This window comes from Capsicum annuum, chromosome 6 (genome assembly GCF_002878395.1).
Source record: "Capsicum annuum cultivar UCD-10X-F1 chromosome 6, UCD10Xv1.1, whole genome shotgun sequence".
NCBI classification, from domain to species: domain Eukaryota; kingdom Viridiplantae; phylum Streptophyta; class Magnoliopsida; order Solanales; family Solanaceae; genus Capsicum; species Capsicum annuum.
This window is the reverse complement of record NC_061116.1, coordinates 198,328,383-198,392,184: the sequence shown is the minus strand read 5'-3', so window position 1 is coordinate 198,392,184 and position 63,802 is coordinate 198,328,383. Positions and strand designations below refer to the sequence as shown.

Sequence of the window (63,802 nt, the reverse complement as noted above, 5' to 3'; positions counted from 1 at the left end):
ATGGAACAGTTACAGCTCACCGAGGACATGACCCTAGATAGGAAGGTATGGAAGATGCGAATTACGGCAGAGGATTAGGGCCAGTTCGGGTCGCTAGTGTAGGGAATAAATTGGTGGGGGTGTATTCCTGTTATGATTCCGTATTCAATGCTCCGTGTTCCGTGTTCCATGTTTATTACGAATATGTGTGCTTTCCTCTGCTGTATATTCCTGCATTCCTGCTTTACTCTGTTTTATATTCCTTATGGGTGCCGTATCTATGTTATGTCATCTGCTTCTGTGCTGTACTATGTGTTTGTGTGATATCTCGTGACTTGAGCCGGGGGTCTTTCGGAAACAGCCTTTCTACTTCATCAGAGGTAGAGGTATGGACTGCGTACATCTTACCCCCCCCCCAGACCCCACTAAGTGGGAATACACTGGGTTTGTTGTTGTTGTTGTTGTTGTAAATGAGTCATTTCTCATAGTTTGATACTCCCTCCGTTTCAAAAAGAATGACCTACTTTTCTTTTTAGTCCGTTTCAAAAGAATGACCCCTTTTTTTTTGGCAATACTTTAATTTCAATTTTCCACATGGCATGTTTATGACCACAAGATTAAAGGGCATGTTGGTACATTTGACACTACTTTAATTTAAGGCCACAAGATTCAACAGTCTTCTTTATTTTCTTAAACTTTGTGCCAAGTCAAAGTAGGTCATTCTTTTTTAAACGGAGGGAGTAGTATATTTGAACCTTTTCCCGTAAAAGAATATGTCCAAAAATTCAGTAAAAAAATCTATATGGGGTCATTTGGTTGGGAATGTAGTTATGATGGGATTAGTTATGCTCGGATAAGTTATGATGGGATAAGTTATACTGAGATTAGTTATGCTGGAATTATTTTTCGTTGAGTGTTTGGTTTGTTGTATTCAAAGTAATATGCATGGTATAATTTCTAAGAATAAATATTTTTTTATATATATTTCTTTTCAAGCTTTATATAGTTATTCTTAAACATAAAACTTTCATCTTATTTAGCTTAATTTTTGTGTGTATGCGCATTTTTATGATTATATTATGTGTATTTTAAAAATAAAACTTTCATCTTATTTAGCTGTAATTTTTTTGTGTGTGCCTTCCCATGATTATGTCATGTGTGTTTAAAAAAAATCTTACTACATCTTATTTAGTTTGAAATAAAACTTTTAACTTAAGTTTGTTTAAAGTAAAAGAGTATTTGTTGTTTATGTCACTTCATTTAAACACATATCACTCATATAATAAAATATTAAAATTCATTTTAATTGATATATACAATATCAATTTTCAAGTGATTTAAAAACTATTTAATTTAAAATATGTAATTCAACAATGGAATTTAACAGAAATTCCATTTGATACATTAAGATGTTGCCACATGGATAGGAGGGATGCATTATTTTCCCTCTGGGTAACTATAAATAACCTCTTTTCAAACTGCTTCTCTCTACAACTTGATGACATTTTTCAGTACTCTGCAACTGGAAAATCTCATTCACTTTCCTCAAAAAATCGACTCCTATTTTAGCTGAAAATTAAGCGTTTCCAGGTTTCATAGGTAGAGAAGAAGCAATGGATTCTGATGAAACAAAGCGGCCAAGGACAGAAACTAACAAAGGGAAAGAGAAAGTTGGAGATTCTTCACTACGGTTAGTAGTTCATACTCCTTCAATTCCATTTTATGTGACACCCTTTGAAGAATTTTAAAGTTAAATTGTTTCTAATTATACAGAAGTGACAATCTTTTGGAATGGAGTAAAAACGAAAGTGTGTCCCATTTTCTTGGCATTTGCTATTTTGGCACAAATCTTTTTGGTTCTTTTTAGAACCAGTTCAAGTAAATTCAGTTGGCTGAAATGGATTTCTAGATTCGCAGATTTATCGATATGAAGTTTTTAAAAAGAACCAAGTTCTTGTTGGAGATTATTTATGATCAAGAAAATTATATTTGGAAAACTCTTTTGTCTCGTTTATGCTCTTCTTCAAAATCTATATACTATGTGGTACAATAAAATGGGACGGAGGAAGTATTTTATTTCTAGTTGATTGAATTTTATACATTGATGTATTTTGTTGACGAGAGGGACTAGTAGATATGGAAAAACCACCTTTTGTAATTTACAATTATAATGAAAATTTTTCTTGATGATAGAAAACTTTTAGTTGAAGACATTGCTGTGGAGACAACGGAAGGTATTGATGCTATCTTGCTTGTATCATGTTAGAATTCTCCTGTTCTCTTATTTTTTGTGGTTGCGCAAAATCTATTTGCCTCAGTTTTGATATTTTTAGAGAAACATTTGCCTTGATTTCTTTGTTTGACTGTATCTGAGTGTGTTCTAGCACAAAATTTTCGTTCCTTGTGAACATGGGTAGTATTCAACTTTTTTCACATTAAGACTGTCTCGTTTTGTACTCCCTTCATTTCAATTTGTTTTGTCTATTTGACTTGATACAGAGTTTAAGAAAGCAAAAAAAACATTTGAATCTTGTGGTCGTAAATTAAAAATATGTTAAATGTACTAAATTTCTTTTAATCTTGTGATCTTAAGTTGAAATTAAGAGTTGCTAAAAAAGAAAAGTGGCATTCCTTTTTAATCAAACTAAAAAGGAAGGTAGGTTAAACAAATTGAAACGGAAGGAGTAATGAATAAGACTTAGAAGTGAGATTACCATGGTCTTGACTTGGAGGAGAATATGGATTTTTCGTTTCCCTACGGATAGTTTCACATTCAAGTTTTGGTTGAGTCACTAGCCTGCTTTTCTGCAGTTATACCTCGGTTGTTTTGTAGGTTGCTAGAGAGGCAACCTTTAGCAATATGTGTTCCTAACATGATAATGAGGCCTTTTAAAGATTCATGTAATAGTTAATACTTAATTGGGTACTTCGATTAATATTCTCCGTCATCAGTAAATTTTGCTGGTGTCTGTGCTTTTTGATAAATCCTTTGCTTTCATCAAATGCTTTTCCACGTACATTGACTATCTCTTCTCTAACCTCATTCAGTACATGGTTCTTTTACTTTCCAGAATCTCTTAGGGAGCACTTCAACCAGTTTGGAAAGGTGATTGATTCTGTAATAATTACGAATGAAAACTCTGGAAGGCCATGGAGATATGGTGTTGTTACATACGCTGACTCGAAAGGTGCAAATACAGCTTACGGGGAGTACCATAACATAAATAATAGAGAGGTAGAGAGTTTCCTCGTGAAAGCACCACTTACTCTCACTTTTCCTTTATTTTCTATTACTGTTCGTCTAGGTTTATGCTTAAAGTGTATATTCTGTTTTGTGTATAAGGTGCACGTGAAGAAAGAAGCACCTAAGGAGGACATGCATGTCAAAGGAGCACCAAAAACAGAGAAAAAATTTATTGGTGGTCTTCCACCATTTGACGGTAAGAGTATACATGTGTCATCTCTTATCTTTGTCAGTCCAATATACATGTGTCATCTCTTATCTTTGTCAGTCCAAAAAAAAGTTGCTGCTTTGACCTAGTGACTAATTTCAGATGATTCGAAGAAAGATTTTTCTTCTTTGGGCTTTGTGATTTCTGACGATGAAGAAGCAGTTGAAAAGGTTTCAGCGGACGGATGTATGCACGAACTTCATGGCAAACAAGTGGGTACTTAGGACCTTATACTGTCCCAAACTGATTATTGCCTTTTTTACTTTGATCAAACAATTTTTTACCGTCTTCAGGTTGAAATTAAGAGGGCCGAGCCAAAGAGTGCTGGTGCTGAACTTGCAAGTGAAAACCAGCTACATCATGGTGGGAGTATTTCAAAATCGCATCGTGGTGATTCTGGTTCTGTAGAAGGTTTTGGTGGCGCATATGGTGGAAACATGGGTGCAGGTCATGGTGGATATGGAGGATATGAAGGATATGGCAATTATGGTGGGTATCGCAAGGTTGCAGGAAGTTATGGTGATATCACCCTATATATGGTGGATACGGTTATGGAGGCAGCAGCTATGGTGCACCTTATGCCAGCAGTAACAGATATGGGAGCACCATTGGCAATTCTGCTGGTTATGTTATTGCAAACAGGTATGACAATCAGGGCAGCACGGTTGGCAATCCTGCTGGTTATGATAATGCAAACAGGTATGGCAATCGTGGCAGCAGTGATGGCAATTCTGCTGGTTATGATAATGCAAACAGGTATGGCAATCGTGGCAGCAGTGATGGCAATTCTGCTGGTTATGTTAATGCAAACAGGTATGGCAATCGTGGTGGCAATCCTGCTAGTTATGATAATGCAAACAGGTATGGCAATCGTGGCAGAAGAGGAGGTGCCAATGCAAACTGGAATAATGATGGGAGTTTTCATCCATATTAGAAGTGACAAGTCTGCTTCTGAGGTGGCAAAAATTTGATGACTTTTGAGGGTACCATCAATGTGTAATATCTTTTCTGATCGTGTTTGTTTCATTTGGGGTTTATGATTTCGGGACGAAGTTATTTTCTTACCCGTACTAACTTCCAGATCAAATAGCTGTATTCACCTGTCAACTTGGTATATGGATAGTGTAGTGTAGTTGTTGTTTTCAACTTTACATGTTAATCAACCATCTTATTGTAAGAAAGTTTAGACACCTCTCGAATAGAAACACATTTCTTTCCTGCCTGGATGTATTGCTATATCTGCAAGTAAATCTATTTTGAATTTCTTAAACAAATACTAAATTTTCATTCTCCTTTGGCGAATCCAGATTGAAGATTTCTTGTAACATATTGTCGTGAAAACCACAACAATATGAATTTTACACAATTTTTAAGAAATCATATATAAGACGACTAACTTTTCTAATTTAGTCCTAATTCAAGATCATAATGAAAAATATGCTCACATTAGTTTGTTCAGGCTTAAGAATATTAAATGTAGGGGCAAAATGTGAAAATCTTAATTAATTTTATTTAGTAAGTTGGACTCGTAATTTGAAACATATATTTATATTAAGGTGGCCAACTACCGTGTTATTGTTAGTTTGTACCTTGCCATTAGTCTCAACTGTAACACCGTTGGAAGCGGTCTATCCATTTGTACTCGTTTTCCTCTTTCTGAATGAGGCCTTCAAGGGAGAAAGCCAACTTGTTGCCACCAGGTTTGGTTTCCAATCTTCAGGATGTCCTTTCCAACAGAAAGGGTAAGGATCCTGACTCTAGCAACAATGAAGATGGTTCCAACGAACTCATATCGGTTTCAAATGATGATGATACAAGGCCTGTGGTTATGGTTACAAATGCTGATGAAGTCGAATTCCCTGGTCTCACCTATCTTGTTCATGCACTCGTTACTCAAGAACTCTACAATATTCACGTCTGCGCTCCTCAACCATGGGTTTTCTTTCATGCTTCTCTCTCGATCTCGCTGTTACTTATACGTGTTTCCTTAAACAGATTACATGTTTTTATTCTTGATGAAGAGACGAATTTGGGATTTCTCGAATATGGATGCATCACATAGAAAAAAATGTATAGGATTTTTTATTGCTTTTGCTGTCAAATGGTAATTGATCTCATGTCTTCCTAAGTTAAATAAATCAGCCCCAAAATCAAGTGCACCACTTAGCCTTCTTATAGCATGGGTGACGATAATACTAATACAAATTTCAGAAAATGTATGCATAAAATACCTAGTTTTACCGAGAGACCACATGTTCACGTGCCCCGTAATTTATCATATAAATTTACCCTTGTTGATTAATTATGTCAAGCGTGCACCCCTATGCTGATTCGGTTTCACATTTTGTTTTGGAGCCTAAACAGAGTATAATGGGCATGAGAGGTTTCAATTGTTAATCTCAACAAGTTTTGGATTGAGCCATACTACTAATAGTTGTAATTTGCGTTGAAGTACCTGCTTTGCTTTCCACATAGATGTAGAAATTCTAGAATGGGACTTGGTTCATGATTGTGATCGAGGTTTAAAATGTAGATATTAGGAGTCAATTTTGTTCATCCATTGCCCCTGGAATTGGTCGAGGTGCAACTAAACTATCCCAGACATTACAATTATAAAAATCCATTGCAGTTTCAGATAGAATAAGCATCTGAGATTTCTAACGTAGTAGTGGAAATGATAAGAGCATGGTGGTTTCTATCTCATCACAACAAGGATAATGGTGGCTTCAGATCTAATCCTTTGTTGTATATAGTATGTCGTAGTTTATCACACCTCATTTTAACTGTTAAAGGTGTTTCTCACATTTTTGTTCCATATTCAATAGAATTAAAATTCATAATCGTGAATTTTATATATTTAAATTATATTATGCTAATTATTTTTCATCACATACTATAGTAAAACACTAAAACTGATGTTTGATTAGTAAAATGAACTAACCTATATATAGTTTTCGAACCAAACTACCACTTTAATAATTTATGTTTAATGTGTTTTCATCCAAATGCTATTGTAGAGATGGATCAACGGCAAGCCACTCTTTTACTCTGAAAGAAACCATAGCGGTTGCTTCGACTGAGATTCATGGTGCTATTGCTTATGAAGTTTCTGGTATCACACTCTCACTGTTGTTTGGTTTTTAGTATATATGTTCTGTTCAGTTTTTTGGTTGGATAGTTTGACATTGATATTTACTCGGGCATTTTAAGACTACACTTTCATTTAGAAACTATTCAGTATTTCCACTCTAACATGTTAGATCTTTTGAATTTATTCTGGTCTCAGGGACTCCCGTAGATTGTGTTTAGTTAGCTTGTCTAGTGCACTATTTTTGTCAAAGCCTGTACTGGTATTTTTCGAAATGCTTTTAGTTATACTACTTGCCTACTTCATTTTTGGGTTTGGGCTTTTAGGTGATAAGTGGAATTAACAAGGGCTCACGTTCTGACCATAATATGTAAGTAGTGTTTTCTTATTATGACCTTTCTTTTTATCGGTATCTACGACTGTGTTCCTTTTTAATGAAATGACCACAGCTCAGATTCAAGTTAAATCGGCACTTTCTTGGTCTTTTATTAGCTATACTTTTATGTCTTCGTAGTTTTTTGTGATTGTGTGTACTACTTCACTGTTTCCAGGTTTTACTCAGGTGTTGTAGCTGGTGCAAGGGAGTCGTTATTTAGTGGTGTGCCATCTATATCAATATCACTTGACTGGTATTTTCCTATCATTTAGGGTATACTGCTGAAATTTTAGATCATTTTGTATGGCCTTAACAATGTACACCCACAGTCGATTTTAGGAAGAAGGATGAAAGTCAGGAAAGTGATTTCAAGGATGCCGTAGGTGTTTGTTTACCGTTGATAAATGCAGCCCTTAGAGATATTGAGAAGGGAGCTTTTCCCAAATGTTGCTTGCTGCATGTGCAAGTTCCAAAGTCTCCTCTGACAAACAAGGTCTGTTTTATTGTCATGCTTGTGATACATCTTCCTATTGAGAAAAAAATAGAAGTTTTTGACTTATGATTTGTAACGTCCCGTAGAAAATCGTGCAATACGTTATCCTGTAATAGCATGTGCATGGGATAGAAGCTTAAATTGTGAAAAAATATTCTAAGTGTAAAAGAGACTTAGTCTCACTTGTAGCTCTAAACCTTCGGGAATCTCATTTTCAGTCCTCCCAACTTCCGTTTTTAGATTTTTTTGTTGCGTTACGATGGGGCAAGCCTATAGAACATCTCAAGTGAGTTTTGAAATTTTTGGACATTGTTTAGGGCGCGTTTGATTTCCAAAACAGTAGCACCATGCGATATGCATGCGTCGCATTGTCCATCGCATGGTGGCAGCATGCTATATAGCATGCGTCGCATGCTCCAGTGCGGTGGGAAATAGCATGTGTCGCATGGTCTGTTGCACGCCTGAAAAATTTTCAGCAGTTAAGCTCCGTCTCATTAAGGGCATATTGGGTATTTTCTCACACCCTTATCAGCTCAAATACAAAATTTCAACCCCATTTGAGTATATTATACATTCACCAAAATTACTCAAGAACACTCTCAAGGGTTTCAAACTAAAAACTCAAGTAACTCAAGATTCAACCGTGAGTTTCAGAAATTGATTGTAGATTCGGAATTCCCGGGCCCTGGGCTTCAAGAAACACCCATCACTTCTGAAATAGAGGTACGTGGGTTTGTCCTAAATTTCATGGGCATATTTTCAAAAAGGAATATACGCAAGACTTTAAATTTATACAAGTATATATATGTTTTACAAATGGGGGTTTTCAATTGATACAAATAACATGTTTTGATATATGATTTTGAAAGAAATATTGAGATATCATGGGGTTGTTTGTTTGAATGTATTTAAATGGTTGAATTGTGAACATGTGACCTGAAATTTCAAAAGGGTGCGATGTACATGAATTGTGAATTTTTTCTAAATTCCCCATGGTAATGTTTATAACCCATATTATACTTGTGTTAAATCATTGAGAGCATGAGTTTTGCAATTGATATGACATTACTCATAAATGATTAAATTTCTTGAATGATTGCATGTTGAGAACCATGGTGTATGCGTTTAATGGTGTGAAAGTCATACATATGTGCATGTTGTAAATGGTATGAGAAGTTGGAAAGTTGATGTGATATTAATGACTTGCAAGTCGGGTATGACGATACCCTGCAGAATATGGCATGTGATTAATTAAAATGAGTTTAATGCATTGATTTTGTGAGATAGGTGGTTACCTGAAGAAAGCAGGAGTCAAATGACTCTACGCTGGAAATTGTGTTTGTCGACTCGAGAACTTGGTACCCTGCTGTGTGATCTTGTGTACCTGATATTATGTCATCCCAAATTGGGACTATGGTTAGGAGCCCTGCTTTGTGATCTTGTGCACTACCATAATTGATTGGGTCGAGACACCCTACTGTGTGATCTTGAGTGTCTTTCCCTCACTTATACTCTAATCTTGGCGGCAACCGAGATTTGACAGTTGGTGTAAATGTGAAATTGTAGGGTGTACCACCTAGCTCAGATGTGTTGCATTGTTGTTGAAAAATCATTATACTATGCCCATGTATTTTCGAAATCATTTTGCAATAATGTGCTTTATAACAGCTCTCATTTATTTTATAACAATCGCTACTTTGTTTTGGATTACTCTGCGTACCAGTACTTTGTATTGACCCCCTTTCCTCCCAGGTTTGAAGACACAGTTTAGGGGTCCAGAAAATCAGTAGATTCTTCAGACAAATTTGCAGAAACAAATGGTGAGCCTTCTATATTTCGAAAGGCCTGATGTCTGGCAGTTTATTTATCATTTAATAGTTTTGGGTCTACTGGGGGCCTTGTCCCAGTTTTCAGAGAGTTGTTTGTTTTAGTCATGTAGTAGAGATTTCGCAGACGATTTTCAGATGACGATAGATGTTGTGGGACATTATTTCCCATTATTGATTTCATTAAACTCATGACCATGTTTTCGGAGTATTGTGTATCTTCCGCATTTCTTTCATCATATTAATTATGTGCGTGATTACCATATAGATAGGGGTGTTTCGGGCCTTCATGATTCGAAATGCTCGTCACGGCCAGAGCCCCAGTTCGGATCGTGACATGATTCCTTGGTCAGACCAGTTTAGCAAAGTTCCCATTTGAAACTGCTAGTTCTCATTATTCATTCCGAAGAATGTACATGACTCTTTTGCTGTTGGCGTAGAAAAGCAAAGTTTTGCTTTTCTTTCCTTTTACGCCCTAGTCCAACCACGTTCCAGATATCAGGGCTTATAACTGCTTTTTGCTTTACCATATTGTGTCTTCTTGTATGTGGATGTAGAGAGATTATTTTCTCCCTTTACGTTACAGGGATTTAAATTGACCAAGCAAAGTCACTTGAGCCCTAAGCTTTGCTGGAAAGCTATTTCAGCAAGCAGGAATCCTGCTGGAAAGCTATCCGGATATCTTAATATATGGAGCTGAAATTCTGTTGAATATTAAAAAAGTATAGTAGTCTGAGCTCAAGACAGGTAATCACTTAAAAACTGATTCATTTCCCAGATCCAGTGAGTTGAGTTGTATTTGAGTGGTTTCTTTGATTCCCTTATAGTATAGTATTCAGTAAGGCAAAAGTGCACATAAACGAGTCAAAATAGAGTTATTTGTGACAAGCTTTTGGAACATTTTGCAGCTTGCTTTAGTTTTCCCAGTCAAGGCTTGCATTGTAGATACTGTTAACCATTCAGTCCTCCACATTCTCATCTTTTTTTCAGGGTGCCGCTCATCAGTTAGCCACTCAGAAAAACAATATAGAGGAGGTTGAATCTGTTGGTGTAGCAGGGAAATCTGATACCAACCGGAAAGCGAAGTACTTCTAATTGAAAGTGCAATCTTCAACTTAACTAATCTTTGTCAATGGAAAAGAGAAATCTTGAGAGAGTAGGAAGTCCATGTAAATGTTTTGTGTGTTTGAGGTGGTTAACTATGTTGCTTTGGCGCAAGTAAGGATGAAGTAGTCTGCTACGGTGCTGGGGCTCAATGTCCAGCACTCAGTTTCTTTTGTTTGTTCCTCAAAGTTTACTTTGGTTAATAAAATTTTTATTTACCAAAACAAGAAAGAGTAATCCTATATATCCGAACGTGTTAAGTGATTTTGATGTTGTTCTCCGTCATCTTTATTGTACTGTGATGGATTTTAGGCATTTTAATATTGTCATATATGTGTCAAATTATTTTTTCTTAAAAGTGCCATCACTTCGAAACAATGTTAATGGCAAATGCATGCTTGAAACTCCTCACACTTGAATGGCACTTTACCGCCTTACGTTAGGGATAGATTGATGATTGGATGTTACACATGCATTTCACATTTAGCTACTAACATTATTGGCTGAAAATGGTCTTTATTTCCATTAAAATTAGGAAAAGACTCAAATATGTCATTAAACTATCAGAAATGACTAATTTATGTCATCAGTTAAAAGTTTAGCTCATTCATGTCATCGTTGTTACAAAATCAGTTCATCCATGCCATTACTTTTTAACATTGTGTTTTCAAAAATCGCTTTGTCACGTGGCTTTTATTAGAGGTCCATGTCATTAATTAAAATAAAGAAAAAGGTTCAAATATGTAATTGAACTATCAAAAATGACTCATTTATGCCATCAGTTAAAAGTTGGGCTCATTCGTGTCATTGTCGTTATAAACCTAGCCCATCCATGCGATTCCTTTTTAACGGTGAGTTTCAAAAACAGCTTTGTCGCGTAACTTTTTATTAGAGGTGCACGTCATTAATTAAAATAAATTAATATTAATTTCAATATATCTTAGACCCATTAAAAAGAACTGATCAATTTAACATAACCTGACCTACACACACTAAAGTATTTTTTTCTACTACAACAACGTAACTATTTTTCTAATCAGAAAAAACAGTAATGTATATCTGTCATGACTCGAGCCGAGGTCCTGGCCGTGACGGGCATCCCGAGCCATGAAGGCCTGAGAGACCTCACAGCATGCTATCATGAACATAATTTATATGAACTAAAGGTGCGGAAGATAAAACTGAAACGTGGGAAGGTTCGTAATCAAATTTAAATAAATCCAAAACATCCAATCCATGAAAATCCAAATTCAATCTAAACCGGCCTATGAAGCCTCTACTGAAATACTAGCCTGTCTAAGTCGGGACAAGGCCCCTGGCTGGATCATAAAACTGACTGAACTAATATATGAATAAAATATCTTCCAAAGTAAGGGAGGTTCACCGACTCTAAACTTCTGGAACAATCTACTGTTGCCAAACTAGATCGTCAGACTATGCCTTAGATCCTACATTATGAGACAATGCAGCTGCCATGAGGACGGTCAATACTTGGGGGCTTGTTTTAATCCATACAAAGATCTCTTCAACTTACATACATCTAATGTTGGCAATGAGAACAAACCTAGCTAGTGGAGGTTTCATATAAATCTCCTTTTTGAGATCACCATGAAGAAAGCACTTTCAACATTCATTTGATGAAGAGTCCAGTTTTGTGAAGCAGCAATGGCGATAATAATTCGCACCGTATTTATTTTTACTACCGATGCAAAAGTCTCTTCATAGTTCACACCATACTCTTGTCTGTTACCAAGAATAACCAACCGAGCTTTGTATTTATCAAGAGTTCCATTATAATGATGTTTAATTGAATAAACCCATTTATATTCAATTGGATGGACATTTAAAGTACATGAAGATCCCATATGTCATTTTCTTTAAGAGGCAAAAGTTCTTCCTCTGTTGATTTCTGCCAACATCCATGCTTGGAAGTTTGTGAGTAACTAGTTGAAACAGAAATGGCGGATAAAGTAGATAAAAATTTATATCAATTAGAGGTACGAGATACTCTAGTAGATCGCCGACTGAGCTCAAGAGGAGCATGTCTTGAAGAATTCTCAGATTATAGTTATGGAGCAGTTTCAGGTGATGGATAAAAATCGGAAGGGGTAAAGTTGACCGCCGTTATTTATACATAAATTCAGGTTTGAACCTATCCTCAAAAATAGGAAGAAAAGAAGAAACAGGAGATGACTCAACATAAGTAAGAAAGAAATACTGATTTTCTCAAAGAAAATAATATTTCTAGAAACATGAAATTTATTAGAACATGGATTATAACAGAGAAAATATTTCTGTGAAGTACTATAACCCATAAAAACACATTTAGTAGACTAAACAAAAAGTTTATTGTGCTAAAAAATGGGAAGATGCACAAAACAAATACAACTAAATATATGAACATTATCATATCTCGAATTTTTGTGATAGAGACGAAAATATGGAGATTCAAGATTGAACACTTTAGATGGTAGTCTATTAATTAAGTAAACAGTAATAGACAAAGCTACCCAATATTTAGATGGAATAGAGGACTCAATCAATAAAGTACAAGTGACATCTAAAAGATGACAATTTTTATGTTTAGCAATTCCATTTTGTTGTGGTGTATATAAACAAGAGCATTGTGAGACAATCATTTTCAAGCAAAAATTTTTGAATTCATAAGACATATATTCTCCACTAGACTCAAATCTTAATAATCTGATGCAAGTAGAAAATTGAGTCTCAATATAGGCTAAAAATATCTTGAATATGAAAAATACTTCAAATTTGAAATGAGGAAAATACACCCACGTAAATCGACTATACTCATCTGTAAATGTCACAAAGTACTTGAAATGATCATGAGAAACAATTGGTGAAATACCCCAAACATCACTATGAATGACATCAAAACACTTTATGGCACGATTACCAAAATTAGAAAAAGTAAGCATTTTACTTTTGCCCAATTTACAAGTAGAATAATCAAAGGAAGCAGTGAAAAATTGATTTTAATTTCCCAATAAATCAGAATATGATAAATGCGACAACACAATAAAATTTGAATGTCCTAAGCGCTTATGCCATATCTCAATCTTACTAGGTGTAGAAGTACAAGCAAATGATAGAACACAAGGAATTGGAAAGTGCATAGAAAACAGTCGTCCAACTTTAGGCCCCTTCGCAGTTATTGTTCCCAACACCTGATTCTGCATAAGAAAAATTCACATCATAATTATTATCTATCAATTTTCTAACTGAAATAAGACCGATGGAAAGCTTTGATGACATAAAAACATTGTTGAAAGTTTTAGTAATATCCCCAATCTTGGTAATAGGTAAATTACTACCATTGAAAACTTGAATTTGTGATGCACCATGATACTTAAGAATATTTTTTAGCATACTAGCTGAGTTGGTCATGTGATTGGAAGCACCAGAATCAACAAGTCAAAAATTAGATGCAAGATACCTTGTAGCTTCAAAGCTGAAAAGGTTGACATGATCATTTATCTTACCATTTCAGGAGTAAGAACTTATCCCGAAGATGAGTTATCAGTAGTTAAATCATTTATCCCAGCTTGAAAAACATTGACCTTACAATTTTGACGGCGTGTGGGACACTCTTTGATAATGTGTTCTTGTTGTTTACAATAATTAAAAAACTTCCTGCCACAGTTGCTAGCAATATGACCATATTCCTTGCAACTGTAGCATTAAGTTCTAGTCATATAAAAATGAGAAACACTATGACTCAAAAAAACATCCAGAATAATCAAGATCAAAAGTCCAAGATATTGACGAACCGTCAACACAATCAAAATTTTCAAAAAAAACAAAATTGAAATGAATCAAGATGCACTCTATAAAACTAGACAGCCAAGAGAAGACTGTAATACCAAGTCAAATTTGTGTTGAATGTGTCTTAATGTTGAGAATCTTTTCATTAAATAGAAAGTTTTCAAAGATTACATCCCAAAAATTCACCTTTTTTATCCCTTAAGATTAAAGATCAGCTCTTCTATTCCTTTGAATCCCCTATTACATCCCTTATAATGTGCTATTATATCTCTTTGATTACTACATCATATCTCTATAATTACAAATATACTATAATATATAATTACATTAATATATACAACAGTCTCTATGAATTCGTGATCTTTGAATTGTCCATGATGCTAACATAGAGTACATGCATACATTATAAAATATTCTTATTAGGCACGTTTGGTTCAAATTTTGAAAATGTTTTATTAATATTTTAAACATCTATTAAATAGTTAGATTAATCATATAAGTATAAAATATGTATCTCACATCATTATTAATATCAACCCAATTAGTACAAGCTTGTGGTCCCATATAAAACTTACGACCTCGCACTACCGAATTTGCTTGTATGTTTCAGCCTCTACCCATCATCACAAACAAAAAATATCGGTAAAAAGAATCTCCAAAAATTCAGTAAAAAAAAATCTTTACAATAATTAAAGGGATAATTACATAACTTAGTCAATATTAACTTCTAATTACCTTTTTAACCTAATTTCAATTAATTACAATCCATACCCTTCTCTTGCCTATTAATTTTTCATAAATACAATTCATAGTCTTTCTCAAGTATTTTTTTCTTTTTCTCTATTTTCTATTACTTTGTTGTTTTTTTCGCCCTTTTCAGTTTTTTCCTTCATTTTTTCTTTTTGTTTTTTTTTTCGTTTTCTCTTACTTTTCTTTTTTCAATTTTTTCTTTTTCATAACTATGTTTCAATTTTTTCTTTTTCGTTTTCTTTTTTCCTTTTGTATTTTTTTTCTTTTTCTTTTTTTTGCTTTTTATTTTTTCTCTTTTTTTAATCTATTTTCTATTACTTTTTTTTTTCTTCCTTATTTCTTTTCCTTTTTTTGTTTTCTCTTTCTTCTTTCTTTTTTTAATTTTTTCTTTTTCGTGTCTTTTTTCATTTTGTCTTTTTTTTTCTTTTTCTTTTTCTTTTTTTCCTTTTTATTTTTTTCCTTCTTTTTTTAATTTTTTTTCTCTATTTTCTATTACTCTCTTTCTTTTTTTTGTATTTTTTTTCTTCTTTGTTTTCTTTTTTATTCTTTTCTTTCTTTTCATTTGTGCGAACTATTAAACACAAATACAAGTGTGAATTATGTTTCAATTTTTTATTTTTATTTTTTGTTTGTATTTTTTTTTTTTCTTTTTTCTCCTTTTTTGTCTATTTTCTATTACTCTCTTTTTTTCTTTTTTTCTTCATTTTTTCTTTTCCTTTTTTTTCTCTTTCTTCTTTCTTTTTTCAATTTTTTTTTTGTTGTCTTTTTTTCATTTTGTCTTTTTTTTCTTTTTCTTATTTTCCATTTTTTTTTCTTTTTTTTCCTCTATTTTCTATTACTCTCCTTTTTTCGTATTTTTTCTCCTTTTTCTCACAGTTTTTCTTCTTTTTTTTCTTTTATTTTTCTCCTTCTTTTCATTTGTGCGAGCTAGCAAATACAAATGCACGTATGAACTATGTTTCAATTTTTTTTTCATTTTTTTTTCTTTTGTATATTTTTCTTTTTCTATTTTTATTTTTATTTTTCTCCTTTTTTGGTCTATTTTCTATTACTCTTCTTTTTTCTTTTTTCTTCATTTTTTCTTTTCCTTTTTTTGTTTTCTCTTTCTTCTTTCTTTTTTCAATTTTTTCCTTTTCGTTGTCTTTTTTTCTTTTTCTTCTTTTTCTTTTTATTTTTTTTCCTTCTTTTTTTTATTTTTTTCTCTATTTTCTATTACTCTCCTTTTCTTTTTGTATTTTTTCTCTTTTTTTCCACATTTTTTCTCCTTTTTTTCTTTTTATTTTTCTCCTTTTTATTTGTGCAAACTAGCAAACACAAATACAAGTGTGAACTATAAAATATAAATACAAAGGCGAATTATAACATACAAATACAAGTGGGAATAATAAAATACAAATACAAATACGAACTATAACATATAGATACAAGTGTGATCTATCATTTGTATTTTTTAATTATGAAAAGGAACGATTGATTTTCTTTTTACGAATACTTGTTTGTATTTATTTATACGAGTTGTATTTATTGATACAAATAAATATAATTCAATTTTTTTATATAAAAATACAATATGTATTTGTATTTTTTAAAATCATTGGTTTCATTTGTTTGTAATTGTATTTGTATCAAGTAATATTTATTTATTAACAAATACGAGTAATAATCTTGACATACAAATACAAAATGGTACATTTGTATCAAATGATACATTGCATATTTATATATTTTAGAATCAAGAAAATATAATTAATGCATTTACTTGTTTGTATACAAATATAAATGATAAATTGTACATAATCACGGTTAAATACAATATGCAATCAACTTAAAAATACAAATACAAAATAATTCTTTAAAAATAAAAAGACATCGACTAAAATAGAATACAAATATAAATATAATCTAAATATACAAACACAATAAAATCATAATACAAATATAATCCAATCTAATATACAGTCAATTATAAAATACAAAACAGTTCTTTAAAATACAAGTGCGAATTGTATAAAATATAAATGATGGTGCGAACTAACAAATATAAATACAAGTGTGAACTATAAAATACAAATATAAACGCGAACTACACAATACAAATATAACCGCAAACTTTAAAATACAAATACAAATACAGTTGTATCAATGAATATAAAAATATAAATGACGGCGTGACTATAAATAGATAAACAATTATGGTATTTATGTTATTATCAATGACTTGTGCTTGAGTAGTTATATTTTTTAAAAATACAAAAAATATAAAATAGAATTAAAAAAATGAAAAAGAAAATAAGTACAAAAAAGAAAAAAAAAAAAAAAGAGAGATAGAAAAGAGAAAAATATATATAAAAAACGAAAAAACTAAAATAGGAAAAAATAGAAAAAAGAAAAAGAAAAAACGTGGAAAATACGAAAAAGAAAAAATATAAAAAAAGAAAAAAGAAAAAAAATGATATTTTTCTTGACAAGACTAAATATGTAGTGTATTTATATTTTTATGAATACAGACCACTGAGTAAAAGTGAATACAGCGGCTGTGAATCAAATACAACAGCTAAATAGTACTGTATTTATATTTTATATGAATACAGACTATTGATAAAATCAAATACAGCGGACGTAAATTGAATACAACGGTTATAAATGCTAATTATGTAAAATATGGCTATAAAAGGTGAATATGGCTATTTTTGAAAGATTTCCTTTATTAAACCCCAGTTAAATGCATTTAACTGAAATTCCACTTGATACATTAAGATGTCGCCACGTGGACAGGAGGGATGAAGTTGGCGCATTATTTTCCCACTGAGTAACTATAAATAACCTCTTTTCAAACCTCTGCTCTCTACAACTTGATGACATTTTTCAGTGCTTTGCTACTCCTATTTGATCAACTGGAAAATCTCATTCCCTATTAAGCGTTTCCAGGTTTCATAGGTAGAGAAGAAGCAATGGATTTTTATGAAACAAGGCGGCCAAGGATACAACTTAATAAAGGCAAAGGGAAAATCGAACAAGAAAATGTGCATTGGGAAACCGGTCAAGAAAAAGTTGGAGATTCTTCAACACGGTTAGTAGTTCATACTCCTTTGACTTTGTATGAATTTTAAAGCCACTTTTGGGATGAACTAAAAGGAAAGTGTGTCCCATTTAAAAAGAAACAGTTCAAGAAGAATCAGTTGGCTGAAATGAATTTCTAGATTCACAGTCAATATGACGTTAGTAAAAAGAACCAAATTCTTGTAGTCAATTATTTATGATCAAGAAAATACATTATGAAGGCTCCTCTGTCTCGTTTATGCTTGTCTTCAAAATCTATATACTATGCGGTACAATAAAATGGGATGGAGGAAGTACTTCAGTTTCTAGTTTATAGCAGGTCATAGGTTTGTCTAAGAATGATTTTTGTTATTCGTTGTTCTAATTTTATACGTTGTTATATATTTTGTTAAATCTGGATTGGTAGATATGGAGAAACCACCTCTTGTAATTTACAATTATAATGATGAATTTTTCTTGTTGATAGAAAACTTTTTGTTCGAGGCATTGCTCGGGAGACAACGGAAGGTATTCATGCTATCTTGCTTGTATCAAGTTAGAATTCTCCTGTTCTGTCACTCTTTGTGGTTGTGGGAAATCTATTTGCCTCAGCTTTGATATTCTTAGAGAAACATTTGCCTTGATTTCTTTGTTTGACTGTATCTGAGTGTGTTCTAGCACTTGATATTTTTCACGTTGATACTATACATGTAGTTTAAGAAAGCAAAGAAGACATTTGAATCTTGTGATCTTGAAATTGAAGAGTTGCTAAAAAAGAAAAGGGACCTTCTTTTTTAACCGGACTAAAATGGAAAATAAGCTAAACAAATTGAAATGGAGGGAGTAATAAAAAAGACTTAAAAGTAAGATTACCATGGTCTTGACTTGTAGGAGAATATGGATTTCCGTGTCTGTACGGATAGTTTCACATCGAAGTTTTGGTTCTGCTTTTTCTGCAGTAATACCTCAGTTGTTATGTAGAAAATCTTCTATATTAACATTAGGCTTCTATTGCATCTTGGTGTGTTGTACTCTTATCAACTGCGCTCTACCTAAGCCTATTCTCTGAGCTTAAAAATAGTGTGTTGGCTGGCCAATCTGTTAAAGCATGCTTGATGATATATCCTTGCTTTGTTATTAATTCTTTTTGTTTTTTGATAAATCCATTGGTTTCTTCAAATGTTTTTCCATGTTTTCAGAAAATGCCACATTCTTTTTTTTGGGATTAGTACAACTACTTTATTTTGTGTTTTCTTGATATCCGACTATCTCTGCGCAAACCTCATCCAGTACATGGTTTTTACTTTCCAGAATCTTTTAGGAAGCATTTCAGAAAGTTTGGAAACATAACTACTTCTATAATAATCCCGGATAAAAACTCTAGAAGGAAACTGGCATTTGGATTTGTTACATATGCTGATTCGGAAAGTGCAAATAAAGCTTTAGGGGAAGAGCATATCATAGATGGTAGAGCGGTAGAGAATTTCCTCCTGAAATCCACACTTACTGTTATTTTTCCTTTATTTACTATTACTCTTCGCCTAGGTTTATGTTTAAAGTGTATATTCTGTTTTGTGTATAAGGTGGAAGTGAAGAAAAGAGTACGTAATAGGTCGAGAACAGAGAATATTTTTATCCGTGGTCTTCCACAATCTTTAACTGAAGGTAAGAGTATACATGATGTCATCTCTTATCTTTGTCAGTCCAAAAAAGGTTGCTGCTTTAACCTTGTGACTACTTTCAGATGATTTGAAGACACATTTTTCTTCTTACGGCAATGTTGTGGGGCATCAGATCATGCTGGATCGTTCCACTGGTCGGTCCCGAGGCTATGGCTTTGTGACTTTTAATAGTAAAAAAGCAGTTGAAAAGGTTTTGGCGGACGGATGTATGCACGAACTTGGTGGCAAACAAGTGGGTAATTAGGACTTAATACTGTCCCAAACTGATTATTGCCTCCTTTATTTTGATCAAGCAATTTTTTTTCCATCTTCAGGTTGAAATTAAGAGGGACGAGCCAAGGAGAGTTAGAGTTGAACATGCAAGTGAACACCGGTTACATCGTGGTGGGATTATTTCAAAATCGCATTGTGGTGTCAATGGTTCTGTAGAGGGTTTTCGTGGCGCATATGGTGGAAACATGGGTAGAGATCATGGTGGATATGGAGGATATGAAGGATACAGCAATTATGGTGGGCGTGGCAAGTTTGCAGGAAGTTACGGTGCAGGTCCTGCAGGATTTAACCCTGTACATGGTGGATACAGTGATGGATTTGGCGCAGCTGGTTATGGAGGCAGCAGCTATGGTGCACCTGTCAACTGTGGTGGTAGTACTGGTGGAGCTATGTATGGTGCAGCTGGTTATGGAGGCAGCAGCTATGGTGCACCTGTCAACTATGGTGGTAGTACTGGTGGAGCTATGTATGGTGCAGCTGGTTATGGAGGCAGCAGCTATGGTGCACCTGTCTACTATGGTGGTCGTACTGGTTATGCCAGCAGTAACAAATATGGGAGCAGTGGTGGCAATCCTGCTGGTCATGATAATGCAAACAGGTATGACAATCGTGGCAGCACTGTTGGCAATCCTGCTGGTTGTGATAATGCAAACAGATACGACACTGGTGGCAGAAGTGGTGGTGCCAATGCATATTGGAATAATGATGCTGCTGATGGGAGGTTTCATCGTTATTGGAAGTGATAAGTCTGCGTCTGAGGCAAAAATTTGATGACTTTTGATGGGTACCATCAATATGTAAAATGTTTGCTGATGGTTTTTGTTTCCAGATCCAGTAGCTGTATTCACCTGTCAACTTGGTATATGGATACTGTAGTTTGTTGTTTTCAACTGGGTATAAGGATAGTGTAGTTTGTTGTTTTCAACTTTACATGTTAATCAACCATCTTATTGTAAGAAAGCTTAAACACCTCTCGAATTTAAACACACATTTCTAAATTTCCTTTCGATAGCTCTTTCCCGCCTGGATGAATTGCTATAACTGCAAGTAAACCTATTTTGAATCTCTTAAACATGTATTAAGTCTTCATTCTCCTTTGACAACTCCAATTTGGAGATTTCTTGGACATATTGTCGTGAATACCACAAAAAGAAAATGACATTCAATATCTGCAAAACTGCCACAGTTTTTTTTCCATTATGAATTTTTATTGCACACTCACTATCTTCCGAAATAAGATATGATTTACTTTTCAGCTTTAAATTATTTATCACTCATTTTGAAAAAAATTATATTTAAGCTAATGTGTGATTGAAGTTACTAGAGTGTAACACCGCAACTTAGGAAGGAGTCTCACATCTACAAAACACAAGAGGGATGCTGGGTATATAAGTGAGAAAGTCTTACTCTCTAGTGACGCGTTTTAAAGCCGTGCAGGCCTGGGCCCAGAGCGGACAATATCACTAGTCTCCTGAGGAGTTCAGGGGTGTCTCGGGCCTGTGTGGACCTCAGGTCGGGTCGTGACATAGAGATGGCCTAGTTATAAATTATATTCATTGTAGTGTTTTTTTTTTTTTTTGAAAAATAATTTTCTTGAACAGATGGTATATCACATAAAAACCTCCTTACGCACAAAGATAGGATTAAGAAATGTGATACACCCCAACTCAGTGAGCATTTACTCCATTCGTTAAGTTTTAGTTTTCAAGTTGCGTCTTTCGAGAGAGTTAATTTCACTAAAAATTTTTGGTGAAATTTCACTAAATTTTAAATTTATATAGGTTAGGTTAGACTAATTTAATATATTAAAATTTAGATATTCGAAAGGTAATATGAAAAGTGCTATAAATTGCAGTTTTTGTCATATCACTATGAGGAAAAACTACATTTTAAAATATTGGTCAAGGAATCGAGGAAGTATTATGCTCCTATATAATTTCAATCATGTATAAATAGTAGTATTCCTCCATCCCATTTTAGTTGGTCACTTTCTCTTTTACACGACTCTTTAACTTTACTAATTTAGTCTTTATTCAAGATCATAATGAAAAATTAATATGCTCATGTTAGTTTGTTTAGGCTTAAGAATATCAAATATAGGGGGAAAAATGCGAAAACCTTAATTAATTTTATTTAGTAAGTTGACACCTAATTTGAAACATATTTTTATAATTGGTGGCCAACTATATTTGTAGGAGTAATAAGTAGCCTTGTAACATCGTTGGGAGCGGTCTATCCATGTAGTAATAACTACATTTGTACTCTCTTACTCATTTTCCTCTCCTTCATGCCACACACACACACACACTGTTTCTCTCTTTCTTAATGAGGCCTTCAGGGGAGAAAGCCAACTTGTTGCCACCAGGTTTGGTTTCCAATCTTCAGGATGTCCTTTCCAACAGAAAGGGCAAGGGTCCTGCAGCCTCTAACAACAATGAAGATGGTTCCAACGAACTCATATCGGTTTCACATGATGATGATACGAGGCCTGTGGTTATGGTTACAAATGCTGATGGAATCGAATCTCCTGGTCTCACCTATCTTGTTCATGCACTCGTTCGTCAAGGACTCTACAATGTCCACGTCTGCGCTCCTCAATCGTGGGTTTTCCTTTATGCTTCTCTCGCGATCTCACTTTTACTTATACGCATTTCCTTACACAGATTACGTGTTTTTATTTTTGATGATGAGATGAATTTGGGATTTCTAAATATGGACGCATCACAGAGAAAAAAATGTATGGGATTTTTTATTGCTTTTGCTGTCAAATGGTAATTGATCTCATGTCTTCCTAAGGTAAATAACTCAACACTAAATCAAGTGCACCACTTAGCCTTCTTATAGCATGGGTGATGATAAATACTAATACAAATTTTAGAAAATGTATGCATAAAATACCTAGTTTTACCGAGAGACCACGTGTTCACGTGCCCCTTAATTTATCATATAAATTCACCCTTGTTGATTAATTATGTCAAGCGTGCACCCCTATGCTGATTCGGTTTCACATTTTGTTTTGGAGCCTAAACAGAGTATAATGGGCATAAGGGGTTTCAATTGTTAATCTCGACAAGTTTTGGATTGAGCCATAGTAGTAATAGTTGTAATTTGTGTTGAAGTACCTGCTTTCCACATACATGTAGAAATTCTAGAATGCAGGCTTGGTTCATGATTGTGATCGAGGTGTAAAATGTAGATATTAGGAGTAGACTTTGTTCATCCATTGCCCCTGGAATTGATCGAGGTGCAACTAAATTAACCCAGACATCATGTTTGAGATAGAATACGCATCTGAGATTTCTAACGTAGTAGTGGAAATGAAACCAGAATTAATTTTTGTATTAATAAGAGCATGGTGGTTTCTGATTTAATCTTTTGCTGCATTAGTTATGTTGCAATTAGCATTTTGCGTATTATTTTCTACCAACACAGGTCATGTAATTGACAAAAATGTCATTTAAACTATGACTGTATGTTTACTTATTCATCTCTTCCTTTATCTCTACCATGTTTGTTAATAGTATCAATACTAGAATTACAAGGGGCGTAAAGTTTATACATCAAACTTCTATGTTTAAAAGAGGATGGAATATTTATGTGTTTATATATTCATATAGTATATCTTAGTTTATGGCACCTCATTTTAACTATTAAAGGTGTTCCTCACATTTTTGTTCTTTATTCAATAGAATTAAACTTGAAAATCGTGAATTTTTATATATTTAATTATAGGAACAATACATAAATATGTCCTTTAACTTGATACCAGGGGCGGCTCGAGCATATACTTGGCCTAAGGCTAAAATCGAATGTTGGCCTTAAATTTTTTAAAAACAAATAAATTTTTAATAAAGTCTATTTTAAAAATTTAATAATCTTTAATATTATAATCGATGCATTAATCTTTCCCGAGACATAATATTCTAGATATATCAATTTTTTTTAATAATTTTTATTTTTATATAAAAAAGTTATTTTTTCATCAAATAATATTATTATTTTTCTAAAAAAAGTATATAATTCATCATTGTTAAAAAATGAGGCCCTCAAATTTGGGGGCGTAAGGCGATCGCTTTTTTGTAATGAAGTCAAGCCGCCCCTGCTTGACACCAAATCACATCTATAAGCTCCAACTTTGGGTGTGCACAAGTAGACACTTAAACTTGTATAAAATTGAACAATTAGACACATATGTCTTACGGTAAAACTAATGTTTGATTGGTAAAATGATTTAACCGGTATATCTTTTGCAAACAAAACGACCACCTTAATAATTTATTGTTGATCTGTTTTCTCCAAATGCTATTGTAGAGATGAATCAACGTCAAGCCACTCTTTTACTCTGAAAGAAACCATAGCGGTTACTTCGACTGAGATTCATGGTGCTACTGCTTATGCAGTTACTGGTATCACACTCTTACTGTTGTTTGTTTTTTCGTATATATGTTTTGTTCAGTTTTTCGGATGGATAGTTTGCCATTGATATTTGCTCGGGCATTTTTGGACTGCAGTTACATTTAGAAACTCTTCAGTATTTCAGCTCTAACATGTTAGGGTCTTTTGAATTTATTCTCCTGTCAGGCACTCCTGTAGATTGCGTTTCATTAGCCTTGTCTGGTGCACTGTTTTCCTGGTCAAAGCCTGCGCTGGTATTTTTTGAAATGCTTTCAGCTGTACCATTTTCCTACTTCATTGATGGATTTGGTATTGCTTACCTGCTAAGTATCATCTGTTGTATATATTTGGGTTTGGACTTTTAGGTCATAAGTGGAATTAACAAGGGCTCGAGTTGTGGCCATAATATGTAAGTAGTGTTTTCTTTTTATGAGCTTTCTTTTATCCGTATCAACAACCATGTTCTTTCTTAGTGAATTAAGTATTATTTAGCATAACTTTTTTTTGAATTGTTTTATTATGACTACTGCTCATATTGAAGTTATGAATTGGCAGTTCCCTTGGTCTTTTATTTGTTATTTTTATATATCCGTAGAAGTTTGTGATTATTTGTATTACTTCACTGTTTCCAGGTTTTACTCAGGCATTGTAGCTGGCGCAAGGGAGTCGTTATTTAGTGGTGTGCCATCTATATCAATATCACTTGACTGGTATTTGCCTATCATTTAGGGTATACTGCTGAAATTTTAGATCATTTTTTATGGTCTTAACAATGTACACCCACAATCGATTTTAGGAAGAAGGATGAAAGCCAGGAAAGTGATTTCAAGGATGCCGTAGGTGTTTGTTTACAGTTGATAAATGCAGCCCTTAGAGATATTGAGAAGGGAGCTTTTCCCAAATGTTGCTTGCTGCATGTGCAAGTTCCAAAGACTCCTCTGACAAACAAGGTCTGTTTTATTGTCTCCCTCGGGGCACTTCTTCCCATTGAGAAAAAAAATAATGGTTCATTGAAAGAGTTTCCATTTGAAACTGCTAAGTTTCCATTTGAAACTGCTATTTCTCAATCATTCTGAAGAATGTACATGTGACTCTTTTGGTGTTGGCGTGCAAAAGAAAAGATTCAGTCTTCCTTCCTTTTTCACCCAAGTCCAACCACATTCCAGATATCAGGGCTTATAAATGTTTTTTGCTTTGGCGTGTTATGTCTCTTCATGTATAGGGATGTGGAGAGATTATGTTTGTCGCTTTATGTGGCAGGGTTTCAAATTGACCAAGCAAAGTCACTGGAGCCTTAAGCTTTGCTGGCAAGCTATTTCAGCAAGCAGGAATCCTGCTGCTGGACGTTTTGTTCCCAATCAGCAAAGCCTTGGACTACAGCTTGCACAACTTGGACGAGATGCTTCTGCAGCGGTAAGTTAACTGGTTCTTTACTGGCATGTGATGACCTAGATAATTTATGATGGTGAGAGCAAGTGTGTAATATTGCCTTTAAGTGATTGACAACCCAATTTCTCCTTAAGTTAAACAAGATCCAGAATTGAGTTGTATACTATCTCTATATCTAAAAGGAATTTATATGGAGTCGAAGTTCTGTTGAATATTAAAAAAGTATATCAATCAGTACTCAGGCAGGTAGTGACCTAAAAGCTAATACATTTACCAGTTTCCAGTGAGTTTGAGCAGCATTTGAGTGGCTTCTTTGGCTCCATTACAGCACGCAATAAGACAAAAGTGCACATAAATGAGTCAAATTACAGTTATTTGTGATAAGCTTTGGAAGCACTTTGCAGCCCCTGCATGTTTTAGTTTTCTAATTCAAGGTTAGCATTGCAGATACCCTTAACCATTTAGGCCCCCAAATTCTCTTCTATTTTTTTTTTATTCAGGGTGCCGCTCGTCGGTTAGCCACTCAGAAAAACAATATAGAGGAGGTTGAATCTGTTGGTGTAGCAGGGAAATCTGATCCCAACCGGAAAGCCAAGTACTTCAGATTGGAGGTAAGGAAATTTTTTTCATTTCTATGGAAATATCACATCCAGTTGCTGTCTTGGATACGAATCTTAAGGTTTATTTTCTAAATGAAAGTGCAATTTTCAACTTAACTAATCTTTGTCAATGGAAAAGAGAAATCTTATATATCCGAACGTGTTAAGTGATTTTGATGTTGTTCTCCGTCATGTTTATAGTACTGTCCTTATAATGATAAAGCATGCTTGTTAGTTGGTTCTAATATTTAAGTGAATGCCTTTGTTAATTATTTGCTCTGCAGTTACTTGACAAGAAGCAGGAAGAAAAGGATGAGGATTTAGATTTTAGAGCTCTTGAAAATGGCTTTGTAAGTTTATTTCTCATATCTATAATGTAATTTGTCTTTTCCATTTGGAGTTGCATAGCTGTTTCTCGGCCCTTGTCATATGTAATACTACAGTTTATCAATCAGGGGATAACCTCCATCTTTATATGCTCTTGACCGATTATATTGTTGTGCTCCAACAGATAGCGGTCACTCCAGTGTCTCTTGTGATGCATGTAGAAGCAGACGTTCATGCAGCTGCTTCACAGTGGATTTCTACTGCGTTACAAGTTGAACAATGAAATTCATCCAGTCACACTTGAGCAGTTACCTTTTGTACATCTCAAGATGAAATTTTTCGGTCATATATGCAAAATCCTCATAGGATCATATTGGTGATCCCTTGATTGTGGATTGGTTTTTCCTATTACATCATCCTTTTATAATTTGAAGTGAAGCTAGTCCACCCCCAGCTGTTGATTCAGAAGTGCCCTATTTTTTTTGCTTGATACTACAAGTAGTGGTTAGGCATGATGGTTAGGTTATTCTTTTCTACCTTGTAAACAGAAAAACCAGATCAAATATAGTGAAATGTTGTTTCTTGGCTGATATGCTGAAAGTCGAGTGGTTGTTTATTATAGTACCAGGTTCTTTCTTTGCAAAAATATATATCAAGTGAAACTTTTATGTATTATGATTTTATTGCGCCGAGTATTTATCAGAAATCACCTCTATACCTCTACCCCCACACAGTAGGGGTAAGGCAGCCTACACATCCTTCGCTGTTAAGAATAGAAGATTTATTAGCCAAAGGGGGCAGTTTGGTAATAACCAACTCTAGGAGTAGTTAGTTACTAACAATGATGTCAACAATCTCATAGGCTTGGTAATAGCTACTAATTACATACCTCTGTATAAGGGGTACATTGTATTCATTAAGGACTAAGTTGAATACAAAAAATTTACTGTCCTATCTCTCGTCCTCTCTTTATATCGATTCTCTAATTCAAATCACATAAAGCATACCCAATCTATACACAAGTGGAAGTAAGATGTTGATGGCTGGCAAAGATTCTTAATGGAAAAACTACCTAGCGTAAAGTTCATGAAGAAAGACATAACAGAATGGGATGAATACCAGAAGAGATATTTTTACAGCAAGTACTACAAGAGTTAACATGTATGTAAACAGTATTTATTTTACGACTAGCAGGCTCTGGATCACTTAATTGCTAACATGGTGTTCGACAGTGTTATTCAATTGCAAGGAATCACAAGGCCCACATCTTACCAAAGCAAGTTCTATGAGAGAATGACAAAGCATTTTATCTGTCACGACCCAAACTAGGGTCTGGCCGTAACGGACATCCCGAACCACGAAGGTTCGGACGTCCTACTCTATCTGATCTAGTAATCATGCACAACATTCATATCATAAAGAAAATGCGGAAATATAATCTGATACGGAAACATGGTCATTAACTCTGGGTTTCAAGACATAAGAAAGAAAACTGCAATTCAAAAGATCTGAATAAGATCTGACTCAGTGTGTGAAATCTCTACTACATCTCAAAACTGTTCTGAAAACTGGGACAAGGCCCCCAGTAGACCAAACTAACGGAATAACATAATCTGAAATAACAGGCCTTCTGGAACAAAGAAGGCTCACCACTGAACGGATCACTTCTCTCTGAAATACTCTACTGATTAACTGGACCCTTGGACTGAACCTCCGAACCTGGAGGTAGGGGCTCAATACAGATGTACTGGTATGCAGAGCAGATCCAAAATACTAGTTTATATTCAACATATATGAGAGCAATTTAAAACAGTTCATAAACATATCAGATAGTAAGAAATCTCATGGGCATTTTCGAAAGACTGTAAAATCATTTGAATTCTGAGACACTCTTAGTTTTACTTTTGCGCTAGGTGGTATACCCTACGACTCTGAAATTCCATGGGCTATATGGAATCCGCCATTGACTCGGTGGGGAAGCCTCCAACCCAAGTGTGTCGCAAGGGTTGGAGTCTTTGACTCTGCTACGCCACACGGCTGTCGCCAGCGTAAAAATAATATACTCAGATCAGCAAATCACGGTATTAGGCTAAGAGTTACTTGAACTCAAACCTTCTTCGGGTAACCACTTAACCCTCTTTAAGCCCAGTTTTAACTCTTTAAAACATGCATTCTCTGAAATCAAACTCTGAAAACATACTCTGTTATGGTATACATACTTATGGTATTGTCATACCATTAACTTGCAAGTCATATCTCTGAGCCATTATTAGCATATTACAATCTCTGTTTTCAAAACATAAATTCGGGACCACCATATCAATAAATTATTTCAAAGAACTCTTTCTCTAAAACTCATGTAAACACATGTATGCAACTCTCTTTGTCAAACTTTCAATGATGCAAGGTGGTTATGTTAAATCTCTTAATCTTATGCAAATCTTTCTCTTTTAACAAAATATATTTACATCAAGAAACTCCCTCTCTTAAACTCTCTAAATCATGCTCAAAATAATATGGTATTTGAGTAAACAAATTTTAAGCCATAAATCAAGCATTTCAAATCCTTCACATTAAGATCATAAACTTAACGTCATCACAAGAGAGGGATTTCATAAGTGGTGCTCTCAAACAAATCTTAAATCTAAATTTTTATACATACACATATACATGTAAATCAATTTAGGGGTAAAGGCCTAAAGACCAAATCAACAATACAAGTAAACATTTATAATGCTTAATAAATCATGTATTTCAAAAACCCCTTTCAAATTCATGCTTGATAATGTTTAAATCATGTTCTAGTGCTTACAAGTCCATGTAGTTTTTAGGATAAACCCCACGTACCTCAATTTAGAAATTTGATGGATGATTCTTGAAGCCTACGATTTAAGGATTTCAAATCTTCAATCAATCTTGAAAACCCACGGTTAAATCTTAAGTTATTTGGGTTTTCTTGTTTGAAACCCTAAGGAGTGTTCCTGATGGTTTGATTAAAATATCAATAATGAGGTCATTTGGGATTAAATCTCGTGTTTAGGCTGATAAGGGGGTGGAAAATATTCAATATACCCTTAATGAGATGGACTAAAAATATAACTGAGAGCCCAATTTCATGGGCCACCGCGATGCGCCACAATCGCGGTGGCTCACTGAAACTTGACGAGTGGGATTCTTAAGGTCACCGTGATGCGGAGCCATCGCGTTGTCCCACTGGTTGGGACCTGAAACTTTAGCGCGATGCACCACAATCGCGCTATGTTACTGAAAATTGACAATTTCTAAATAGGCCCCCTCCGCGACGCGCCAAGCACCAAAATGATGGTGTTTTATGACTAGAACTTAAATTAGCCATAACTTCTTGTCTAGGTATCGAATTTAGGAGAATCTTATATAGACGGAAAGCTCATTCAATTTTCCATATGATAAAAAGTCAAAATTAGAAAAATTATATATGGCTTAAACTTTACTCACTTTGGAGGTCAAAAATGAGACTAAGTTTCTTTGACACAATTCTAGTCATTTAAATCTAAGATCATATCACCACGAGTTAACACATGGATGATTTTTTTACGGGGTGTTACATTACCCGAATGATGATGCGGAATACAGAAAAGCACGATTTAAAGTATACTAAGGCCATAAAAGAATAAGACAAGGATTGTACGTTCCATTTCATCATCCATCTGATCAAACAAGTCTGGGTATCTATCTCTTATGTCATTTTCTGATTCCCAAGTTGCTTCCTCAACTTTCTGATTTCTCCACAACACCTTAACCAACATATCTCTTTGCTCCTCAACTTTTAAACTTGGCGCTCTAAGATTGCAATAGGTTCCTCTTCATATGCTAATGAGTCTGTCACCTTGATCTCCTCTACAGGCAACACTAGGGAATGGTCTCCAATACATTTCTTCAGCATGGATATGTGGAATACCGGATGAACAGAGCCCAAACTTGTAGGCAAATCTAACACATAAGCAACTCCCCCTATCCTTCTCAAAATCTGGTATGGCCCTATATAGCGAGGACTCAGCTTACCTCTCTTCCCAAAATGCATAACTCCCTTCATAGGAGAAACTTTGAGAAACACCCAATCGCCAACCTCAAACTCTAAGTCTTTTTTCCTAACAATGGCGTAGGACTTCTGTCGACTCTGGGCTGTCTTAAGTTGTTTTCTAATAATTTTCACGTCCTCTATTGCCTGATGAATAAGATCAGGCCCAAACAACTGAGTCTCACCCAGTTTATACCACCCTATTGGCGACCTACATCTTCTTCCGTACAATGCCTCAAAAGAAGCAATCTTAATACTGGCATGGTAACTGTTATTATATGCGAACTCTATCAATGGAAAGTGATCCACCCAACTCCCCTTGAAGTCAATTATGCAGGACCTTAACATATCCTCAAGAGTCTGAATAGTGCACTCAGTTTGCCCATCAGTCTGAGGGTGAAATGCAGTACTTAGGTTCACTTGGGTACCTAAATCCCTCTTAAAAGACCTCCAAAACTGCGAAGAGAATTGCATAACTCAGTCAGATATGATGGATACAAGTGCTCCATACAAATGGACTATCTCCTCAATATACAGCTTGGCATAGTCATCTCCTGAATAGTTAGTTCTGACAGGAAGAAAGTGGGCTGACTTGGTCAGTCGATCTATAATCACCCAAATTGAATCATACTGGATTCGGGACCTTGGAAATCCCATGATGAAGTCCATATTGATCATCTCTCATTTCCACAAAGGCAAGGCTATCTCCTGGGAAGTACCACCTGGCCTCATATGCTCTACTTTCACTTGTTGACAATGCAAACACTTGGCAACAAAATTAGCCACATCACGCTTCATATTATTCTACTAGTAAATAGCTTTAAGATTATGATACATCTTAGTAGAGCTAGGGTGAACAACATACATCGAAATGTGCATTTCATCAAGGATCCTCTTTCGTAACCCATCTACATCTGGCACACATAGTCTGCCCTGATATCTCAAAACTCCATCACCACTAATTTCAAAAGATATCACCTCCTGTTGATCCACATATTTCTTGATCTGCATCAAGATGGGATCTTCAACCTGCTTCTCTTTAACTTCAGCACAAAGGGAAGATTTAGCTACCTTATGACCAATCATTCACCCATCTTTGGAATCCAAGAGTCACACTCCTAGATTTATAAGTCGGTGAATATCCTTCACCGTCTCCTTCTTTTTCTTTTCAACATGCGAAAGACTGCCCATAAATAACCTACTGAGGGCGTCGGCTACTACATTTGCCTTGCCTGGATGGTAGTGCAGGCTCATGTCATAATTTTTTAAAAGTTCTAACCAACGTCGTTGCCTGAGGTTCAATTCTTTCTGCGAGAAAATATACTGCAAACTCTTGTGGTCAGTAAATATATCAACATGTACCCCATAAAGATAATTCTACCAGATTTTGAGCGCAAACACCACAGCTGCTATCTCCGAGTCCTGGGTGGGGTAATTTCGCTCATGTACTTTTAACTGCCTAGACGCATAAGCCACCACTTTACCATGTTGCATAAGTACACACCCAATTCCCATACGGGACGCATCACAGTACACAACGAACCCTTCCGTACCTTCTGGAAGAGTCAAAACAAGAGCAGTTGTCAACTTATCTTTTAACTTCTCAAAACTATTCTCACGGGAGTCAGACCACAGGAACTTTACCTTTTTCTGAGTCAACTTAGTAAGTGGTGCAGCTATGGAAGAAAAACTCTCTACAAATCTTCTGCAATACCCTGCCAAACCCAAGAAGCTCTAAATATTGGTTGGAGTCGTGGGTCTGGGCCATCTTCTCACTGCCTCAATCTTCTGGGGATCAACCTTAATCCCATCACTAGACACGATATGCCCCAAGAAAGCAATAGTATTAACCCAGAATTTGCACTTAGAAAATTTCGCATACAACTTATGATCTTTGAGAGTGTGAAGGATGATTCGGAGGTGATTGGCATGGTCCTCCTCACTCTTGGAATAAATTAGAATATCATCAATAAAAACTATAACAAACAGATCTAGAAACTGATGAAACACCCTATTCATAAGGTCCATGAAAGTCGCAGGGGCATTAGTCAACCCAAAGGACATGACTAAGAACTCATAATGATTGTATCTGGTTTGGAACGTTGTTTTGGGAATATCTGACTCCCTAACCTTCAACTGATGATATCCCGAACGAAGGTCTATCTTTGAAAAACATTTAGCACCCTAAAGCTGACAAAAAAGATCATCAATCCTAGAAAGAGGATATTTATTTTTAATCGTGACCTTATTCAGCTGACGGTAATCTATACACATATGCAGGGAACCACCTTTCTTTCGCACGAAGAGTACAGGTGCACCCCAGGGAGAAACACTAGGATGGATAAAACTTTTATCTAGAAGATCTGCTAGCTGCTCTTTTAACTCTGCAGGAGCCATTCTATATAGCAGAATAGAGATGGGACGGGTATCTGGAAACAAATCAATACCAAAATCTATCTCCCTATCAAATGGTATTCCTGGGAGATCATCTGGAAAAATTTCTGGGAACTCATTCACCACAGGGACGGACTGAAGAGAAGGACTTTCGATATTCGAATCTTTAACCCGAATAAGATGATACAAATAGCCCTTAGAAATGAGTTTACGGGCTCTGACACAAGAGAAAACTTCCCTCTAGGTGCTAAAGAATGTCCATCCCATTCTATTGTTGGTTTATTCGGCAAAGAGAAAGTAACCTTTCGGGTTCTACAATTTAGTATGGCATAGCACGAATGAAGTCAATTCATCCCTAAGATAGCATCAAAATCAATTATGTCTAAGTCTAAGAGGTCTGCCGTAATATCCCGCCCACAAACAGTCACCACATAATTTTTATACACCCTCCTAGCCACAATAGAGTCTCCCACCAAAGTGGAAACTAAAAAAGGTTCGACAATTACAGCGGGCTCAAACCCAAAACCAACAGCCACATAAGGGGTCACGTAAGACAGGGTAGACCCGGGATCAAGTAACATATAAACATCATGGGAAAAGATTTGTAACGTACCAGTAACTACATCTAGTGAGGCCTCTGCCTCTTGGCGGTTGGCCAAGGCATACAACCAGTTGCGGCCATTTTCGACGACTGAAGTGGCACCCTTCTGAAGCGGTGGTGGTGCAGAAGAATTAGCCTGTGACTTGGCTTCACTAATATTACCCTTTGTTGCCGGACATTCTCTCTGGATATGGCCTGGCTGGCCACACAAATAACACACCATAGCGCCAAACTGACATCTCTCTGGATGATTCCTCCCACATTTTTCACAGCGCAAGTATGTTCGAGAGGTATGAGCTACACTTCCTTGAGACTGTGAACCCTGCATCCTCATCCCCTGCCTATACTGAAAATCCTGAGTGTGTTGTCCGGCTGGGGGTCTGGTCACCGGGGCACTGGCTGTAGACAGTGCATTACCCCAATTTCTCTTATTCTGCCATTTGTTACCCCAATTCCCACTCTGCTGCTGACTGTGGCTCTGTTCTGCTATTTTGGCTTCCTTTGCCTGTCTGTCCTTCTCTCTAGATTCAGTGATTTTCTTTTTTATTTTCCTCAACTTGATGCATGTGGACTGATAGTCTGGCAAAATCTATGTCCCGGTTCAACATTGCTCCCTGACATTCAAGAACTAAGTCATCAAAAAGGCCGAATGCAAATTTCCTCATTCGGGCTCTCATGTTACTAGTCATCTCTGGAGCATAACGAGATAGTTGGTTGAACCTCAGAGTGTACTCCTGGACACTCATCTTACCCTGCTTTAGATTCATAAACTCTTCAGCTTTAGCCTCCCTCATCTCGAGAGGAAAGAATCGATCAGGAAAGGCTTCCACGAACTCAGCCCAAACTGTGGGCTCAGCATGCTCACTCTTTGAATCTTCCCACTTGTTATACCATTGGTTCGCTACATCCTTAAGCTGGTAAGCTACTAACTCAACCCCCTCTACCTCATCTACATGCATCACCTTAAAGATCTTCTCCATCTCATCCACAAACTCCTGTGGATCTCCTTCTACCTTGGTACCAGTAAACTTGGACGGGTTCATCCTCATGAACTGGCCCACTCTTGTAGCCTCAGATGTAATAGATGCAGACCCAATATCTTTCGACTATTGAGTCTGTTTGGATACCAACTGGGTAAGCATGTGAATGGATTGTCTGAATTCTATATTAGATATCTCTCTCTCACGAGGCTGAGTGCGGTTAGTCCCCGTTTGGGGAGCTCTGGGTGCCCTAAGTGGGCTAGTCTGAGTAGGTGAAACTCCCGGAGTAACATCAATCTCCGAAGTTTGAGGTCTGTTTTGGGTCCTTATCCCATAAGTGGGACGGACCTTATCTATCTGTGTATTCTGATAGATAGTACGATGGGGAGGCATAATTATTTTTCTGAAACACAAGAGATCATCGATTAGGGGATAACTCAGATTCTAAAGCACGAACTAAACCACAAAGAAGAGAAACATTCCTAAACACCTAGTAGCCTCCTGCTTATAAGTGTGGCGTGCTACACACCCATAAACAATATTCTACCCGACGCGATGTTGCAGACACACTGGAACCATGAACTGTGCTCTGATACCAAGTTCTTCATAACTCGAACTAGGGTCTGTCGTGATGGACATCCCAAACCATGAAGGCCCAGACATCCTACTCTATCTGATCTAGTAATCATGCACAGCATTCATAGCATAAAGAAAATGTGAAAATATAATCTGATACGGAAACATGGTCATTAACTCTGGGTTTCAAGACATAAGAAAGAAAAATGCAATTCAAAATATCTAAATAAGATCTGACTCAGTGTGTGAAATCTCTACTATATCTCAAAACTATTCTGAAAACTGAGACAAGGTCACCAGTAGACCAAACAAATGAAATAACATAATCTAAAATGATAGGCCTTCTGGAACAAAGAAGGCTCACCACTGAACGGATCACTTCTCTCTGGAATACTCTACTGATTAGCCGGATCCTTGGACTGAACCTCCGAACCTAGAGGTAGGGGCTCAATACAGATGTACTGGTACGCAGAGCAGATCCAAAATACTAGTTTATATTCAACATATATGAGAGCAATTTAAAACAGTTTATAAACATATCAGATAGTAAGAAATCTCATGGGCATTTTTGAAAGACTCTGTGAAATCATCTGAACTCTGAGACACTCTTAGTTTTACTTTTGCGCTAGGTGGTATACCCTACAACTCTGAAATTCCATGGGCTATACGGAATCCACCATTGACTCGGTGGGGAAGCCTCCAATCCAAGTGTGCCGCAAGGGTTGGAGTCTCTAACTCTGCTACGCCACACGGCTGTCGCCAGCGTAAAAATAATATACTCGGATCGGCAAATCACGGTATTTGGCTAAGAGTTACTTGAACTCAAACCTTCTTCGGGTAACCACTTAACCCTCTTTAAGCCCAGTTTTAACTCTTTAAAACATGCATTCTCTGAAATCAAACTCTGAAAACATACTCTGTTATGGCATACATACTTATGGTATCGTGATACCATTAACTTGCAAGTCACATCTCTGAGCCATTATTAGCATATTACAATCTCTGTTTTCAAAACATAAATTCGGGACCACCTTATCAATAAATCATTTCAAAGAACTCTTTCTCTAAAACTCATGCAAACACATGTATGCAACTCTCTTTGTCAAACTTTCAATGATGCAAGGTGGTCATGTTAAATCTCTTAATCTCATGCAAATCTTTCTCTTTTAACAAAATATATTTACATCAAGAAACTCTCTCTCTTAAAATCTCTAAATCATGCTCAAAATACAATGGTATTTGAGTAAACAAATTTCAGCCATAAAGCAAGCATTTCAAATCCTTCACATTAAGATCATAAACTTAAAGTCATCACAAGAGAGGGATTTCATAAGTGGTGCTCTCAAACAATCTTAAATCTAAATTTTTATACATATACATATACATGTAAATCAATTTAAGGGGAAAGGCCTAAAGACCAAATCAACAATACAATTAAACATTTATAATGCTTAATAAATCATGTATTTCAAAAACCCCTTTCAAATTCATGCTTGATAATCTTTAAATCATGTTCTAGTGTTTACAAGCCCATGTAGTTTTGGGATAAACCCCCACGTACCTCAATTTAGAAATTTGATGGATGATTCTTGAAGCCTACGATTTGGGGATTCCAAATCTTCAATCAATCTTGAAAATCAACGGTTAAATCTTGAGTTATTTGGGTTTTCTTGTTTGAAACCCTAAGGAGTGTTCTTGATGGTTTTTGATCAAAATATCAATAATGAGGTCATTTGGGATTAAATTTCGTGTTTAGGCTTATAAGAGGGTGGAAAATATCCAATATACCCTTAATGAGACGGACTAAAAATATAATTGGGAGCCCGATTTCATGGGCCACCGCGACGCGTCATAATCGTGGTGGCTCACTGAAAATTAATGAGTGGATTCTTAAGGTCACCGCGACGCGGAGCCATCGCGTTGTTCAACTGGTTGGGACCTGGAACTTCAGCGCGACGCACCACAATCGCGCTATGCTACTGAAATTTGACAATTTCTAAATAGGCCCCCTCCGCGACGCGCCAAGCACCAAAATGATGGTGTTTTACGACTAGAACTTAAATTAGAAATAACTTCTTGCCCGGGTATCGGATATGGGCGAATCTTATATCGACGGAAAGCTCATTCAATTTTCCACATGATAAAAAATCGAAATTAGGGAAATTATATATAGTTTAAACTTTACTCTTTTTGAAAGTCAAAAATGAGACTAAGTTTCTTTGACACAATTCTAGTCATTTAACTCTAAGAGCATATTACCACGAGTTAACGCATGGACGATTTTTTTGCGGGGTATTACATTATCAAAGCAAGTTCTAGGAGAGAATGACAAAGTTGCTGCTACATACTTGTGATTCATGTACTCTAAAAGTTGGGACGTCTTTTATGCCCATAAAATTCAATAACAACTACGATACAACACAGCATGGAACAACCATCCAAACAAGCTATAAGCATGGAATGTGAGCAGACCCTTCCAAGGATCTCCATGTTAGAAGACTAATTGATTAATTAAATAGTGCTACTTTCATAACAGTTTAATTCAATTTTAAATGAGGTGATCATATATATTCAAATGATACTAGAGCATATAGAAATTAGGTTCAAATTTGGAATTTCTTTTGCGTAAAGGTAACAATTATGATGACAGTTAAAGTGAAAAATGAAAAAATAAGCAAGAAACCTTGATCTACACCACCTGTTAAGTTGCACTAGTCGATTAATACATTTGTAGTATTTGTGTGTTAGTACATGTAAGTTAAATCTCAAAAGCTATTTTCTATTATCACCGGTGGTGCAAGAGGTATGGCCGTATAGGAATGACTATAGTCTGAGTCTTCATTGAAAATGGTGCAAAAGTCGTCATTGCAGAAATTCAAGCTACCAAGCTAGGCAAAAACTCGTGTCTATAAAGAGGATTAAGTACCACAATTTTGTTCTCATTTAAAGTGGGTACTGACTAAAGTGAAGATGCATGCAAATTGATAAAATGGGACAAACCTGAACGCCTTTGTCTTAAGCTCAAGTATGTGTACCCGCGCGATGCGCGGGCAATATTAAAGAATGTAATTACGTTATAAATTATGTGAAACTTAAATTATACACTTGTATATTTGAAAAAAAAAAAAAATCAAATGAATATATTAATGATTGATATTACTGGGTATGATGTTGTTGTTGTTAGAGATTTTTGTAGTTGAATTGAACCTTCTTGAGTAAGAGATAGAATCATTGTTTTTCAAAAATAAGCTAACAACCAAATATAGTACTATAAATTTAACATGCATTATATCAACTCTTAACAAAGATAAACTTAGTAAATACACCTTATGAATAAAAAAACTATGTACAATTAAAGAAAATAAATTTGATAATTTTTCGGGAGATGCATCAAAAATATAAAATGAGGTTATAAAATAAATTTTGATGTAGAATTGTATTCTTTACTAATGTCATGTATAGATTTTCCTCTATCCTTTTGTCACATGAAACATAAAAGACTAATACATCAAAAATATAAGCAAATCAAGTAGATATTAACAAGAACTAATACCATTAACACAAAAGCACATAGTAAGTAAAACAAAGCATATAAATATACTTTTGGATTGTTCCCTGTCCGACTATTCCTTTATGAATTACTTCCTTTGTAAATTCAACAATAACATATTCAGTATATTTTCACAAAGTAGAGTTTGAAGATCTTTACGAATCCAAACCTGTAGCATGCTTCAATTGTTTGAATTAAAGAGAGATTATTATCTAACTACACTGATTTATTAGCTCTTTGATCGAGTAGAAAGGAAATTCATATTGAGAAAAATAATTGATTCTAATCCACTAATGTATCAATTTGAATGCTTAGTCCTGCAACTTTGAAACCCATCCATTAGTTGTATGGCAACAACCGATACTCCAACCAATTAGTAAATATTGTCAAAGAATTATATTTCAGTTCCCATCACTTCTGAGGTATCAATCTTTTAACTCCAAGGACGTCACTTGTTGCAATTTGATATCAGTCAAAATAGTTTTAGTTTGATGTTGTTGAAAGAAGGAAAATTACACGTCCCGTCATATAGTTGATTACCAACCACCAGCTTCATAGGACTTTTACAATTTTGAACTGATTGGCCTGTCCATAGACACCACAATAGTTGATTAACTAAGTCACTTGTAAAGAAGCATGAAATACTGTTATAAGCGTAAAGAGCCTAGCATTTAAACCTATTAAAATATATCATCTCCTAGTGCATTACATGCGTGATGCACGAACATCAATAAAAAAAATATCATTAAAAAGAACATATTTTTCAATGGATCATTTCTCCTCTTTAAATATAAATATTTGATCAAATAATGTCTATAGTGTGCTGAAACTTAAGAATATTTATCTCGCTAAAATAATTAATCCATTCAAATGGCCATGAATTTGTAATAATATTCTTATACGGTACACAAAAAATGTGCAGCGGGTAAGTTAACTAATTTAAATGAACAAATAATTTATTTTCTAGCTAAAAGTAAAAATATAATAAAAAATATTTGACAAAATAAAGCTTATACCACATCACGTTAGAAGGAAGTGATCATTTAATTTCTACTATAAGCCTATAACTACATTGTATCATGGAAATCCTTTGAAATATTATCTTCTTTTGCTTACAGTGCGTTTTGCAGAACCCATTATCAGCGAGTGAAGTAATGGACTTCGAAATTCGCTATGGTACTTCACCCATGATATGCAAAGGTGTATTGAGAATGATTTATCTAGATTCTATATGAATAAACCTAACATTTTGGGCATAACATCATTCTAAAGATATCCACATGCTATTTTCACCGTTTTCTTTGTTTTTTCAAACTTATCAGTGTTTAGTATGTATCTTAACTTTTCTCCTATATCTTGCTTGAATTTATAATTCAAGCAAGTAATTTAAAACAAATAGTAGGGGCCTTTCCACGTACTATTTATCTATATTGATCTTAATATAATAAATGAAAGGGTTCAATGATCATACAATAAATTACAACAATATATCCAATGTAATTTTACAGGAGAGAAGGTAGAGCATACAAAACTTAATCTACCTCGTAGAGATAGATAGAGAGGTTGTATTTGATAGACTCTCAGCTTGTATAAGGCAAAAGTCTTCATACATGAGAAAAATTATCACATTCAAAACCAATGGAACCAACGTATGAGAAGGCTTCAATAGATAGCATCATTCAAATATCAATTCTTAATTGACAGTCATCATGCTTTAGATCAAAAAAATGTATACTATATATTCATAAAGTAGAATTCCCAAGAGATCTCTTAGAGCAATTAACATACGATTAGAACTTGAAAAGTAAAGAGGCAACATTCTCTAAGTTAAGGATCATGCTGATACTGAAAGTTCTGTTGTTCTTTTAGATTATCCTTTCACTAAATCCTGGCTAAGCAGCAAGCAAGGAATCAAACTATATGGACCAACCAAAGTAACAAAATAATGTCCTCGTTCGATACAAAGGAGTAATTACCTCTTCCTATTTCTAAGTCGATGATTTGTAAACAAAATAACAAAAACTTTTACTCCGACTTGTTGGATTAGATACAGGTTTAAACGAAAGCAAACCAAAAAAAAAGAAATAAATCACTAAAATAGGAAAAAAATATAATTCTAAAATGAAGAGATTTGTTGCCCAATAATATACAAATCCAAAAAGTTGCAAAATGCCATAATAAAAAAACCCAATCTTTCAATTCAATAACTTAATGTTTTCATGAAATTGACTTTTATTGTTCAATAGAAACGACCTGGGAGTTGAAAATTAAAGCACAAAAATTCACTCATAGTTCATAATGTGAAAACAAAGTTGGAAACTACCTCTTACAGTCACAAGAATATTTCACTTTTCCTTGAGCCTCTTTCACTTTTAATAGCCTTGTAATCAAAATTAAACATTGCATACAAACTAAATTGATAAGAAATTAAGAATGCTCGATAAATAAGATTTTCATTAAGTGTAAACAAATGGAGTCATAGATAACACACTAATGATAACATAATGAATGACAAAGGGAAAACGAAAAAACTTGAAATCTTTCATGACTAAATTCGAACTCGATACAGCCAATTCAAAATCAAACTCCAGACATCAACAGTCACAAATGCCAATTTCCCCTTCAAACAAATTGAAAAAAAAAAAAAAATCTCTGTTTGTTTCTTCCTGTTGATGTGTAATGGAGTACATGAAAATCATTGAGACATAATCTATCTACACGGATAGATAAGAGTAAAGAAGATAAAAAGATAGGGGTGGTTGCCGGTTTCTAAGTACAGTTTCATATTTTCAGTTTCTTTTCCGTTTCTGTAGGGTTTGCTTTTTTTTCAAAAAAAAAAAAAAAAAAGTAATTGTTTTGACTTAATTTTTTAATTATTTTTTAAAATTGTAATTAGTTTGGATTTTAAAAAAAAAAAATGCTAAATTGATAAGATTTTAAAAAATATTTTAAATGTGCATGTTAAGAAAATTTTCAACTTTTTCTTTATTTTCTTAATGTGTAATTTATATAGGGGTAGTTAATATGCAGATTATTTTATAGTGTTGACACTTGTCACTTTTGCCTCTTCTATTATATATATATATAGATAGATAGATAGATAGATGTGGATGGCAGCAAGATGAAAAATGGGGAAGCAGGGGCTGAAGGAATTCGCAGAGATGCTGATGGAAATATTATCATGGCATGCATTTGCCTCTAGATTGATTGGGTCATAAAGTAGCCACATTGCTGAAGCAAAGGCCGGATTACAGGGGCTGAAATGGTGGTATTGACAACATGATATTGGAAGGAGACTGGCATATGAAGGATATATATATCATCATCGGATCCAACATTGTTATCGGGAGGCAAATCAAGTAGCAGATGCTTTGGCCAAGTGGAGTACTAATCATCAAGATCATAACGTTTTCAACCTCGGGGTGCGAAAGGGCCTTACAGAATGGATCAACTTCAATTACCCTCGCTGAGGCACAAGCACAAAAAATACAATTTTGGTGAATATAAACATATATAGAAACCTTGTAAATAATTGACTGCCGTAGGCTTGATTTATAGAATCCCAATTAGAAGGTTAGTTTTGCTATGGAGTCTCATCATGGAGGTAAGAAAAATGCAAATATAAACAAGGCAAGTATAACTAATCCCCATAAATTTTCAATATTACATAATCTCTCATTAAAAAGTAAGGTGGATACGATTGTATAGCCACGATACATTGTAGAGAAGTAATTCTCCAAATACATGCGAATACACTTTAAGATGTCCAATACATGATTAAGGTATTCAAATTCCATGATTCAGTATCAGATAAATCATATATATCTGCATGTACAAATTTAGTCACATGTATCATCATGTATCTGCACGTATCCGAGTGTTACAACATGTATTCATGTGGTGACAATATGGTAATTATGATATATTACATAATTAAATTAAAGTAGAAGAAGAATAACTATATAAAGGATAGTTGAGGGTTTATGTAATTAATAATGACAAATAATATAAATTCCGACAGTTTGGAGTTTGATTATAGAAAATCTCTATATTTTGCATAATTATTAAAAACCTCGATTTTGGGTTTGTCGAGATGCATAGTTAGCTCTCAATACATCCAATAAAATCTCGATTTTGGGTTTGTCGAGATGCATAATTAGCTCTCAATATATCCAATGAAGATATATTTTTTTCTTTGTAAGCATACATGATTAGCTCCCGATATATTTTTTCGATTTTGGGTCTGTCGAGATACATAATACATCCAACAAAGATAAAAAAAAATTCTTTGTAAAAATACATAATTAATTTCCGATACATCCAACGAAGATACATTATTAATTGAAATTTTTATAATTACTTTATAAAGATGGAAATTTATGCAAATATGATAAGTTATGCCTTTGAACTTTGATGGTCAAAAATTCAAGGTTAAAATTAAATTACCCAAATCCCAAACTTAAGAAACTATATTACCTAATATCCCTTACTTTTTTAAAAATTTACATAAAATCCTGATTTTCAATTTTACTTTTAATACATATTATCAAAACCTCACATCCTATTTTTACTCCATCATTAACTCATGCAAGATATTTTTCTTTTCAAATATTTTCTTCCCTAAAATTTCTCCCTAATTATCATCAATTAAATCTATCTTTCTTTCTGATTTTTTCTCCTCCATCAATTAATTATTATAAGCCTTAATTACATTACATAAGAATTAATTAATGTTGGTGTCTTTGGGTAAGGATTAAGCCAGCACCCAAATATTCTAAAAAAGTGAAGAATTGAGCTCTGTTTTCATTTTAATTTCAACGTTGTTTATTCTTTATTCTGTAATGGTGATTCATATGAATGATAAATATAATATAATTATATGAATATTATGGTGATTCATATGATAGATACAGTTTGAATAATTTTAATGGGTGATACATATGATATTAATGGGTGATTCATATGTTATTATGGTGATTCATATAGCAGATACAGTTATTTATTTTAATTATTGGGTGATTCATATGTTATACACTGTATCTAAAAACGGAGCAGCCATCCCCATCACCGGACTTCACTGTTTCGGTGAACCAGCGCCGGTCCACTAAAAAACAACTCACTTACCACCGAAAATCCCCATAACAGCCTACCAAAAAATTCCCTACCGGCGTCATCAATTATTGGGTGATTCATATGTTGTTAACGAGTGATACATTTCAAAAAATGTCTCATTCACCACCGGAAATTTCCATAACAGCCTACCAAAAAATCCACCCCACCGGTGTCATTAATTATTGGGTGATTCATATGTTGTTAATGGGTGATTCACTTAAAGATTCAGGGATTTAGTTATTCATACATGTTTAAGTTAATATTAGTATAAAAAATCATCGGTGATACATATAGGTGATACATATTTTTTTGTTAATTCGATTGATACATATATACAAATATTAATTTTCGGAATACATTTTCATAGTGTAACGGTGATTCATATGAATGATACTTTTGTTATCAATATATGAGTGATACATTTGTTGACAGTGTAAGAGTCATACATTTTGTTGTTACATTATTGGTGATATTTTTGTATTAATGTATGAGTGATACATTTGCAGTCAGATTATTGGTGATACATACATTTATTTCAACTATAAAAATGTATCACTAATATAAAATATAACTTCTGGTGAACAAGGAGATCTATTTTCTGGTGATGAAGAGAGAATGGGAGAGGATGCATTTGAAGTAGCCACGGATACTCTCAACTTGCAGTCACAAATTGAATTTTTTTTTTTTTTTTTTGCAAAATAGAATCCAATTCATTATCCATCTACTTATGCATGAACTTCATACATCATATTGCAATCACTTGATAAAATTTTAAAATCCAAAACATAAAATAACTTTAAAATTCATAGCAAAATTTCAAAACCATAGCAATAAAGGACCAATATTTTTCAACATAAAACAGAAATTAACGGTAAGATTTCTAGAACCTAGAACGAGCACCACAACCACCAAACTTCTTAGGCTCACACCTTCTAGGATCAGCGACAAGCAGGGTTACTGCTACAGCAGTCTTTTTCCGCCCTGAAACACTGAACAGATTCCGTCATTGCCGCCGCCGCCTCTATGTTATGCTCCTTTGCTTTGCTTCAACTAAAGTGGTCACCAATTGAAATTGAAGTTTGATTGGGTGTACTGGAATCTCATTAATTCATTGTATAACTATTTGCGCGTGATTTGCTCCACAGAATAAAGGAGAATCTATTACTTTCTTAAATAAATATCTAGTCAATTTTAAATGTATCACTTTTTATATGTTTCACCTTATAACATATATATCACAATTTTAAAAAATCGAGATAATATGTAATTAACCAAATAGTTGGGATAAATGTAATATCACTTAAAATTTGAGATTTATGGAAGTTACCCAAAATTCAATATGAAAGCAAAATAAGGCCAGAAATACAAATGACCCAGCCAGGCAGATCTAGAAACCAAGGCCCACAAGAAGGATCAGGATCCAGCCCAAATAAGCTTTAAGGTTGTTTACAGAACGAAAATGGAGGAAATTGGAAGATACAGTACTAGGGCTTAGCATCGACTGTTCGAAAATGTCGTCGTCTTCTTCACAAACCCTAATTCGGACAGGCGTATCTCTGATTAGCCGTATGATGAGGAGCCAAAACTTGAGATGTTCAACAGCAGCTCAAACCCCAGAAATTGCAAATGCAAATCGGACACTACTCACTGCTCGGCTTTTTCCATCTCTCTTTTCTCAGTCAAATTCACAGTTACAGTCACAGTCTCCGATCCCTCTTAATGTGCCCCAATCTGAGGTTGATTCGTTGAAGAAGCTTTCCACCGAAGGTTTCTTATATCCAACTGGCCTTCCTTCTCTCCCTTTTTTCCTACCTGACGGTATATCTCTTTTTTTTCCCTCTCGACATTTCAATTTATACTAACTTCTGTGTAATTTTGATATTTAACTGAAACGATAAGGTACGCATTATGTCTTAATCCCAAAATTAATTATCCCATTATCTGTGCTACGATGACGGGATAAGTCCATATGTATGGTGGGATTTGTGATTCATATAGCTGAGCTCGACTAGATTGGAAAATGTGGCATGGTTGAATGATTGATTTAAAAAGGGCAATCCGGTGCCCTAAAGCTACCGCTATGCACAGTGTTGAGGGAAGGGCCCCACCACAAGGGTGTATCGTATGCAGCCTTACCTTGCATTTCTGTCGGAGGCTGTTTCCAAGGCTTGAACCCAATACCAATGATTGATTTAGATTTTTTTATTTTTTGAAAAGGAGGGGGCACTTAGAAGATACCTAGCACTCTGGATTGTTAATTGATTGAGTTTCAAATGGAATGGAATGACAGTTGTTCCAATTCCAATTCTAGCCTGTTGCTTCTCTTTAGGTTTATCACACTTATCAGGAAAGTTCAATATAGTTAGATCACTAAAAAAAAGCTCTTATTTTTTCTATAGGCAAAGATAATATGCCTGACCAGTCCATCTAATGCTGCATTTTGTACCATGGGTTGGTAACTGGTAAAAGTCACCGCTGAAAGTTTCTTGAGCCGCTGCCTGTTCAAGTTCATTGATTATTTACAGTGTTGTGTTGGAATTCAGCTGGGCGGAACAAGAATCAAGTTAATCAAAAAGATGAGTTATAGTCCAACCTGCTGAAGTTTATGTGTGGGTCAAAGGTTGGGTTTCAAATGTATAAAATAATAATTGTGTCAACTTGCCCAACTCAACCCATTACAAGGTTGCAGTAATTTCTATTGTAGAACTACAATTTACTAATTATATGTCTTGATAGATTTTGGTTCATTTCCAGTGTTACCGAATTTAGCAACACATTTCAACCTTTGAACATTGTGATGTTGGTTCTTGAACTGAATATTCTTTGTTTCCTAGCTGCACTTCCTTTTAATGATGCTCAAATTTACTTTGTCAAAAAAATGATGCTCAAATTTAGAAAGTCAAAATACTATCTAGTGTCTATTAATAGAAACAGGGAGCTGTTAGCAACATCTTCTTCAGCGAAAATAGACAGTTTAGTTTTCAGTGAGAACTAGCGTAGTACTTTTGATCACTAGAATGGAAAAGGAGCTCTCATATCTCAAAAGATAAATCATTAAAAAGAGAATTACCAACAGGGTAGATGTAACCTGTTAGGTTGTAGATTTTTAGCTCATTGTAACACAATATTCTGACAGTCCATGTGTTAATTCATTCATGTTTACACAATAGGAGTGTCAAATGGGCCGGTTGTGCTGGATTTGTGCGGGCCTAAATGCACTAAGTTAATAAATGGGTTGGGTTAAAAGTTGGCCCAAAAGTTACTTGGGATGAAATGGGTTGTGCTGAAATGGGCTAAAAATGTGTTGGGTTTTGACCCTCACAACTTACCCAATTTTTTTAACTGATTCCTTCTGCTAAAAGTGGAGATAGTTTCCATCCACTATGGTTACACTATATGTACATCAAAAGACAACAAATGTCGTTCTGAAAATTCATTGCACATTACAAAAACAAATCAGTACTGGAGTTTGTAGTCTATGGTTATCGCCGTTCTCATGGTTCCCTACATTCTAACTGGCACTTGGAGAGTGCGCTCTAAAGAAGTTGGGAAACACGAATTGTCTTGATGTTAGACAACCATATATAGAGTTGATAGCTGTATGGACGCTCCTTTTTTGTCTACTTGGTTGCATTCTGATGAACCATGTAAATTTTTTAGGAAAGATGAATTACCTAGATGCTAGACAATTATATAGAGATGGTAGCTGTATGTAGGCTTTTTTTGGTCTATTTGGTTGCTATACACTTTTTCAAATTATTAATTGTTGTGTACTTCAGTTTCCTAATGAATAAAAAGCTTGGGTAGTTAGAAATTAAACTTTTTATATAACTGAGCTTGCACCTCACTTGGACTGGTAATTATTTTTGTAAAAGCTATTTAACAATTTACATTATTATTTCTTCTTTTATCGGCATCCATTTAGATCATCGTCGACTTGAATACTAACATGATTTTACATGAATTACTGCATCGTTCTTCTATATCTGCTCATGAAGTTGATGATTCTTCGTCGAGTGGGATGCTTTTGTTCCCTAAGAGAACCTACCAGCCCAGCAACATGAGGCGCAAAAGGACACATGGTTTCTTTGCTCGGTACGCATCTCTCACTTGATCTTTTACCTGCTGGGCGAATGGGCCACATTCTCATAAAAGTAGCATTATGCACCATCTGGCACCTATTTTATTCTATTTTAGCTTTTTGGGTCTTTGAGTTGATGAAAGAATATGCACTAGACTACTTTTGTTTCTCCTTCTGTTTCTGGAGACCGCTGTAGCATTATATATATACAATACATTCACCAGAGTGTATTTAAGTTATCGACAACTTATTTTACTTTTAGAACAATTCCAACTAGGGGTTAAGTGTACATGAAAATGGAGATGGGAGTTAAAGTATATCCCATGTTTTGCTAGGCTTAATAGGTAGCCCATGATTCTAATGTTCTCTCATGCTGGCAACGAGAATTAGGTTGTCATTTGCCTCCTAGTTTACCTGATCAGCTCAGTCATTTATTTGTCCAGCTAGTTTCAGTTTTCTTGGTTCACTTGCTTTATAAACGTTATTTGTGGAGTTCTGACTAGCACATATTTTAATCATTGAGCAGCAAAGCAACAAAGGGTGGCCGGAGAGTTATTGCTCGACGTATTGCAAAGGGTCGTTCAAGAATAACAGCATAATAACAATTTTTGTTCCATGGTTCACAAGGCGTACGGATCAAGTGCAGAAAGCTGGTTTAGGGCATTTCACAGACAGCTAAATTAGGTGAAGTTGCGACTATTGAAAACAATGGGATGAGGAAGTTATGTTTAAGTGAGCCTCAAACTGGTGCTATTACTTACCAGCGTTGTCCCCAACTCTTCTTAATATTTTTCGAAGCTGGTTTTATTTCCCCTAAAGTTATGCTTGATCTGTAATACAGATATATTTTTGCGATGTACCCTTTGGTTGTTTATGTTATGTAGCATGATGGTCACGAGTGACCTGTCTTAATTTAAGCAAGCGTAACCTGCCTGAGCAAGAGGCTGTTTAGTTGGATTTATAGCTTCTGACTTGTAAACATTCCTAACTCATGGTTTTTGCTTTATTTGTGTTAGAGATAATATTCACAAAAATACCTGAATTTTCAGTTGAGCATACTAAACTTTGTGGTGGTCCTATTATCTTCTGGATTTTTTTTTGTATTTTAATAGCATATATCTGCTCACTTGGACCATTGCGTGTAATTCACGGGCACTGCGCGCGTGAAAGTGTTAAAAAAATCATTAAAAAAAAATTTGTCAAACAGCCCATCAATTTTCTAATTTTTATAAATTTTATGCTTTTTTATTTATTTTTTCATTCTTTCTCTTCTCTCTTTTCTTTCTTTTCTTCAATTGTGCTCCATTATTGAATTGGATATGAATTAAACACAATTTATTCAAACACACCTCAACACACTCAATTCAACTACATCAATTTGATCCAGTTTCAACACACATGCACACTTTTTTTTTTGCCTCTAAACCTTGGCTTTCCTTTGAGCTGCTTTTCCCTTAAGATGTTCAACAGCACAGTATAATCAACATCATCTTGCAGTATCACAACTGCAAGTCCTTTAAAAGCTGACATTGTACAAAAAGAAAAAACTTTGTAACCACTGGAGTGCATAAACTAAGCGTAGTTAGCAGTTAAAAATTCTCATCTTCAACAATGGAGTCATCAACAAAGCATCATGGTTGCTCCATTGTTGAATTGAAATTGAACACAATTTCATCATACACATATCCCAAATGGGTCATCTTCAACATACTCAATTCAATTACATCAATTTGACTCAATTTCAAAACACACACACCCCAAATGGGTCATCCTTCAATTTCATCAAAATAGGAGGCAAGAATTAGGAATCAAGATTATGGTGAAAAAAGCTTATTTAGGAATCCAGTTTTCAAGAAAGTCTTTGACTTTGGAAACTTTGGAATGGCTTCAGTTAGTGTTGCAAAATGGCCTCAGTTACTTTGAAAGCTTTCAGTTTTTGCTTCAGTTATTGTTGCAAAATATAAGCTTTGGAATGGCTCTATTGAGTATAACTGCAATAGTAAAGAACTAGACCTGCTATGGTTGTTTCAAGAAAATAAAAGCCAAATTTTAAGAATTAGGAATCAAGATTTTGGTGAAAAGTGATAAAAATGGACTTGAAATTTGGAATTGACTACTGAAATTATTTGAAATTTTATTTGTAGGAGGAATTTGAGTTGTGAAATCTTTAATATGATTGTAATGGTGAAAAAATGTTGAAAAATGATAAAATGAAGAAGAAAGAGCACGTGTATTACACTTTCGACAGTCAAAATTGGGCATAAAGTTTTGGGAGAATTAGTTTCACTTTAAAAAAGTCTGGGGAAAATTCATGCAAAGTTCAATATGCTCAACTAAAAATCCGGTCAAAGTTCAAATATTTTTCTGAGTATTTTCCCTTTTTGTTATTTTGGTTGAAATGATCCAATCCCAACATGCTCCAACACTTTATTCCTTTCCTTTCCACTTATTTCCTGCAACTCAAAACATCACCAAGCAATGCATCACAAACTCATACAATAATTTATCAAAGCAACAACTGTCACGACCTGAACCGGGGCCTTGGCCGTGACGAGCATCCCGAACCATGAAGGTCCGAACGCTCTTCTCTATCTGGTAATCATGCACAATGTTCATAAATTATAATAGAAGATGCAGAATTGTAAATCATTACGGAAACATGGTCATACTCTAAGTTCAATTAAACTATGAAAAATGAAATCCAATATCAACTACACAACATCTGAACGAGTCTGCGAAATCTCTACTACATCTGAAAATGACAACTATCTGAAACTGGGACAAGGCCCCCAGTGGACCTAAACCAAAATAAATAACATAATCTGAAAGACATAGGCCTTCTGGAATAAAGAAGGCTCACCAACTGCACGTATCATTGTTGTCTGAAAACTCTACGGCCTAGCAGGACCTCTGAACTGAACTTTAGACCCTAGGAGGAAGGAGGGTCAAAACAAATGTACTGGTACGCAGAGCAATCAAAAATAAACTTTAATACAAATAAGGTAGTTTAGAGTTAGTCATAAAACATCTTATATGATATAAATTCCAAACACATAGGCATTTTTTATAATCATAAAACCTTTTTGTCAATGTAATTTTCTGATCTTTGTATTACTTCTAAGTTAGGTGGCACTCCCCTACAAGTCTGATATTCCACGGGTTATATGGAATCCGCTATTGACTCGGCGAGGAAGCCCCCAACTGAAGTATGCTGCAAGGGTTGGAGTGTCTGGGTCCGATACGCTACAGGGCACTAGGCCAACGTATAATAATATACCCGGATTAGCAAATCACGATTTTGGGCAATGAGTTGTCTGAACTCGTGCCTTCTTCGGGGAACCACCTAAGCTCTCTTTATGCCCAATTTTAGTCTGTTCTGAAACGTGCATCATTCTAGCTTCAAAATCTAAAAAACTAATTTCAAACATGCATTCTATTCTATTCTGAATTAACATAGCACTATCTGAGTTGGTGTTGTCACACCAAGACTTGCAAGTCCTATTTCTGAGCCATAATGCATCATGCATGATTCTTTCATCAAAAACTCAATTCAGACCACCAAAACATGCAAATAATATAATAGATTTCATGTTCCAAAAGCACAAGTCAAAACTATGCAAGGATTATCATTCTTTCAATAACAATGTGGTGATCCTAAAATCTTTGTCAAACCATGCAACTCTTTCCATTAGATATTTATATTCAATATTTATCAATACAAACAACCCTCTCTTTTGATTCAAAAAATCGTATTCATGTCATATACATTTCGTATTATACTTTTCAAGATGCATTTCAAAACTATCCATATCATATGAAAAATAGGATAAATCATATCAAAAGAGGGATTTCATGTGAGTCAGGCTCTCAATTAAAACATCACATTAAAACACATACATACATATACATAGGATTTCAAATCACTTTGGGGAAGGCCTAAGGACCAAAACAATATCATCAAGGCTTCTAAAATTGATTAAAATCGTAAATCCAAAACCCTTTTCTTAAAAATCATGATTTCTAAACCCTTCGTACAATTTAAAAAAGATTTCTATGCCTATGTGATGTTCTGGTATATTACGGAACAGTTAGCATCATTTTCTTAGGGAAATTGTATGTTTCCAGGCAACCAAAGTGTTCTTTAATAAAGTTTTAGTGTTTTCAGTGAAAGGAGATAACCACAGAAGAAAGCTGGAAAAAGTAGCAGAAAAGTGAGTTTGACGGTCAAAATGGTGGACCGTCAATCTTTCGACGGACCACCAGGTCGACCGTCAAGGCGATCCAGAACCTACCATACAAATGCCTTAAGTGACTATCAACATAGCGGACCGTCAGACATGCGACGGACCACCAGATGGACCGTCAATGCTTATCCAGAAACCACCCTCCAGAGGAACTCAATGACGGTTAATGTGGTGGACCGTCAGTCATTCGATGGACCACCAGGTGGACCGTAAGGTCTTATCGAAAAACTGTTATTTGGAAGAAACAAGTGACGGACAAGGTGGTGGACCATCAACTCTTTGACGGTCCGTCATATGGACCGTCAACTAGGACGCGGCTTTTCTATTTTTAAATTTTAAATTCCTTTTTTAGCTGGGAACATATAAATACAAAATTTTAGGGTTAAGAAGATATATCTTTTTCTTTTTACAAGTTTTATCATCTATTGAAACTCTTTGTAACCCAGTACTTTGGGGATTCTTGAGATCTGGGAGTACTTTAGCATTGAACAATTGATTATTGAAGATCGAAGAACTGATTCTTGGGATTCTTTGTAAGTAAATTCTTAATCTATTTATGAATAATACAAGAATGACTTTTTCTTCTTCTTCTTCTTCTTCTTCTTCTTCTTCTTCTATGGAGTATTGTGGCTAAGATCCCATAACTAGGGTTATGGGATCCTTAATGTGAAACACATCTATGCGTTGGGAATCAATTTGAGTTCCATAATTCAATGACATTGTATAAACCTTTATTCAATTTCATGACTTTTCTTGGTTGCAAACTTGAAGAGTGAGCCCTAGAACAACACTTGTTTGAAAGGAAAGTGTTTGTTGGGAAAAAAAAGTGTTTACATGAATTCTAAGGGCTTTAACCTTTAGAGTAATAGCAAATGCCCTAACAGGATTAGCTTACATGAGAAATGGGTTGAAAGAATAATGCATCCTTTGAGTTTGAGAGAATTAGAGGATAATCTATCCACTTAGGTTGAGAAACTAAGGGATAAAGAATAGGACACAACCTTTCTTGCAATTGAATTTGATAAACGGAACTCATAAACGATTCACAACCTAAATGGTGCTAGCATTTTGGTGACCATAACCCTGGTTTGATTTAATCTCATAAAGTTACGAAATAAAAAGAAAATCATTAGTTGGAATACTCTTGTTACAATTAATTATTTTACAAATTAAAACCCCAAAACTCCCTTTCTTGGTTAGGAACCTCTGATCAACAGTCTAATAATGATTACAACACTTAGTGAGCACAGTATTCCCTGTGGGATTCGACACCCAACTTAGTTGGGTTCTATATTTGACAGCGACCGCTTACACTTTCTACCGAGAGTTGTAATTTGGGCGTATCAAATTTTGGCGCCGTTGCCAGGGAATACGGTTGTCAACTAAGTTTGTGATTGTTAATAGACCTTTTGGTCAAAGATTCTCATACTTTACTTTTGGTTTGTTCTTTTTGTTTTGAATAGGTTGACTATTGTGCATGCCAAGTACACAGAGATCCGGTCAGCCATTATTACCTATAAATCCTGAACCACATCTCATTGGCAGAATGGATGCGCAACGAGACCCTGAAAAGATAGCTGCTCAACAGGAGCAGGCTAGATTAGCTGCATTGGCAGCTGCGCAAGTAAATCAGCAGAATGCTGATAACCCAGGTTAGGTACCAAATCCTGATAATGAGGACCTGGGTGATGATGAACTATTAAATCCAAGGCGTGCAGATGATATGGATGCACTAGTGAATAGGAATGTCAACAGAGATCGTCAGGCTAGAATGAGACCCGAACGCAGAACTGTGCAGTTTGCTTTTGATGATGATGATGATGATGAGTTGGATAGGGTTGGTTCCACAGGGGCTATTATTCCTCCGTCTTTAGCACTCAGAGCTAAGTTCAATATTACTAAAACTATGATCCAGCTATTGTAACTCAAAGGGTTATTTGGTGGACTTGTAGGCGACGATCCGAATTTGCATCTGATTAATTTATCTCAACATGCAAGTCATTTGACAATCTAGGGGTTGGACAAAATATGATCCGACTGCGCTTATTCCCATTGTCTTTATCTGGAGAGGCAACTCTATGGTTAAATGGGCTAACTCCCGACTCTATTACCAATTGGAGGCAACTGAAAGACGTTTTCCTAGAAAAATTCTTTTCGTCATCCAAGAGAGCACAATTGAGAGATGAGATAAGAAATTTCAAACACCTTCCAACTGAAGCTCTCCACGAGACTTAGGAGAGGTTCAAGAAGAAGCTTATGCGGTGCCCAAATCATGACCAATGTCTACTTGATGGAGATATTATATAGGGCCTTGAATTTGGTGACTAAGCCAGTGGTAGATAATGCTGCAGGTGGGTCATTCATGGACCTCACTTTTCTTGAGGCATCTGAAATGCTTGATTATATGACAAAGCAGAGTAGAGCTTGGCATACCAGGAATTCTGAGGTAGCGAGCTCTACTATATCTATTGCCATGACCACAGAATACAGGCGAAGAGAAAAGGAATGTGACCAAGATATGGCTCACATGAAAATGTAAATGGACCTTCTTACTAAGCATATATTATTAGGAAATACAGAGAAGGTTAAAGTTATTGCATCACAAAGAAGAGCTAACTCCGATTCTGAGGAAGAAGCAAATTACTTGAATAATCAAGAGGGTTTTCGAGGTAGTGGCCAAGGAAACCAAGGTTGGAACTACTATGAAAAATCTGTATACAAGGACCGAGACTAAGGGAATTGGAAGAATAAGAATGATAGGAGTGGTTTATATGTCCCTCCTGGAAATTGTGAAGTTGCTGCATCTAACTCTGGGAATATGTCTATGGAGGACATAATGGCTAAGCTATTAAAAGGAGTTGAGGAAACCAACACGGGAGTAGCTGAGGTAAAAAATGATTTGTCTTCAATGAATCAATTGGTTGACTCGCATTCCACTTCAATAAAATAGTTGGAGCAGCAAATTAGTCAACTATCGGTGGAATTTAATCAAAGGAAGGCTAGCACTCTGCCAAGTGACACAGTGCAAAATCTAAGGAAAGATGGGTCATGTTTGGCAATTACTACCAGGAATGGTAAGGTGTTGGAAAACCCATTTGTGGGTAAGCCTGTGATTAATAGTATGGAGGAGAGTGTTGTTGAAGCAGATTGTGATCATCCGGTAGAAGATGAAAACCAGGATGAGATTATTCATAATACTACACCTAGCTGACAGCTGTCTAAAAAGATTGAAGATGAGAAGAACAAAGAGGAGAAAGTGGTGGAGAAAACTCTCCCAAAACCACCACCCTCTTTTTCCTTAGAAACTAAAGAAGAAGGCCGATGACAATAAGTTCAGTAAATTCATGACCATGCTGAAGCAGCTGACTATTAATGTGCCTTTGGTGGAGGCACTGGAGCAGATACCAGGGTATACCAAATTCATGAAGGACCTTTTGACAAAGAAAAGGGAAGCAAGCTATGAACCGACAGATAATTTCCATCATTGCAGTGCGATTACCACAAGGTCCTTAGTACAGAAGAAGGCAGATTCGGGAGCTTTCACTATTCCTTGCACGGTTGGATCTTTGGATTTTGCTAAGGCTTTGTGTGATTTGGTGGCTAGCATTAACTTGATGCCGCTATCCATTTATAAAAAGTTGGGGTTGGGAGATCCTACTCCAACCAATATACGGCTCGTGATGATAGATAGGTCGGTAAAATAGCCTGTCGGTATTCTGTACGATGTATTAGTGAAGGTGGCTAACTTTATTTTTCCTGTGAATTTTTTTATTTTGGATTGTGAGTTAGACTTCGAGGTGCCCATAATCTTGGGTCGACCTTTCCTTACAATCGAAAGTGTGCTGATTGATCTGCGAGTGAATGAGCTTTTATTTCGGATGAATGACGAAGTGGTATATTTCGATGTATGCAAATCAATAAAGCAGCATAAATAAATAAATGTGTTCTCTATAGTTGATGTTTATTATGAGGACGAGCAGGAATTATCTTTGGAGGAGTAACTTACTGTTTGGCCATTGGCTGCTGTGCTTATGAACTTTGATCGTGAGGATAGTGAGGAGTATGAAGAAACTGTCTGTGCTTTGACAGGAATGGGGTCGTATTCTTATGCCCCTGAGAAGCTTGATCTTGACCTTAAGAGTCGACATTCACCACCGGCGAAGCCATCCATTGAAGAGCCACCAGTGTTAGACTTGAAAGAGCTACCCAGTCATCTGAGGTATGTATTCTTGGGTAGTGGAAATACACTATCGGTTATTATTGCTGCTGATCTAGGCAAATAGCAGGTGGAAGCTCTCATCTCTGTTCTTAAGAGATACAAGAGAGCTATTGGTTGGACTATTGCAGATATCATTTGTATCCCTCCTGGTATATGTACACACAAGATTCAACTAGAGAAAAATTGTGTACCCACTATTGAGCATCAGCGTCGCCTGAATCTACCTATGCAAGAGGTGATGAAGAAAGAAATCATAAAGTGGCTAGATGCAAGGGTGGTGTACCCAATCTCAGACAGTAAATGGGTGAGTCTTGTACAGTGTGTGCCCAAGAAAGGGGGCATGATGGTAGTGTCCAATAAAAGAAATGAGTTAATTTTACTTAGGCTTGACACAGGGTGGAGGGTGTTTATGGACTACCAAAAGCTTAACTCGTGGACACTAAAAGATCACTTTCCAATGCCATTCATTGATCAGATGCTTGATCGATTGGCAGGTAGAGGTTGGTACTGTTTCTTAGATGGTTATTCCGGGTATAACTAGATCTCCATTGCTCCTGAAGATCAGGAGAAGACGACGTCCACGTGCCCATATGGTACATTTGTTTTTAAAAGGATGCCCTTTGGTTTATGTAATGCACCGGCCACATTCTAGAGGTACATGATATCGATCTTATCTGATATGGTTGAAAGCACCTTGGAGGTGTTTATGGATGATTTTTCAGTTGTTGGAGATTTCTTTGACTTGTGTTTGCTGAACTTAAGTCAAGCATTACAGCGGTGTGAAGATTTTAACCTGGTACTTAACTGGGAAAAATGCCACTTCATGGTGGCGAAAGGTATTGAGGTAGATAGGGCCAAGGTTGAGGTCATCGAGAAACTACCTCCCCGCATCTCTGTAAAAGAAGTGCGTAGCTTTCTTAGCCATGCAGGATTTTATCGTAGATTTATAAAAGATTTCTCGAAGGCTGCAAACCTATTAGGCAAACTTCTTAAAAAAAAAGGCTAAGTTCTCTTTTGATGATGACTGCAGGCAGGCGTTCGAATGCATTAAGCTAAAATTAGTGGAGGCTCCAGTTATTATTACTCCGGACTGGAAAAAGTAGTTTGAACTAATGTGTGATGCTAGCAGGGTGGCGCTTGAAGCTGTGTTGGGCCAGAAAAAGGATAAGTTGTTTCATCCAATCTCTTATGCCAGCAAAGCCCTAAATGGGGCTCAAAAGAACTACATTGTGACTGAACAAGAGCTCTTGGCTGTAGTATACACCTTTGAGAAATTCAGAGCGTTTTTGCTAAGGACCAAGGTGGTGGTCCACACGGATCATGTAGCTCTGAAGTACTTAATGGCTAAGAAATTTGCAAAGCTGAGATTGATCCGGTGGGTATTATTGTTTCAAAATTTTGACTTTGAGGTAAAGGATTGTACGTGGTGTGAAAATCAGGTGGTTGATCACTTATCCAAACTTGAATGTGAACAACCAATCAAGGACAAGTTAGATATTGATGATTCTTTTTCGGATGAGAAGATACTAGCTGCGAAGATCGAGCAGATTTTGTGGTATGCTGATTTCGCAAACTACGTGGTAAGTGAGGTAATGCCAGATAATCTTTCCTTTCACCAAAGGAAAAAGTTCCTTCATGATGTGACCCAGTATTTCTGGGGTGAGCCCTATCTTTTCGGCGATGTACGGATGATGTTATTAGGCGTTGTGTCCCAGGTGTGGAGATGCTGAGTATTTTGGAAGAATGCTATGCTTCACCTGTTGGTGGTCACCATACAGGTAACCGTATTGCTCAGAAAGTACTGCAGAGTGGCTACTATTATCCCACATTATTCAGAGATGCATATGAGCTTGTTCGTAGATGTGATCAATATCAGAGACAAGGATCAATCTCCAAACGCCATGAGATGCCAATGTCTAAAATGATGGAAGTAGAGTTGTTTGATGTATGGGGCATTGACTTCATGGGCCTATTTGTAAGCTCACACAGGTTAAAATACATCCTAGTAGTTGTAGACTATGTATCAAAATGGGTAGAAGCTGTGGCGTTGGCTAACAATGAAGGAAAAAGAGTTGTAGCATTTCTGAAGAAGAACATATTCTCCCGTTTTGGAGTACCAAGAACAATCATAAGTGATTGGGGATCCCATTTCCGCAATAAAGTTTTCAGGGCTGTTTTGGCAAAGTATGGAGTAAAACAACACCGAGTATCAACTCCATATCATCCACAAACTAGTGGGCAAGTGGAGGTGTCGAATCGTGAGATTAAGGCCATTCTCACCAAAACTGTGAACGCTAATAGGAAAGATTAGTATCGGAAGCTAGATGACGCCTTGTGGGCGTACCGAACTACTTTCAAGACACCAATTGGCATATCTCCGTATCAACTGGTCTATGGAAAGGCATAACATTTGCCAATCGAGCTTGATCATAAGGCCTTATGGGCTCGCAAAAGGCTGAATATGCATTGGAAGGAAGCAGCTGGTCTAAGATTGGAGCAGATAAATAAGATGGATGAATTTCGTCTCAGGGCTTATGAAAGAGCTGACTTGTATAAAGAGAAGATGAAGAAATACCATGATCAAAGGATTGCACAGAGAGAATTCAGGAAAGGTAATTTGGTACTTTTTTTCAACTCCAGATTGAAGCTATTTCGAGGTAAGTTGAAGTCTAAATGGTCAGGTCCATTCAAAATTAGCCAAGTCTACTTTCTGGAGTAGTTGATCTTGAAAACGAAGATGGTAGTGTCTTCAAACAAAGATGGAATTAGAAAGGAAATGTATACACTGGATAGGATCTGATGGACAAAGTGGCGGACCGTCACATATATAGTGGGCCATCAAAACAGCCGTCAGAAGTAAGACTGGTGACCCACATTCTAGTAAGCAGTGACGGCCAATCTGGTGGACCATCACAGATTTTGTGGACCGTCCCACTTACCGTCATACCAAAACAGAAACACATTGACTCAGGTAAGGGATGACGTTCAGAATGGTGGTACGTCACATTCATGATGTACCATCAATTTGACGGTCACTTTAAACCTAACTCTAAATCGGGTTGGGTTAAATCGGTACTCTTTATAAGTACTCCATATTTGACCCGAAGTGCGATTTTGAGAATAAAACTGAGTGGGTACACTCATTGTAACCGTTCCATGACCTTTGACTTTTCCACTTCTTTAAGATTCAAAGAACCTGAAGAGAGTTATCCTATCTGAGGCCCCTCATCTCCTGTATTTGGGCCTTATTTAAATCAACTCAACTCTCCTGTCTCTCCATCATAAACCAAAAGTAACACGGGTGCTAGGATTTGTAAGTTAGCTTTGTCTCTGAAGCTTCAAGCACGTAGTGTAATCGAGAATCGAGGTAAGTGAAAACCCTTCTCTTCTGGTAGTCCATATTAAGTGTAAAAGAATGATTTATTGGTTTGTTTATCTTGATGAAGTCTGAGTACTCGAGATACCTGAGTCGTGCCATGACGTTAAATCAGGTGCTAGTGGGAGGCAACCCATAACATGTTGTTGTAACCATAGTTAGAGTCTATTTTATGTTTTTGTACAATTTTGATACGTTAATGAAGTGTGCAGGGCCAGAAATGCGGTAAAAAGGGAAATAGGCATACATCTGAGCGACTGGACCATTGTGACGGACGACTTGACGAACCACCAGTCCTCTGATGGACCAACACTTTCAATCGTCAAGAATTGGCAAGGAAATGTATACACTGGATAGGATCTGATGGACTAAGTGGCGAACCGTCACATATTTGGTGGGCCATCAAAAAAGCCGTCAGAAGTAAGACTGGTGACCCACATTCTAGTAAGTAGTGACGGCCAATCTGGTGGACCATCATAGATGTTGTGGACCATCCCACTTACCGTCACACCGAAATAAAAATACATCGACTTAGGTAAAGGATGACGTTCAGAGTGGTGGTACGTCACATTCGTGATGTACCATCAATTTGACAGTCACTTTAAACCTAATTCTGAATTGGGTTGGGTTATATCGGTACTCTTTATAAGTACTCCATATTTGACCCGAAGTGAGATTTTGAGAATAAATTGAGTGGGTACACTCATTGTAACCGTTCCATGACCTTTGACTTTTCCACTTCTTTAAGATTCAAAGAACCTGAAGAGAGTTATCCCATCTGAGGCCCCTCATCTCCTGTATTTGTGCCTTATTTAAATCAACTCAACTCTCTCGTCTCTCCATCATAAACCAAAAGTAACATAGGTGCTAGGATTTGTAAGTTAGCTTTATCTCTGAAGCTTCAAGCACGTAGTGTAATCGAGAATCGAGGTAAGTGAAAACCCTTCTCTTCTGGTAGTCCATATTAAGTGTAAAGAATGATTTATTGGTTTGTTCTTAGTCTACTGAGTATGAATGTCTTGAGTTGAAATTCAAAGTACAAACTAGTGTGAAATCTGGGTGATATAAAGTGAAAAATGAGACCAATGTGCTTAAAATATGAGTTTAGATCTGTGATGGTAGTTAAAAATATGACCTGATGTGCTATTGCTCGACAAAATGGTCGAACCCAAACTTTTTGGCTAAAGACGAAGGTGCGACGGTCAAACTGGTGGATCGTTAACTTCTTGACGGACCACCAAGATGACCGTCAGAATACTCAATAAAATCCATCTTCTGTATAAGCCATGACGGTCGAAGTGGTGGACCGTCAACTTTGTGATGGACCACCACATTAACCGTCAGAAATCCCAAGATGTTGTGGGTCACTGCTTAATGGTTGACGGCAGAGTTGGTGGACCGTCCAACCTCTGGTGGACCGTCAGATCTACCGTCAGACCATATTTGCAACAATTTTAATTGTGTTTGAATTTTGAACTAATTTCTTAAACTGGTATTCAGGTGATAGGGCCCCTAAACTTCCACAAGCCATAGGAGGAAGATCTCAACAAGGTAGAAATGCATCCGCACGGGCCTATAATACTAGGCGAACTAAAAGGGAAGCCACCACAATCCTTCAGTTTGAGGAGGAGAGTGAGAATAGCATCAGCTTCACTGATTCAAGTCTGAATGAAGCAACAGTTGCTTCAACCCAACCATTACCCATAGAAGGTGAAACTGAAACGGCTAATGTGGAGGATCAAACGGAAGCTACTGATGCAGAAAATGAACAGGAGGGTGATAACATTATCAGGAGGAAAGATCCCCAGATTCAAGATGCTATCAGGTGGCAAATAGAGAGATCACACAAAGAGTTCTATGATGGGTTGACACCCACAGCTTAAGGGATCCAAAGGTAATTTCTAGAAGAACATCAGATTATGGCAACAGAGCTTCATGAATATCCTGAGTTAGAGTGTTGGTTCAATGAATATGGACTAGCATGGATGAGCAGGCCGATAGGAAACTACCAACCGAATTGGGTAAGAGAATTCTTTACAAATTACCTATGTTTGGTGAAAGCAGAATGTCCAAAGGGAACTCCAATCTTACATAGACCAAATAGGGAGTCTGTCTCAGTCCGAGGGGTCACCGTTGATATCTCAGCCTGAATAATTAATAGGATGTTATTCAGGCCAGGATATGAGGCTCCATCTACGGTCCCAGATTTTGAGTATAGAATGAGAAATGTTTTCGGTCAGAGACGTTGGGCGACGGCGTTATTGACTGATGGTGGAAATACTTCCTGGTTGACTAATTCCAAAGAGTGCATCGCAAAGTTCACTCTTAGCTTTAAAGTTAAGTTCTGGTGGGCTATTGTCTGGTTGAGGTTAATGCCAACAAAAGGAGATGGGAACTTGGATCATCACAGAGCAGTAGTAGTGTCTAGTTTGATTTCAGGGCTACCAATTGATTTTAGTCAGCTAATTGCAGACGAGATATTTGTGCGAGCTCATAAAGTGATCACATATGTACCCTTTCCATGTTTAATCACTGAATTATGCAAACAAGCTGGGGTGCCACTTATCAGTGGGGTTGACAATGAGGTACAGACTACACATAAGCAGGACATTGAGAAGTCGAAAGATGAATTAAAGTTCAAAATTAGTGTGACCAAACCTCCAGCATATCAGTCTCAGTCTGTACCAATTCCCAAAGCCACAAAAATGCCCGAAGGTATGCCTTTACCCATTACCATATATGTGCCACCTGATTATGTGCCCCAGGGTATGTCTGCAGGGTTAGATTCTACATAGTTTGCTAGTGGAGTGGATTTTGCAGAATACAAATTCAACCCGGTGAATTTTATCAAGGTAGTGAAGAATCAAAAGCGATTTCAGAAGCAGTTAGAAAAGTGGGCTGGAGATTTCAAACCTTTTGTGGATGAAATTGTGGTCGAAGTAGTCAGGCCATTTCAAACTATTCAAGCTAAAATGGATAACATGGAAGCTCGCATCAACAAAAGGCTAGATTTACTATCTCTCCCTTATCTTGCCAAGCTCATGGCTGAATTTGAGCAGGCAAAGGCTGACATAACGGAGTTAAAGAAGAAACAATCACAACCGTCTGTATTTGACCTGACTTTGGTGGTAAGTGATGATGATGAGGGCATTCTGGATCTGATGGGTAGACCCATGAAGCATAAAGGCAAGTTGCAAATGGATGAAAAAACAGCAAGGAAAGAAAAAAAAAAGAGAAAGAGAGAAGCAATGTCACCTGAGGAGTTAGACCAGCATAACCTGACAGATATCTCAAAGGAATAAGAGGCGAAGTAGATAACCCAATCCTCAGTTACGGTAATTTATTGCTTTGAGGACAATGCATATCTTTTTTGTGTGGGGGTGGGCTATATTTATTTACACCATGGTTGGATGTGTTGCCGATATTCTGAATCCAATCATGTACTATCTGGTAGAAGCGGCATGTTTAGGGTGTTTTTATTATCGCATTTCAAATTCTGCAGCCTGTGATGTAAATATATGTGTTTAGTGAGTATCTATAAACTGTTTCTCTTTCAGTACTTTATTGTAAATATGGGTTATGAATGATGCGTCATAAGACTATGAACATGTGTATGTAATTATTTATCTTATTCATGTAAACATGTGTATATAACTGTCAGTAATTCTATATTTAGCATTAGTCTAGAAAAGGTGCATGCAACATGCAATGAATAATCCAAGAAATGCAAAGGAAGCTTAATTTCGTTGCCTGTGGGTGTGAGGTTTTACTTGCAGTTCTTTCATAGGTTAAGACCTAGAACTTACCCGAGTCTTAGATATAGTCTTCTAGGGGAGTCGTTAGGATAGGATAACAGGCCTCCTTGTACTTTGAGCCCTTTTAACCTAAATAAACAACACCCACCAGAAAGATTATCTATTTTGAACCCATTTTTTGTCTTTAAAACCCGTTATGAAATCCTGCCACTGGTAATTACTCTCCGTAGGGTTTTAACATTCATCTCCAGCCTTAGAAAATTACTTAGCATTGCGCATTTCAACTTAGATAAATCATC

At 35.8% G+C, this 63,802-nt stretch overlaps 5 protein-coding genes across 5 annotated transcripts; all 5 read left to right on the top strand.

The window, feature by feature from the left end:
- The first annotated feature begins 1,592 nt into the window (after nt 1–1,592).
- Nucleotides 1,593–4,365, top strand: LOC107873969 (heterogeneous nuclear ribonucleoprotein 1-like). The gene is made up of 7 exons (XM_047414507.1): nt 1,593–1,669; nt 2,173–2,213; nt 3,051–3,167; nt 3,285–3,419; nt 3,534–3,643; nt 3,725–4,042; nt 4,087–4,365. Exons 1-7 carry the CDS (start codon nt 1,593–1,595, stop codon nt 4,363–4,365), a joined length of 1,077 nt encoding a protein of 358 aa, XP_047270463.1.
- Nucleotides 4,366–5,045: 680 nt separating this feature from the next.
- On the top strand, nt 5,046–5,844 carry LOC107873968. Its single transcript, XM_047413720.1, has one exon. It carries the CDS (start codon nt 5,092–5,094, stop codon nt 5,491–5,493), a length of 402 nt encoding a protein of 133 aa, XP_047269676.1. The 5' UTR covers nt 5,046–5,091; the 3' UTR covers nt 5,494–5,844.
- An 11,961-nt stretch (nt 5,845–17,805) lies between these two features.
- Nucleotides 17,806–20,595, top strand: LOC107873967 (heterogeneous nuclear ribonucleoprotein A0-like). Its single transcript, XM_016720879.2, has 6 exons — nt 17,806–17,924; nt 18,381–18,421; nt 19,205–19,368; nt 19,477–19,558; nt 19,638–19,807; nt 19,890–20,595. The coding sequence occupies exons 1-6, from the start codon at nt 17,806–17,808 to the stop codon at nt 20,589–20,591; spliced, it is 1,278 nt and encodes a 425-aa protein (XP_016576365.2). The 3' UTR covers nt 20,592–20,595.
- A 1,487-nt stretch (nt 20,596–22,082) lies between these two features.
- Nucleotides 22,083–27,148, top strand: LOC107874789 (5'-nucleotidase SurE-like). Its single transcript, XM_016721529.2, has 10 exons — nt 22,083–22,448; nt 24,160–24,254; nt 24,430–24,497; nt 24,609–24,652; nt 24,876–24,953; nt 25,040–25,193; nt 25,504–25,656; nt 26,133–26,243; nt 26,516–26,581; nt 26,743–27,148. The coding sequence occupies exons 1-10, from the start codon at nt 22,174–22,176 to the stop codon at nt 26,839–26,841; spliced, it is 1,143 nt and encodes a 380-aa protein (XP_016577015.1). The 5' UTR covers nt 22,083–22,173; the 3' UTR covers nt 26,842–27,148.
- A 17,998-nt stretch (nt 27,149–45,146) lies between these two features.
- LOC107876080 lies at nt 45,147–48,965 on the top strand. Its single transcript, XM_016723080.2, has 3 exons — nt 45,147–45,646; nt 47,827–47,923; nt 48,436–48,965. Exons 1-3 carry the CDS (start codon nt 45,340–45,342, stop codon nt 48,506–48,508), a joined length of 477 nt encoding a protein of 158 aa, XP_016578566.1. The 5' UTR covers nt 45,147–45,339; the 3' UTR covers nt 48,509–48,965.
- The last annotated feature ends 14,837 nt before the right edge of the window (nt 48,966–63,802 follow it).

Bases quoted from the DNA above. Each gene is read 5' to 3' on its own strand.
- LOC107876080 (XM_016723080.2), top strand. From the start codon at position 45,340: ATGTCGTCGTCTTCTTCACAAACCCTAATTCGGACAGGCGTATCTCTG. The intron at 45,647-47,826 runs GTATATCTCTTT...CTGCTCATGAAG, and splicing joins CCCTTTTTTCCTACCTGACG to TTGATGATTCTTCGTCGAGT. The intron at 47,924-48,435 runs GTACGCATCTCT...ATCATTGAGCAG, and splicing joins ACACATGGTTTCTTTGCTCG to CAAAGCAACAAAGGGTGGCC.
- LOC107873968 (XM_047413720.1), top strand. From the start codon at position 5,092: ATGAGGCCTTCAAGGGAGAAAGCCAACTTGTTGCCACCAGGTTTGGTT.
- LOC107874789 (XM_016721529.2), top strand. From the start codon at position 22,174: ATGAGGCCTTCAGGGGAGAAAGCCAACTTGTTGCCACCAGGTTTGGTT. The intron at 24,498-24,608 runs GTATTTTTTGAA...TTGGACTTTTAG, and splicing joins CCTGGTCAAAGCCTGCGCTG to GTCATAAGTGGAATTAACAA. The intron at 26,244-26,515 runs GTAAGGAAATTT...TTTGCTCTGCAG, and splicing joins CCAAGTACTTCAGATTGGAG to TTACTTGACAAGAAGCAGGA.
- LOC107873969 (XM_047414507.1), top strand. From the start codon at position 1,593: ATGGATTCTGATGAAACAAAGCGGCCAAGGACAGAAACTAACAAAGGG. The intron at 2,214-3,050 runs GTATTGATGCTA...TTTACTTTCCAG, and splicing joins TGCTGTGGAGACAACGGAAG to AATCTCTTAGGGAGCACTTC. The intron at 3,420-3,533 runs GTAAGAGTATAC...GACTAATTTCAG, and splicing joins TGGTCTTCCACCATTTGACG to ATGATTCGAAGAAAGATTTT.
- LOC107873967 (XM_016720879.2), top strand. From the start codon at position 17,806: ATGGATTTTTATGAAACAAGGCGGCCAAGGATACAACTTAATAAAGGC. The intron at 19,369-19,476 runs GTAGAGAATTTC...TTTGTGTATAAG, and splicing joins ATATCATAGATGGTAGAGCG to GTGGAAGTGAAGAAAAGAGT. The intron at 19,559-19,637 runs GTAAGAGTATAC...GACTACTTTCAG, and splicing joins TCCACAATCTTTAACTGAAG to ATGATTTGAAGACACATTTT.